Source organism: Cyanistes caeruleus, unplaced genomic scaffold (genome assembly GCF_971803275.1).
Source record: "Cyanistes caeruleus unplaced genomic scaffold, bCyaCae1.hap1.1 HAP1_SCAFFOLD_187, whole genome shotgun sequence".
In the NCBI taxonomy this organism is placed as follows: domain Eukaryota; kingdom Metazoa; phylum Chordata; class Aves; order Passeriformes; family Paridae; genus Cyanistes; species Cyanistes caeruleus.
In genome coordinates, this window is record NW_028255975.1 from 1 (window position 1) to 69,803 (window position 69,803).

General features: G+C 47.1%; 2 protein-coding genes and 1 long non-coding RNA gene across 3 annotated transcripts; 1 reads left to right on the plus strand and 2 right to left on the minus strand.

Annotated features, from left to right (window-relative positions):
- Positions 1-2,765: 2,765 nt before the first annotated feature.
- LOC147645705 (maestro heat-like repeat-containing protein family member 7) lies at positions 2,766-8,899 on the minus strand. The gene is made up of 16 exons (XM_086874288.1): positions 8,254-8,899; positions 7,999-8,154; positions 7,664-7,728; positions 7,405-7,554; positions 7,067-7,215; positions 6,615-6,762; positions 6,178-6,365; positions 5,951-6,088; positions 5,558-5,672; positions 5,248-5,385; positions 4,857-5,033; positions 4,565-4,720; positions 4,305-4,406; positions 3,832-3,934; positions 3,495-3,551; positions 2,766-3,205 (listed from the first exon to the last, which is right to left on the minus strand). Exons 1-16 carry the CDS (start codon positions 8,375-8,377, stop codon positions 3,006-3,008), a joined length of 2,166 nt encoding a protein of 721 aa, XP_086730414.1. The 5' UTR covers positions 8,378-8,899; the 3' UTR covers positions 2,766-3,005.
- Positions 8,900-24,538: 15,639 nt separating this feature from the next.
- LOC147645706 (uncharacterized) lies at positions 24,539-25,600 on the minus strand. Its single transcript, XR_015282205.1, has 3 exons — positions 25,432-25,600; positions 25,094-25,321; positions 24,539-24,796 (listed from the first exon to the last, which is right to left on the minus strand). It is a non-coding gene; the product is annotated as an uncharacterized LOC147645706 (long non-coding RNA).
- A 20,591-nt stretch (positions 25,601-46,191) lies between these two features.
- On the plus strand, positions 46,192-50,514 carry LOC147645707 (uncharacterized). The gene is made up of 8 exons (XM_086874292.1): positions 46,192-46,984; positions 47,113-47,163; positions 47,368-48,155; positions 48,425-48,489; positions 48,599-48,748; positions 48,938-49,086; positions 49,391-49,538; positions 50,482-50,514. The coding sequence occupies exons 3-8, from the start codon at positions 47,774-47,776 to the stop codon at positions 50,512-50,514; spliced, it is 927 nt and encodes a 308-aa protein (XP_086730418.1). The 5' UTR covers positions 46,192-46,984; positions 47,113-47,163; positions 47,368-47,773.
- Positions 50,515-69,803: the final 19,289 nt, after the last annotated feature.

Here is a 69,803-nt window from a genome sequence, read left to right on the forward strand (position 1 = left end):
TTTCCAGAGCCTGCTGGCTGTGTTCAAGGTTTTCTCCCTATTTCCTCCCTAGTGCACATTCTCCAGAAACTCTGCTTTTACATCCTTTTGCTTTGATTAAAGTTACCTGCAATGACCAGTCAAGCCAAACCATGGGAAAACTTGAACTTCGATCTCTACCCAGGCAAAATATCTGCCTCCCACATCTGAAGCCATGATCTGCCAAGTACTGTCCCCACTGTCATACCCTGTCCCCTGGAGGTGTGCTGATGCCATTTCAAAGGGGTTGCCAATGAAAACAAGTTTGAATATTTTGGTAGTTTCCACATTGGCATTCAAATCCTTGACAAGAAAAATCACAAGTCAAGATTTCTAGGATTCTTCCATACCAAAGCTGTCATTCTCCCCCGTGATTTTAGAGTGCCTGAACAGTCGGACAAGGTTTTAGTTTTAGACACTACAAAGTCCCTGCTGTTTGGCGATCCCATTCCATCAGCATATAGTCCTGATGATTCCTTTAGGCAGGAGCAGCAAAGGCAAGAATGAGCCAAACAAGCTGTTCCTGTTGAGAGGAATGATGAGTTTGTCTTTACAAACAAGCTGTGGGTCAGTTGATAAGATGTAGCTATCAGTGAGAGACGACAGAAACAATGGGATGGATTCCAGTAGAAGATCAAAGAGGCACTGAAAGAACACTATGAATTCCAAAAAGTTAAGAAAGGATTATGCATTGGGAGTGGGGGGGGGAAGGTACCCCAGGTATCAGGCGTTCCGGGAAGCCTGTACCTCTCAAGTACCTCAGCCTATGGGGAAAGGGAGAAGGGACAAGCTGCCGGGAATTAGGATAAAAAGGAGGCTGCGCCCTCCAAAAATTTGAGAGACCCCAGGGGAATGCCCCATGGCCTCTCCCTTTATTCGAATAAAGAAAAGGACTCCTCTGTCTCCTTTTTGGACATAAACCTCTGGTGTTCGTGAATTAATTTTCCTGACACTGTGTTCTCATGTCCTGCACAGCAGTAACTGGGAGTTCAAGAATGGATTCAGGAGACAGTGGGTGCACAGGGAGCCACCAAGACTTTGGGATGCTGAAATGGACCAGCCTGGTGCCTGTGCCCGGGCTGCACCGTGCTGAGCTCCAACTGGACAATCTAACAATGGTTGAATGGACACACCATGGGCCACTGGAGACTCCTACTCCTAGTTCTGTGAGCTACACTATTCACCTGTCATTCACCAGATGATTTTTTCATCTTTGCTTGAAATCCAGGAGAGGAAAAGGTCAACATGGAAAAGTGTTCTCCCAGTTCTAGTGACACCTTGTGCCTGCATACCACCTGTGCCCATGGCAGGGTGGCTGGAGACTGGATGATGTTGATGATACTTTGCAACACCAAGTGCTCAGGGATTCTGGGATTGCCCAAGTGGAGAGCAAAACTGAGCCGTGTAAGTCCCTGCTTTTTTTCAGCACATGCTGCTTCTTCCTTTGTTCCAAGCAAGTCCAGGATTTGGTTTCATGTGTCTTTAAGGTGCCTGGACAGATGACAGGGAGGGCAGCTGCAGCACAGGGCTCCTGCCCCATCAGACTCTCTCTCTCTCTCTCTCTTTCTCAGGATGGCGCCAATGCCGCTGCCTTGGGACACCTGAGTGTGGAAGGCGAGCTCGCCCTCAAGCACGGCCATCCAAGTCAGTCACGGGCACAGGCTGCAGCTGAAGCTGGCAAGCGTTGTTGTAAGGCTGCAAGTGAAGAGAAAGCCATTGTGGCCAACTCTGCTGAAGCCTTTTGCCAAAGCAAAGGCAATTGTGCCCACAGCCTCCCCCTGTTTGGCACCCGGCTGCTGCGGACGCCTCAGTGCGCAGGTGCCGACGTTGGGGCTGCTGCTGTTCCTGGGCACACTCTGCTGCTGTTTCTGTGCGCTCCAGAGCCACTTGGGCAGCAGCCACTGGGCAGCCCTGCTGGAGGAGACATCGCCACCCTCCCCATGGTGGCAGCAGCTCTGCGGACCCCGAGCTCTGTGTCAGGGGGGCCTCGGTCACAGCAGCGTGGCCTGGGCAGCCGCGAGGGCCCGGGCTGGCCGCCAGCCCTGCCTCTGCCCACTGCCCCTTCCTGGAGGCACCCAGTGGCCGTGGCCTGGCAGCACCCCCTGCCCTCCATGTCCCCAGCCAGCCCAGCCTGGGCACCTCGGGCTGTCCCCACCCTCCCGCTAGGGTGATGTCCCAGCCTCCAGGCATTCTGCTGCAGGCCTGGGGGACATTTTGGGGCAGCACCGGAGCAGCCGGGTGTCAGGGACCAGGCGGCTGCCCGGGGGCTGCTCATGGCCTCTGACACCCAATTCCTCAGTGCTTCCCACCACCCCGGCTCCTCCAGGGCCTTCTGTCCCCTTGGAACCTCCTGCCACCCACTCCCTCACACATCCCCCTCGTGCCTTCCCACTGCCTTGTCCCGTCTGGGCCTCCGCAGCCCCTCATCCCTTCACAGCCTCCCAGCACCCCGTGCCCTCAGGAGCTCCCCCAGCCTGGCCCGGCAGCAGCGCCGCAGCCCCACAGGAGCTCCAGCAGCTCCTCAGCCATCACGGCAGCAACACACGGGCAGCAGGACACAGATGGCGCTTCCTGCCTGCCACAGGGCTTGTGGCTTCAGCACAACCACCAAAGGCCAAGGGGCTTCTGGCCATTTCCCCTGCACCACTGCACGCCCCGGCAGGTTGCTGAGCACAAGAACCCTTTTCCCTCTCTTCCCCTATGCCCCACACAACCTGGGCAGCAAAAGAAAGGTCTTGGGACTCTTGTGGTTTATAACATATCCTATATTATTTACATACTAGATGGAAACGAAACGAAGAAAAGAATAATCTCTATGAAAAAAAAAATAACAGATGGCCCATGTGGCCCCAGAAGATAGAGCCTCTCAGCCCTTACATATCCTATATTATTTACATAGTAAAAAGAAAAAAATAGAAGAAAACAATCCTTATGAAATAAAAACTCCCGGCTGGCCCAGGTGGCCCCAGCAAACAGAACGTCCCAGATCAGCGCTGAGCACATCTCCAGCAGCGCAGCCAGCCCAGGCCCGACAGACGAGGCCGTGTCCTCCATGCCCTGAGGAATTGATCGTGCACCCTCTGGAGGATGGAATATCGGGCACTCTGGATGGCCCGGAGGACATACAGCGTCTCAAGTGCCAGGTCTGACACGGCACCGCTTCTGTCCTCCGTCAGGCGTTCGAGGGCTGCAAGAGAGACGAACAGAGCCACGGTCAGACCCCAGAGCTGCGGGGGCCCAGCGAGAGCCCCCTGCCAGGGCCATGCCAGCCAGCTCTTGCCTTGGCCAGGAGGGAGCAGGGACCAAGGGGGTCAGCCCGAAGCTGCTGGCCACAAATGCCCCACGTGGCCCTGAAATCTCACTGTGCTATGCCCACGCCGCCCCTCATCGGCACAGGGAGCAGAGCCCTCCACAGCCTGGCCAGGGCTTGCAGCTGCCCCCGACAGCACTGCTGTCAGCCCGCTGCCCTGGCTCACCTCTGCACAACACCTGGAGCTCTGCGTGCTGCCCCCTCAGCTGCTCCCCGGCCATCCCTGAGAACACAGAGCCTGTCAGGGTCCCAGCAGCACAGCTCCCTGCCAGCGGCGCTGCCAGCCCTGTGGCCACACGGCCTCCTGCCCCGGCAGGGCTCAGCCCGGGCCCTTGCCGCATCCTGACTCAGCCCAAGGGCACGGCTGCCAGAGGCCGGCAGCAGCAGCCCCGAGGGCAGCCGGGGCTCCAGGGCGCCGGGCCCGGGTGCCGCTGCCGGGGCAGCAGCCGGGGCTGGGGCCGAGCTGCGGCGGGGCGGGGAGGGAGCCCGGGCTCGAGACTCACCGATGACCCTGATGGCCGCCGCTCGCAGGGTCTCCTGTGGGTCCTGCAGGTACTGCAGGGCCCGGCGCAGGTGCTCGGCCAAGGGGATCCTGTGGTCTGCCAGCTGGAGAGAGCGGCAGGAGGGAAGGGTTGGCGCGGGCTCTGCCCCTCGGCCGGGCGCTGCTGCCTGCGGCCAGTCCCGGCCTCCCGTGCCCGGCCAGCCCTGAGGCCCGGCCAGCAGCTGCTGACGCCGGGCTCTGGAGGGGGCAGAGGGCCGGCTGCTGCCCGGGGAGCCGCGGTGCCGGCCCGGCCCGCAGCCCCGCTGGGCTGGGGCTCCATCGGCACCCGGTTCGAGGCCACAGGCGGCTGGAGAAGAAGCCGTGCGGCCCCCGGCTGCAGCAGTGGGCAGGGGCACAGCTGCCAGCCCCACACACCGACCACCGGGGCCAGGGGGCTTCTGTAGCTTGAGGCTGGGACTTCCAGGCCGCCCTTACCACGAGCTTGGCAAACTTCCACAGCTTCTCCTTCCTCACAGCTTTCTCCAGGTCTGGCCTCTTCAGGAAGTCAGCCGCGCGAAGGAGCGTTGTCCGAGAGGCCTGGGGAGCAGCAGAGAGCAGCAAATGGCCCCACAAGGCAGGGCACAGGAGTGTCCCAGTGCCAAGGGCTGGAGGAGGCTGCAGCCTGCAAGCCTGCGTCAGGGCAGGAGGCAGCTGAGCCCCCTGCCAAGGCGCAGCAGCAGCCCAGGAGTCCTCACCTCTGCCACATGCCGATTCTCATCTTGGCAGTGGAAAAAGAGTGGGAGCAGGCTCTGGTACACTCGTTCCTTCAGGGGCTTTCTTCCTTCTTCTTCTGCCGAAGACATCACTCTTTGAAGGAGAGACATGGAGAGCAGCTGCACGTGGCTATCAGGCTGTATGAAAGGAAGGAAGGAAAAATGACCTTATCATTGGCTTCTTATGGCCCACATCGGCACAGGTCTGCAAATGCACAGGGCACAAAGTGTCCGGGCAGCAGGCAGTGGCCGTGGCTGGGGCACAGAGCCTTACATTGTCCAGGAGTTTCAGGAGCGGCTCAGCCAGCTGCAGGGCCCTGCGCCAGGATATTGGGGTGTCTTCTTTCAGGAAAATATGGCTCAGAAGAGCAGTGCTCATCCTGGCCACGTCACTGTCCAAGTCCCACAGGAGGTGCACTAGTCTTCCTGTCAGGCTCTGCATTCTTTCGGCCTGTGCAGAACACAAGTGTGTGAAAACCCGGGCAGCTGCCGCAGGGCCCAGAGGCCAAAGGGCTGTCCCAAAGCACTCGGGCAGCCTGAAGCAGGAGGCAGGAGAGCTGCGAGGAGCTGCCTCAGCGCCCAAGGCAAAGGCCAGCCAAGGCCAAGGGACAGCATTGCCCAGCCTCATGCTGCCCACACGGCTTCAGCTGCTGCCCCCTTCTCACCATGGAGGGACGGTCCTTTAGCAGGAGGAGAGCCCTGAGAACCTGGTGATGCATCTCTCTGGAGTTGTACCACAGGTACTTATACAAGATCTCCATTAGGCTGTCACCACAGTCACTCAAGTCCAGGCAATCTAGGAGCTGAAAGGCACAGGGCAGTGAGAGGGGAGCCGGCCGGCAGGAGCCTGGAAGTGCGCAGGGCTGGGTTCAGGCAGCAGCACAGGGCGCAGGTGCCGTCCCAGGCAGCTGTGGCTATGCCAGGGGACAGGGCTGGCAGGGAGCTGAGCGAGGTAGTGCTGGCCATCAGGCTCACCTCCACAAGGAATGCCATGGCAGAGACATCCCAGAGTGGCAACGGTTTGCTGAGCACCTCAAGCAGGTAGCTTAAGATGCTTTTGCACAAGTGGGCGGATGCACGGCGCATTACCCTGGAAGGCGGAAAATGGCAGAAAGAGTCTCAGCAAGGGTGCGAGAAACCTCTCCCAGGACTGATGGACACAGTTGTCCTACTGCCCCAGCACCCTGTGAGGCGATTTGGGCCCTTGAGATGTGGCTGCTCCAGGACAGGTTCCTCTCGCAGCCTTTTGCAGTCTCCTTGGCCATCCCTCGCTGACGAGGCCCTCAGGCCCATGGCCACGGGGACTGTGGGGGGCATCCCGGGCAGGGGGCACAAATGCCAGAGGCAGTGGGGAGAAGGGGGGCTCACCTGGCCAGCAGACCCACGGCATAGTGGTGGGTGTCAGCACAGAGCAGAGTGTCCCAGCCACGCTTGCGTTCCATTGCCACCACCACATGCTCCAAGTGGAGACTGCAGAGCAGGGCCTTCAGGGTCTGCACTGCAAACCTGTGTGCACAGCAAAGCCCAGGTGACGCTGGGAGCGCTGGCTCCGAGGCTGGGGAAGTGGCAGGGACAGGAGGAGTGGCATGGAGCACCTGTTGGGGCTGGTGGAGAGGCCGTGTTGCTCCTGGCATTCCTTCCAGAAGGTATGGACGTCCTCTGTCATATACAAAGTACTGAAGTATGTTTGGAAGAGGAGATTCACAAAGAGGCGGGGGAAATAGACTGTGAGGATCTGTGGGCAACAGGGCCCCTGGAGGATCTTCCACATCACCAGAGTTGCCTGCAGAGGACAAAGCAGCGTGAGACAGCGCTCAGTGCCGGGGCGTCCGTGTGGCAGGGCCTGAGCGTGGCAGGGAGAGGCCGGGGCAGACGCAGGGGGAGCAGCGGGCCTGGTGGCCCTGAAGCTGCCCCTAGGCCAGGTTTGTGGCCAGTGCCTGAAGCAGGGAGATGCAGTGGGGGAAGGAGGCAACAGAGCTGCTGGAGAGGCGGCCGGCCTTGCGGTGAGCAAAGGCCAGCTCCCGAAACTCACAGTCAGGGAAAAGACAGCCGTCTTGTCCCCATCAGAGGTGCCCAGGTTTTTCTGCGGCCAGCTCCCCACCACATTGATGAGGAGCGGTGTCACTTCCTCTGAAATCCAGGGCGAGAGCAAGATGGTCGTCCACATGGCCATAGCAGCTCTGCGGGGTCAGACACAGCACCGTGGGCTGGGCAGCAGCGGGGAGCTGAGCTGGCCGCCAGCTCTGCCTGTGCCCACTGGCCCTGAGCGGCAGCAGCAGCCAGGCAGCCCAGCCCTGTGGGGACAGGCCCCTGAGGGGCAGGCTGGCAGCACGGCAGCGGGCTCGGGGGCCGACTTTGTAGCAGGGCTGGCAAAGGGAGCAGCCAGAGGGCCCTGCAAGTCTGTGTTGCTCACAGCCCTGGGCCGGGCTGTACAGGGTGATGGGCTGGGGAGCCCTGAGGCCTCGGGGCAGCTGGGCCCCATACCTGTCACACGTTGGGGCCACCCGCAGGAGAGTGATGGCCACATCATCGGGCTCTGCCTCGGCCACTTGCATCAGGGCCCAGTCCATCCTGTGCTCAGCAGCCTCATTGGCCATGAGCCACTGGTGGATGTACCTCACCACGCCGGGCACCTGGAGAAGGCACAGGGAGACTTGGAATGCTAGCAGAGGGAGTCAGCAACGTGCCCAGCTTCTTCCCCAGACAAGTGCTTCTCTTCCAGCACGCTGCCATGGCCTCAAAAGCTCCAAGTGAGCAACAGGCGTGGCTTGGGAAAGCCAAGCAATTGCTGGAGGATCAAAGGCTGGCCACAGGCTGCTTACTTGCTCTGGATTGAAAAGAGCCGTCTCTACAAGCAAATCCAGCTGGGCAGCGCTGCTCTGTTCTACCAAGACCTCTGAGGATGCTTTGACCTCAGTGTCCATAGGTCTGGTGTCTTCCTTGCCAATTCTCTTGATGTATTGGTAAAGAAACTGTAGGAGAAGGGCAGGAAGGCAGGGAAGTTGCATGGAGTGCTCCAAGTGCGGTGCTGGGCTGAGCAGTGCCAGCAGGCCCAGCGCAGGTGGGGATGGCTGCAGGTACCTGCGCTGCTCTGCGGAAGCGGCCACGGGCGGTGTCCTGCTCTTGTGTGCCGTCCATGGCTGCATCTGGCAAAGAGCAGCCAGAGCTGAGGGGCTGCAGGAGAGGCCGGAGAGCACAGCCCAGCCCTGCGTTCCCCAGGCAGGGACAGTCCCGGGATGCCCCAGGGGATGCAGCACGGCCACTGCTGCGGGGGCAGCCCCAGCCCCTTTTTTGTGCTGTCCATGGGTGTGTGTCCACAGGACAGTGTGGGATGGGATGAGATGGGATGCAATGGGATGGGATGGGGCTAAGATGGCCGCAGGCACCAGCCCCTGTGGCCCAGCTCTGCCACTCACCCTCCTCCAGTGGCTGCAACTGCTGCACCTCTTCGGTCTCTGGTGCTGGGGAAGCTCCAGGGCCTTCTTCCTCTTCTTCCTCTTCCTCCTCCACCCAGGCCAGTTTGGGCACTCTTGGGGGTCGCTGCTCCGTATCTTCTTCCAGACTCTCCAATCCTTTCCATAGGAACAGCACCAGGGGATGGCATGGCATGGAATGGGATGGGGCCAAGCTGGCAACAGGCACTAGCCCTAAGGCCGAGCTCTGCAACTCACCCTCCTGTGGTGCCTGGAACTCCTGCACCTCTTCAGACTCCTGTGCCAGGACAGCTCCAGAGCCTTCTTCTTCCTCCTCCTCAAGCCAGGCCAACTTGGGCACTCTTGGGGGTCGCTGCTCCATGGCAGTGACTGGATTTATGGCTGCTTGCAGGAGAGATGGCTCAGAAAAGCTCAGAGTCAGCAAGTCCTGCAGTCGTGCCTGGAAGGCACCTGCAAGACTCAAGTCCTGGCAAGATTGCAAGACAGCGAGTCCTGCACTTGGGTCTTGAGGGCTCCTGCCAGAAGGACAGGAGGCTCCTCGACAGGGATTGTGGTCTGGTCTCAAGGGCAGAGACTGCAGGGATGGGCGACACGTCGGAAAAGCTCCGGGTCACCAAGTCCCACGGTCTGCCCTCAAGAGAACCTTAAGAAGGAAGCCTCGGCAAGGCCACAGGTCAGCAAGACCTGTGGTCTGGCCTCGAGGTCACCTGTAGGAATAGTGCTTCAGAAAAGCTCCAGGTCCGACACAAAGGAGTGCGCTGTGCGGGGGCTCCTCACAGCACCGCTCTGGCGCGTCCTGACCCGTCGCGTGCACCGAGCACTGTGGCGTGGCCCTGTCACCGCCAGCTCCTATGTCAGCACGTGTCACAAAGGGCCCTTTGACATCTGCTCCCGTTGCCACCATCCCACGGTGACCGTGCTGCAGCGTGTCACAAAGGGGCCTTGCACACCCTGCCCTCCGCCCTGGGGCCGCCCCCATCCCCCCCCAAGTGGCCCAGCTTGGAAGGAATCCCTTGCCCAAAGTGTCTAAGACAGCCTGACGGGATCTTTAGGAACAGCTTGTTAGCAATGAAATGGAGTCAAATTTATCAATAGGAATTTTATTGAAAACTTTGTAAAATTTTCTCATGGAAATGTCTCGGTGTTGAGAGACAGGTGTCTGCTAGGGAGGGCAGGAGCCTCCCTTGGAATGAAAAATGTAGACCCCCCCCTCCGAATTATGATAATCCTGAAATCAAGGGGCTCTCAGGCAGAGATCTGGGGATAGGAATAACAGTTCTTTACTAATATTTATAACCAGGCAAACAAACAACAATAACTACAGCGTTAGCAAGAAAACAGAACCAGGGACCCCGTGACAGCTTTCTGGGCTGAGACGGGAAAGGATGGAGGAGAGGCTTTGTTTCACAAACCCCCTCGGGTTGGCAGTCAGTGCTGGTGCTCCTGCAGGGCTCTGAGGAACACTCAGCTGGAACAGCAGGGATGAGCTGAGATCCCGGGCCAGTGGCTGAGGTGGATCAGCAGCTCCGTGGTGGTGGCTGGCACTGCCACACGTCCCGGCAGGACAGGGGGTGCGAGGCCACCAATGAAGAGGGAAGAAGGAGAAGAAGCAGCAGCTCCATCTGGGTGATGGCGAAATTCCCTTCTCCCCACCACAACAGCTCTGCACCCAAAGTGTTCTTCTCCGAAGCTGAAGAAGCCACCAAACTGTCCCCACCCTCCCCTTTTCCTGCCCCCTTCCCGCCCTGGGCCCAGCCAAACTCTTTATCTTTCCTCAAGCACCCACCAAGTACCCGCAGTTAAGTTTTCCTGCAAGTCATGAGTAAAAATTCCACAGGCAAGCCAGAACTAAATAGAAAATAAAGGACACCTAACCCCCAACACCTGTAAGTTGTATCTTGAGAGTCAGACAGGATCTTTGTTTGCCAGAAACACCTCTGAAGTTCAATCAAGGCATTAGTCATCAAAATTATTTTGAAAATTTAAAGATCAAAGTAGCCAAAATACTCAATGTAACTAATTGCTGGGTATGTTCTCAGCTCAGGTTGGGAGGAATGGGGTTCCCTCGGAGGGCTCACCCTGTGGCCAAAACTCTGTCAATGGGCTCTGACTTGTAACGGATCCAGTGCAGGGACACTGACAGAAAACTGTGCTGTGGAACACAGGAATGCAATTATCAGTTTTACAGGATTGTCTGAGATTTCCCTTCAGGAGAAACCAAGCTCTGTTCTAGCTGGAGGCCACAATGTGAAAGGATTTCTGTGCTTTACCATCACAAGCTTACTCATTCTTTTTCCTCACTCTCATTCACGTTAGGAACAATAATTCTGTTGTCCATGGAGCTGGCACCTTTTGAATTCCAGAATAATGTCCCCAAGGTCCTTTGCTGTTCAGCTTTACCGCGCTGTCTGTGGCTAACAAGGCTTGCTGGGGTCCTTTTCCCTTTGGCTGGAGAGGTGCCGGGTCCCAGTCCCTGAGGGACAGCCAGGCTCCTGGCTGGAATTGGTGTGGAAGTCCCTCAGGGTCACATCAGCCTTCACATGGAGCCCTGTGGATCTGAGCATTTTCCAAAGGGGCCGTTGGGGCAAACAGGGAGATTTGGTCTGGCAGGGTCTGTAAAACAATATCCCATCCCATCGACTTGTTCTGGCAGAGAACACTTGGCTGCAGGGACATATTCCCATTGTTCCTGCCCAGGTCTCAGGATTCCAACAGTGTTGTCTTTGCCCAGAGGTGTTCCTTCAGCTGGCTCGGGAGGGCCATTTGGCCTCTGGACCCACACTCTGTCTCCTTTATTAGGACTGCTGGGTCCAAACTCTTTTTATCCACAAATGGAGGCAATTTGAAGTGGATATTCTTTCTTCACAATTATTTTTTCAATTGCGATATCAATATTTCTTCTACCTTGTCATGGGGTTGAACAATCAAATCTTGTTCACTATTGTTTAACAGACTTACTTCAATTTCTCCTTGATAATCTGCATCAATTCCTCCTCCCGTGACATGAGCCCTTTGCAAGGCCAAGCTCCAGTGAGCAGTTATCAAACCAAAGTGTCCTGGAGGAATCTGAATTCTTATTCCTATATTGTAAACTGTCATTTGCTTCTGATTTCTCCTAATGAATTCCAGTGCATGAAGGTCCAGCCCTGCAGCCTCTGGGGTGGCCCTGGCAGGGGCCATCACAGCCAGAACAATTTCCCAGGCAGTCCAAGTCTCACTGTCCATGGCTGTGTTTGCAAATTGGGTGCAGCCGTGCACACCCAGGGGTTTCCATTTCCCAGTGGGCCCATTGTTAAGGGCATGGAGCCCATCTGGGAGATGGGTTCTCCACCGGGACAGGTTCCCATCTCCCCATTTTATCAACTGCTCTTTTAACAATTGTTCAACCAATCCTGTAGCTTGTAGATCGTGTGGTACATGAAAAACGCAGCAGTCTTAATCACTGTGTTTTTCACAGGAACAGACAAAGCATTCCACATCACAGTATCACCAAACCCTATAAAAATTGCCAGTTTTATCCCTTCCTCCTTTATTCCTTGTATACAATTCACAAAGTTTGCCATTGACATTTGGGTCTTTGCTAGTCCTTTTTTGTAGGGTATTTTAGTGTTACAGTGAGCAGCCAAAGGTAACAAATTGGAATTGTCAGCATTATTTCACATTATCGATTTTTAGTTATATATATAAATATGTATTATTATGTTGTTATTACTATTATTATTGTTATTGTTATTATTATTTTACTTGGACAAACAAACCTGAGCTAAAGACTAAGTGACTTCTTCTGTCACTCCACGTGGGAGCATTCCGAAAACAATTGTTCCTTCTGTTGGTGCTGTTAACAAAATCCATCCTCATCTTCCCAAACCCATGAGTTCTTTTCCTTTTTCCTTGTGCAATGTTTGGATGCATTTTAAGACATCCAGCGGTTCAGCCTCTTTTAACCGACTGCCCCACTGCTCGCACGGTGCTCCGACCTCAGCCCCACTCCAGAGCCAGCGAACTCTGGGGAGAGCTTCCCTTTTGAGAATTACAGATGGGACTGATTCCTTACATTTACATTTTAAAAGTGACATTTTGTTGTGATCTGGCTAGACTTTGCCAGTTTTGTTTCAGCAGCGGGCAGAGTCAGCACCAAAGGCACAAACACCACCTGAAGGAATCAGTGTCACTAACTGCAGCTCCAAGCAGCAAAGGATGACAAAAGGAGCAGCTCAGCAATGAATCCAATCATCACTGCCAAAGATTGCCTGCAGGGATTAACAAAGATCCAGTACCAGTTCCCCTCAGACTTTGCCATCCCCAGATCCACCTATCAGCTGGGGAAGCTGTCACAGCCAAGGGCTGGAGAGCCACTCCAGACACTGGGAATTCCTGCAGGTGCCTCCAGCCACAGGTGAGGCTCCAACCCCGCTGTGAGAGAGGGCCCAGCTTTGATAGTGCTGAATAAACAAACTGACAGCACTTCTGGTGTGGGAACATCTGGTTTCATCCTCCTCTTTGTTCCCTACCAAAGCTTGGCCAGGCCTCAAGGAGGAACCAAGGGAGTCAACCCTGACCATACACCCCAAACAAAGCCAGATGTCGGATTTCATGGCCTTGTCTGGCTTCTAAACACAGAAAGGTCAATCCATGTTTCATTGATGAGTGGATACATCTATCACAGTGTTCATGACCATGCATATTTCAGTAATGAGCAGATGGACAGATAACCTTTGGCTGGAAGGTTCATTCAGAGATCACCTTTGGCTCAGGGCCTGTTGTTCAGGCCTCACTCAGGGCCTGTTGTGCAGACCTTGGCACTTCAGAAACGAGGTTTAGTGGGGGGCTTGACACTGCTGGGTGACTGGCTGGACTGGATGAGCTCAGAGGTCTTTTCCAGCAGAATGGATTCTATAATACCAGGATTCTATCTGCTGCATTCAGCTAGGTCCATTACTTAGCAGCATTACTTTAGTCCAAAAGCCCCCTCTTGCTCAGCTCTTGTGGCCTGAGGCTTCAGCTCCTTCAGCTCCTGGTGCTGAGCTGCTCAAGCTGAAGGAGACAACTGGGAGAGAAGAATAAGTTCATTCAATTCCTTCTGGGACACGGGGAGGGGAAATGTGAAAACAGGAGCATTGTTTGGTGTGGCCTCCTCTCTGCCCTTCACACCTTTCAGTGCTTTGACCCAGCCAAGAGCTTTCTCCAGGATTCAATGAAGCAGCTGTTCCTGCTCCCAGCTCTGGTTCTTCCCAGTCTCTGACCTTGACTGGTTTTGTCCCTCTTGCTGTGCCCTGTGTTCCCCCAGGGGGCTGCCCCAGACTGAGGGATCAGATCCAGGCACTGCTGCTGCTCCCTCGGGACCAGCCCCAGTTTGGTTGTTGCTGTCAGTGTCAGCAGAAGCCGTGGCTGGAGCACCGGGTGCTGACAGTGGCCCAAGGCCCGGGGCTGGAGGGGTCCCTGGGCTGGGGCTGGGAGGGAGCTGCCCCTTGTTCTCCCTCTGCCTCCCACAGAGCTGGGCCGGGCACAAGTGGGGCAGCAGAGCCAACAGGGAGCCTGCGAGTCTCTTGCAGCCGTGCCTGCTCAGAGTTTGGCCTTGGAGCTTCAGGTGGGCAAAGGCAGCTGCTCTGCTCCCTCTGCGTGTGCCCGTGTTCAGCACTGCTGCTCCATCAGTCTGTGCCCAGCAACGGGGAAAAGCCTCAGCCCTGCAGGGCCAGGAGCTGCCGGGCTCTGCCTGAGCAGCTCAGCCAGCGGGAAGGGAGCTGCTCCACACGGGAACCAGGAGCAAAGGACATGCCTTTTCTAGGACATGTTTTCTGTAAAAAAAACCAACAAGAACAACAAAAGCAAACAAAAAAACCCCGAAAAAAATATGAAAGATAAAAATTACCCCCAAATGTGTAGTGAAGAATCTTCTATAACACTGGAGTAAGAAAGAGGTAACTGATCTTTTGAAAAAGAGAACTCAGCTTTGATTTTAGTTCTTAGTTTGTACCCGTGCTAGTGAAAAGGATCCATTAGCTGCCTTCCTTTAGAGATTTTATGGATGTTTTCCAATATTAAGATGTTTTACACTGCAGTTAAAGGAATAGGAAATTGAAATACATGTTCTTCATGACTGTGTCTTGAGTGTAAAAATTTTGCGGTTTGAAACTTGGACCTAAATGATGAGTTCGGCGGGAGAAATGCAGCACTCAATATGAATGATCAGCAAGTCTCATTTATTGGTAGCTCTGCAACCACTTATATAGCATCAATAATTAGGCTCATACATAGTGCAAAAGCAAGCTCATTATTGGATATTTTTATTTAAGGTCAACTCCACCTAATTCCACATTCCTGTGATCGCTCATCTGTGCTGAATTCACATTCTTCTGATCACAGCATCCTGTTCTCAGTTAACAGTTATCACTAAGGCCTTCCTGACCTTGCAACATCTCACACCAACTGTACTCTATTGTCTCATTCTTTCCCAGCTAACTGCTGCATGGGAACATGACCTTTGCTCTCTAGCCATTCCTCTACAATTCCCCTGTTTTCTTTTTGTACTAACAAAACTGTAGAAGTAGCCTTCTTTACCATGTTTTGCAAGCATTGCAGTATGCAAGGAATAAACAGTAGCACAATCACAATGATCAATATAACAACAATTGCCATTTGTGCCAAATATTTTAACCATCCTGTGAGACCTAGGGATTGAAACCATTCCTCTAATGGATTTGTTTCCATGGTTAATATTTTCATATTGTTCTGTAGTTGTCGGAGACGAGCATGAATAGACACTGAATGGTCAGAAAGATTCATGCAACACATCCCATCAAAGTCTTCACAGCCATGGCCCTGTGCCAATAGCAAAAAATCAATAGCAGCTCTATTCTGCAATACAGCATGCCTAACACTCTTCATATCCAAAAGCAAATCAGAGAAAACCTTTGATGTAATATTAAACTGTTTTCCTGTCCAACATGCCAGTCGTCGTAACTGTGTTAAGGCTTGAGCACTAGATACTCCAGGTGTAAAAATAGATGACACAATCACTGTAGGACGTTCCCAAAGTTCAACCTGATCCTTGCATTCTGGCCCCAATTGGAACACACTTCTCTTTGTTCGTAACCTGGTTCTATTGGCTCCTAATAGTTGCTGTATAGTGGGTGCAAACAATGTCAATTTCCCAAAATAACAAGGCCCTCCATAAATGTTTGCTGGCAGTCCTTGCCATGCACGATCACCACAGATTAGAAAAATACCAGGTGGTAATTGTAGAGGTGAACTGCTAGAATTTACCTTGTGAGACCAATTGCCACAGTATGCATCATTATTTTGCAAATATAGCAAATTTTGTGGAGAAACATTTGTACCATTTGGCCCATGAGACCTTTTTGCATGATTGTTCCTAGCCCAATTGACAAAAGTTAAACAATAATTGCTAGGGGTTGAGCCTAACAGTCTTAACTCTCGTGGCTCTGACCCGGTAACATTTAAACCTGTAGCAATGTACCAAATTTGAGCACCAATGGGATTTGCTGGGATTAAACCTGTGTCACAGATATTGATCCTGAATTTACCTGATGGAATTTCGCATAATGTTTTGTTTGCTTCTTCGGGCGTTTTCCAATTCTTTGTCCAGTTTTTAAACATTGTGGCATTGAGTGAATCGCCTAAAGGTGTACCCACTAAACAAGTTCGAAAAGGATCTGAAGGGGTGGCCATTGAAAGGCAAAAATTATCCTGTCCAGTTTGATTAGCCCACATTATCCACATATTTTGTCTCTCATCCATGTCAATCAAAAACCCTTCATTTCCCTTTATCATGGTAAACCACCATAACAACCTGATCAGAGGTAGTCCTTTAAGAACCTTAAAAGGATTGTGGCAGTTCAGCCAGCATCTTGGCTGGATCCCATGGGAGATCTTGCTTCCCTTTTCTTTTACCCCTCTGCCTCGCCCGTCGATTCGGTTGCTTCGAACCACGGGGTGTTCCATCTTCTCGGCAGCAGGGATAACTTTCAGGGAAAGACCCTTTCTCTTGAGACTGCCGTTCTAAGAATTGCTCCCAATTTTTATTTTTTACCCCTGGAATATCACACCTGACCTGTGTAAGTGTTTTATGACAGTGTATTGTGGTTATTTCAATAATATACGGCAAAGGGGTATTAGGATGATAACAATAATTTTCTGGGTTTATCCCAAAAGCATAAATCTCCCACCATCTATCAGATCCTTTTTCAAATTGTCCTGTTTGTATACCTTCCTGTAATGCAACCTCAGTGAAATTTCTTTCAAAGTTGTAACACTCTGTACAAATCCCTCTTGGGGATCGACCCCACTTAGAATGTGTACACCACTTTTCTTTACACACTTTACAAATGTAGCATACAAAAGGATAACATTCACACTCTGGTACTGTACACAAGATTTGCATGTGAGAGTCCATCAAATCCCGTCTCTATGTTGATGGTAGAGAGCGAGAAGTATCTGCAGAATTTTCTGGATCAGCTGAAGGTAAATCCCTGGGATCAGCAGGTTTAGTCCATCGGCTCGGCACCCAGACAGGCCCTGTGGGGGTAGACACACAAAGATAACCACGTCCCCAATAGAGTACCTTGCTGGGACCTCCCCACAGTCCTGGTTTTGGATCTTTATAGACCAATCGGTTTGCCCTAGCATTTCTTTCTCCTAAACCCACATCCCATTTGTGACTACGAATATGGATAATAGCAAAGGCAGCAGTCCTCAACTTTACTGCTCTTTGAAGCTGCAAAAACAGTTCATATAAATGAGGATTTTTTACTTCCTTTATGTCTGCTTTTTCAATACGTTCACTCACTCCTGCAATATATAAAGAATCAGTTACCACATTAACAGGACCCTTAAACTGCACCAAAACCCAAACAACAGCGACTAATTCCAGAGTTTGTAATGTGTCCTCCTTTTGAGCTGGAATAATATGATGATTCCATTGTCCTTCCGAATCTTGCCATGTAGCAGCAGCTGTGCGAGATTTCTTTCCAGCATCAGTGAACACCGTTGATGCCCCTGGTAACGGCACAAATGATCGTTTGGGCTTTTCAATCCAATTCAGCTGGCCTATCCATCATAGTGGTATTCGAGGCACCTCCTCAGTACTGACCACACTGCTGTTGTCAAGCAATGCTTCTTGCAGTGTGGAGCTGTGAATTAAATACCAGTCTAAAGTGCCCTTTTTTATTGGTATCTGAATTACAGCTGGATCTGCACCCATAATTTGTCACAATCGCTTCTACCTTTGTTTTATTAAATCTGCTAAAATTTCAATTTTTTGAATTAAGGTATGTCTCTGTTGTAGTGGTGGTAACAACCACTCTAATACCCATATCTCCCCTGTTTTCTTTTGTTGCTCTGTTAAAGCACCGATGAGATGTTGAGGTCCAAACCATACAGTAAGGTTGATGTCCAAGTCTGGATCTCGCCTACAAACAACACCTGTCTGGAAACCGTCCATTATTTTATTGAGAGCTTCTTGTTGTTCACTGGTGACCTGTATAGGTGCTGTAGGATCGGTACCTTTTAACAAAGGTCATAAGGGTTGTGAAAGTTCATTAGGAATACCCACAACAGGTTTAAGCCATTGTAAATCCTCCAGCAATCGCTGAGCATCATGAACAGTATGAAGTGACATGTTCAATGACAGTTTCTGAGGGGCAACATACTGCTCAGTTAAAGTCCCCCCGAGATATTTCCATGGGGATGACTGCTGTATTTTCTCAGGTGCAACAACCAGTCCATTCTGAAGTAGTTGTGTTTGAATGTCTTTAACTTGTTTATCTGCAAAAGGTTGTGACTGAGCAAAAAGAATATCATCCATATAGTGATAAATAATGGTTGTAGGCCACTGAACACGTAGTGGCTGCAAAGCATTATCAACATAAAGCTGGCACAAGGTAGGAGAATTACGCATACCCTATGGTAAAACTGTCCATTCAAATCTCTTGTCTGGTTCTGCTCGATTTAATGAAGGCAAGGTAAAAGCAAATCTGCAAGTATTCTGTTCATGCAGTGAGATAGTGAAAAAACAGTCCTCTAAATCAATTATTAACAAGGGCCAATCTCTTGGCAACATTGCAGGATTGGGCAAAACAGATTGCAGCGCCCCCATTGGCTCCATTTGTTCATTTACTGCACGTAAGTCGTGCAGCAATCGATATTTTCCAGATTTCTTTTTTATAACAAAAATAGGGGCATTCCAAGGACTTGTTGGCAACTTTAAATGTCCTTGTTGATATTGTTCCAGCACTAATTGATGAGCTTGCTGCAGACTTTCCCTTTTTAAAGGCCACTGTTCAACCCATACTGGTTCCTGAATTATCCATTTAAGTGGGAGTGGGAAAGTCCAAACAATGGCCTCTACTCTAAACGGTGCTCATTGGTCAAAATAACACCAAGTTGTGACAAAATATCTCGCCCTATTAGACACTGGACCTTGTCTGGTAATGGAACAATTGACAAAACAGAATTGATGACCTTCCCATCTAATTGAGTCTGGATTTGAGGAGACCTTTTTGACAAAGTTAAGCCTCCCACCCCTGTAACAGTAACCATACTGGACAACAAAGGCCATTCCTGGGGCCAATACTGTGGAGCAACAATACTTGAGTCTGTCCCAGTATCCAATAGTCCTTCTAATTGGTGGGATTCTCCGTTATAATTGGGAACAACTTTTCGTTTGGGTCGAGTGTTTAAGCCCAGGGTAAGCAATGTAAGTCCTCCTGTAGAACCAAATCCACCTGTACCCTGTAATTGATTTTTCAATGGTGTCAATTGATGGGTATATTGTGGTAGTGGCACCAGTTGTGCAATTTACTGTCCCTTATCAATTCTGGCTGGTGGTGCCAGTGTATATGCCATGATATATATTTCACCAGAATAGTCCACATCAATTACTCCAGGTAAAATAAACAATCCCATTAGACTAGCAGATGAACGTCCCAACACTATTGCACCCACAGCTTTTCCATTTATTATCACTGGTCCCATAATTCCCGTGGGAATCTTGTAGGGCTGAGATGTCAATAAATCCACAGTCACTGAGGCTGCCAGGTCCAGGCCGAGGCTCCCTGCTGTGGCAGGCTGGAGGGAAGTTGCACTGATGTTCCGGCAGCTGCTCTTTGTGTCCTGGCGCGGCGGCTTCTCGCGCTGACCTTCCCGTTTCCCGATCTCCGGCGGCAAACACTATCAGTGTGGGTATTGGAGCGACACTGATTGCACCAAACAGATGGTACAGTACATTCCTTCCGAATATGTCCAAGGTTGCCACAGCAAAAACATTTGAATCGGGAGGCTGGAATCCTGTCATTGTTGGTTGTAGCTGCTTGTAGGGGTGCAAGAGCTGCTAAAACCTGACTCTGATTTGATGCTAGTTCTTTAATTGCCTGGGCTAACATTGCCTGGGAGCCCACCGGTATATTAGACATCCTCTCTAATGCCTCCTCAATAGTCCAATTAGCATTTAGGGAATTTAAAACTGACCTGGTTGCTGGATTACAATTCTGTAATGCACATTGTTTTAATAATGCTCCCCTCATATATTCAGGAACACCTGCCCTCTCTATAGCTGCAGCCGCTTTATCAATTAATTCTCCAAATGGCTCATCTCGCCCTTGTTTAATACCCATATAAGATGGAATACCTCCTGGCTCCTTAATCCGATCAAATGCAGCTCGTGCCAACCGCATTCCTTCTCTCAACTTATCTGGCCCCAAAATAGCTTGTGCTTCCACTTGACTCTATGCTCCTAATCCCGTAAGTTCTTCCAAAGTTAGCCCATGCAGTGGATCACCTGCCTGTCTTTGCACATTTACACTTTCTTGGCAATAAGCTTGCCAGTGTGCATGAAACAACAACTGCTGATGCTGACTAAGAATCAATTTCATAATACTCCTACAATCTGCAGGCAACAAAATCTGTGTACCCCACAAATAATCAATCATCTGTCTAACCGGTTCACTGGTCACTCCAAACTGACTGACTGTAGATCGCAACTGTGATAACCATTTCCAATCTAAAGCTGTAATTTGAGCTTGTATTCCTCCCCCTTGCATCGGTGCAAAGGTTACAGGACATGCTACTTCCAATACAACATCTGCTATTTCCTGATCTCCTTCTTGCAAAATATTCCGTGCCAATGTAGCCCATGTCTCCCTTTTTTCCTGTGCAAGAGCCTCACCTAACTCACGCCCTACCCCAGGGACAGATTTATTTCCCATAGGGGAGGATGGTAACGGTGCCGAAGGCTCCGTTCCAGAATCAAGGTTAGTAGGTGAAGAAATTGGAGATGGCCCAAAAGGATTAGCAGCGGCAGCAGAGGACAGTGACTGTGTGGGGGGGGTCAAGATTACTGTGTTCGTGGCGGGTGGCAATGGACACTCATTAATTCCCTCCAATAATCTATTTTTTGACATAGCTGCAGATGCTTTTGTGGCAGCTGCCTGTTCAGCCTGATACTGCAAAAGAACATTATGAACTGTCCGCCACAGTTTTCCCAATTTTTTAGCAGTTTTATCATCATCTAAAGTAGCTTCCCACAATTTATCTCCAAATTTTCGCCACTCATTTAATTCATGGACTGTATGGGGATTCTGAAAACAACCCTGAGCATACCCATAAGCAAGAAGTCGAGGGAGCTCTTTGCGCAAATCAAAGTCTTTAACCTGTCGCTTTTCTAAATAGCAGGTAAATAAATCATATGCTGCTTGCCTTTCCATCTTACCGTCAGCGCTGTTGCAGCCCCTACAAGGTTTCGGCAGCACGTTACGGCAGGACTCTCCTCTGAGGTCGCCTGGGGCGCGGCACCGTTGCTGTGTGATCAGGACTCTCCTGTGAGGTTGCCTGGAACGCGGCACAGCTGTTGCGTTTCACCGTCCTTGCTGCAGAGGACCCGTCCCCTGACACCAACTCCCTTGGCCGACTCCAGCTCCTTTTTAAGGTCCCAAAGGTCCCAAATGTCCCAAAGGTCCCAAAGGTCCCAAAGGTTCCAAAGGTCCCAGAGGTCCCAAAGGTCACAAAGGTCCCAAAGGTTCCAAAGGTCCCAAAGGTCCCAAAGGTCCCTGTTGTTCAGGCGCCATTTGATGAGTTCGGCGGGAGAAATGCAGCACTCAATATGAATGATCAGCAAGTCTCATTTATTGGCAACTCTAAAACCACTTATATAGCATCAATAATTAGGCTCATACATAGTGCAAAAGCAAGCTCATTCTTGGATATTTCATTTAAGCTTGACTCCACCTAGTCCCACATTCTTGTGGTCTCTCATCTGTGCTGAATTCTCATTCTTCTGATCACAGTGTCCTGTTCTCAGTTCACAGTTATCACCAAGGTCTTTCTGACCTTCCAACATCTCAAACCAACGGTACTCTATTGTTATTTAATTCTTTCTCAGCTAATTGCTGCATGGGAACATGACCTTTGCTAGCTAGCCATTGCTCTATACATGGCCAATCACAGAACACGGAGTTCATCTGATTGAGGTGAAATTCCATTCACTGGAGACAAAGTCAAATTGCCTCTTATTTGCTCAGCACTACAAATCCATTTGAAGCTGGTTGCCAAGACTTGCTGCAAGTTCTGAGTGATGGGATAAAGCCCTGCAATGGCACCATGAAATGGGAGAGCTGGAGAGAAATCTCAAAGAATGGCATTTCCAAGCATTTTCAGGCGCTGATGTTCTGCTGCTGGCTTGGTGCTGTCCAAGGGGCTGATTGGAATGGTTTTAGAGGAGCTACTCTGGGCAGTGAAATGCACCTCAGGCAGAAAATGCATCTCTGGTGTCTGCAAGTGCCTTTATCTCCCATCATGTTCCTCAGCACTGAAATCCTGCAAGGACTGAGTGAATCTGAGGCTTTGGGAATGCCCAAGAGTGAGAGATTTTGGTGAGATTTGACTCAGGAGATGGAAGCAGCAGCAGCAGAAGGTGCTGTAATCTTCATCCTTGTGTTCTCCTGCATGCTGATGCATCATGAAGGAGGCAGGGATTCCATCAAGTACCTTCTGTATCTCCTGTGGCAAATTCTTTCATTTCTCAGAGTTTCAGGCATGTGTTGTGTGGCTGTGCTGCACCCCAGGGCCAGGCTCTGCCTCTCTTGGCTCTGGCTGCTGCTTCCAAGCTGTCCTCTGTGATTTGGATTTGCAAGCCACCTCTCTGACCAGCTTCCACTTTGCTTGAAAAATTCAGCACCATGTTGGGGGCTGAACAAGTCCCAGAGCTGGGGAGAAGGATTTGAGATGCAATTTGCATCCCAGAGTTGTTACAGTGGGGAAAATGTCGCATCCCTCCTGTGCCTGGAGCTGCTAATCTTGTTGCAAACATTGAAAATCTCTTCAGCTTCTCTCATTCTACCTAAATTTGATGACTGCTTTGATTTCACACCTCATTCATGCAGGTTTTTCCTCTGTCCTTGGCTAGAATTGTCACGCCTGAGAAATTTTGTTGAGCCTTGGGACAGCTCCCATCATCACTCCCTGCTCCTAATGCTGCTTTGAATTCTCTTGGGAATGTGAGCATGAGGGAAACTGGGGGGACTTTAGTGAGAGGAAAAGTGAGGCACAGAGGCTGAAGTACAAATGCAGAGTCTGCAGGGTCAGCACAGTCTGCAGTGTTGTGGGGATTTGGGCCATGCAAACAGATGTTTCTTCTCTGGGAATGGCTGATTCCTTCTGTGTGTCTCCTCCAGAAATTGCTGTGCACCAGGGCTGGTGCTGGAGCTGCAGCAGCACAAAGTTGCCAGGGAGCCGTGTGGGAGCCAGTGGGAATCATTTCTGTTATAAATACACTAAAAAAGGATATATAAGAAAAGGTTTTTATTAATTATAGCAAGCCAGCAATAAGCAAAGTCGGCGCCGGGCGGCAGGGAGGAGGAGGAGAAACCTCTTCCCACAGAGCTGCCGCCGCTTCCCGCTTCCGTGTCTGTCCTTTTATTTGTTTCGGCCTCCTGGTGATGTGGCTTTCCTGCAGCGTTTCTGACCATGCGTCTCTGGTCATTAGATGATCTTTCTCTCCCCTCTTGTGGTCGTAGAAGGGAGGCTTCAAGTCTTCCTCACTCCTGTTCCATTGACCTTTTCTCACTGTTTCTCTCTCCAAGTTTATCTTGTCCTAGTGTTCCAGGAATTTCTGCTAGGCTGTTATTAATTATGCCAACTTCAGCGAGATAGTGGCCTTCAAACCCCTTTCTCAACTTTATATCTAAAGTACAATTTCACAAAGCATTCTATCATATCTATATATTTAGGTGAACAAAAGAGTTTCTATCTATCACAATTTTTTTGCTGCTTTGGATGAAAAGTTGTGACATGAATCTCAGTGTCAGGGAGGTGCCACGTTCATGCTGCTGCAGTGCCCACACACTGTGTCTGGAGACAGCTCAGGAGAAAAGGAAGAAAAGCCAGCATGAAATCCCATGTGCTACTGAACTCTATCAGAAAGTGCTTGGAGTGAAGTATGTGAAGTGACTGGGGAGAGCTGGATAGAAGGGACAGCTCTGAGAAGTGTGTGGCACATCACTGACATCCTTGCAGTGATCTTTGCACAGAGATGAAAAAGTATCAGTTTGCATGGCCTGAATCTCAGGATTCTCTGGGTCTGGAAATTCTGCGTGTTGCACAAGCTGTGCTGAGCTCATCTGGCTCTGAAATATCTGAAATATCATCTCTGCACCTTAGGCAGGAAGAGCATCAGAGTTGTGAAGAGATGAATAAAAATCAGTCGTAACCCAGAAGCAAACCTTGGCAATAGACATGTGTGGCAGTTGAGGAGACTGAAAGCTTTCATTCTTGTCCTGGGAGAATGAATTCAGCAATAAAAAATCCTGTCTCTTGGCATTAAAATACTTTAGTTTCAGCTCTGCCCGAGCCCATCAATGTCCCTGTGTGGTTGGGGGTTGTTCTCCCCCTGTAGCTCTCTGCAGGTTTGTGCTAATTCAAGATGTTCTGGCAGGTTCCAATGTTTTGGTGCCCGAGCAGGGAGTGCAGAACAGGGATTACAAGTGCTGACATTTGCTGTGCTAGAAAATCCAAGGGACAAATTTGTGCCAATTAAGGTCTCCCCTTTAACTAGGAGGAACAATTGATGTTGTGCTTGTAGCAGAGTATGGTGAGAGAGGGGGTTTCCAAAGGAAATCTTGGTGCATGTGGGCCAGAGGCCCCTGTGCTGAGGCTCCCTCCTGGCTGGCTCCAGCCGCTCAGGGTGCCCAGGAAGCAGGCTGCCCGCAGCCCAGTGCAGCCTCCTTAGCCCTGGGGCTAGCCAGGGAAGAGCCATGGATGAGGCTGAGCCCTGCTCCCATGTGGGATGCCATGGGACAGGGCCCACTGGGATTTGCCCCTCCAGCTACCAAGTGTGTGCAGAGAAACTGCAAGGAGAGGGTGAGCTCTGTCAGTGGGACCCCCTGTGCACAGGGAGCCCACTCCTGGGGTGGCTGTGCCAGCTCCCGCAGGGACATCCAGCCCTGGGAACCTGGAGCGAGTGGAAAGCACAACTTTGCAAATGTGCCCGAGGCAAATGCAAAGAGAACTGGGGTGTGAAAAACAAAGAATGTTTATTTGTAGAAGAAAAGGAACAAGAATGAACTACACAACATATTTACATTGTCAGAATATTGGTAGCAACAACAACAACAAACTATAGAACCTATTTACCTAAGAACATATCTAGCAAAACTACATGAAACGTATTTACAGAACACTTAAGCAAACCCTAAAACATCTATCATGAACACAACAACTGTAAAACGTATATACAGCAGGGTGGCATCTGTGTCCGGGGTGTGCCTCAGTCCTGGAAGAAAAACAAGTAGCACGGTCAGTGCAGTCAGGCATGGAGGGGTGTTCCACGTGCTGCCAGGCTGGGACACTGGCACAGTGGGACTCTGCTGCCAGAAGTGAGCCCGGCTGGGGCTGGGGGCTGTGGCCCAGGCACGGGAACAGGGCTTGTGTGGCCCAAAGCAAGCCCAGGCCAGGCCAGGGATGGCCAGCAGAATCCAGTGCATGGGCTAGCGTGTCCCTGAGCAGGGAGTGCCCAGCCCAGCCCCAGGCTGGCAGCAGGGGACCCACTCTGCCTGTGGGGAGCACCTGCCTGTTCTGCTGCTGGCATCGGTCTTCATCCCAACACCATGTCCTCCTCCTCGTCTTCCATATCAATATCCATCTCCTCAATACTGTCTTCCACGTCCACCTCCATTTCTTCCTTTGTCTCATCCACATCCATCTCTTCCTCTCTGGTGTTCTTTCCATCCACTTCCATTTTCTCTTCGGTATCCATCTGTGTATCCACCTCCATCTCCTCCCCTGTGTCTGTGCCAGCCTGCAGAGGTAGCAAAATCTCCCAGTGGGTCCCTTTCCCACACTATCCCACAGAGCTCCAGCCCAGCCAGGCAGCTGCGGGGTGTCCACCTCCGTGGAATAGTACCATACCTTCTTTGGAGCAAATGCAGACATCCTGCAGGGATGGAGAGCAAAATGCACTCAACGGGGAGCTTTTGGGACTGCTGGGGGTATGAGGGAGCAGGTGACAACAAGGTGACAGGGGTAGGCCTGGAGCAGGGTGAAGAGCGTGCTGACACAAGGAGCCAAGGGTTGTGTTGTGGCCGTTGCTGGATGCTGGAAGTTCTAGCTGGAGCGTGCACTGTGACATCAGTGCCAGGAGCCCAGGCCCAGGCTGAAGTGGACAAGGGAGATGCTAGAATGATGGAATCCCTGGGTGCTTGGGCTTGGATGGGACCCTAAAGACCATCTTGTTCCAAGCTGAGCAATCTTCCCCCAGAACAGATTGCTCAGAGCCCTGCTCCCAGCTGGCCTTGGATGTTGCCAAGGATGGAGCATCCCCAGCCTCTGTGCCCAGCCTGGGCCAGTGGCCCAGCAGCCTGAGTGGAAAAGAGCAGCTGCATTAGATCCAACTTCAATCTCACTTCTGCAGTTGAAAGCCTTCTCCTCTCTGTGCCCATCTTTCCTAGAGCTGCAGGGAGGCCTCCCCAGCCCCTTCTCTTTCCAGGCTGAGCATCCCCAGCCCCACATGGACAGCACTCAGATCCGTGGGGGTCGAGGCTAAAGGGTGGCAAACGGCATCAGGAAGTGAGAGATGGAAGCTTTTGGAGATGGAAGGTTTGCCTCTAAATGTAGAAAAGAAATGAAAGTGGAGGGGAAAATGGTGGGACTCTGGCTCTGTTCTAACTGGGGAAGATTTTCTTTTCTTCTTTTCTGTCATGCTGCCCCAAGTTTTGTTGTTTGAAAGGAGGTTTGGAAAAATATTCATTGTCTTCTCCATTAATAAAATAATCCCACAAAATTCCAGTTAAATCTGACAAAATTCCCACAAAAATCCCACAAAATGGTAGGAAAATCCCACAAAATTCCCTAAACTTTGTTAAAATCCCACAAATTGCAGAAAAAATCCACAAAATTGCAGAAAAAATCCATGAAATTCCAGAAGAATTCCACAAAAATTAATGAAAAATCCCATCATTCTTTAATTTTTCTTTAAATCCCACAAAATTCTTGAAAAAATGCACAAAATTCCAGAAAAAAACCAACAAAATTCCCTAAATCTCCTCAAATTCCCACAACATCCAAGAAAAATCCCTCAAAATTCTTGACATCTCCTGAAAATCCTATGAAATTTCAGAAAATTCCACAAAATTCCTGAAAACTTTCAAAAAATTCCACAAATAATCAACAAATTCTACAAAAAACCTTAACTAAATTCTCTAAATTACCTCATATTCCCGCAAAATTCCGGAAAACCTCCACAAAATTCTCTAGATCTACTCAAAATCCCACCAAATTCCAGAACTTTACCACAAAATCTCCTCCAGTTTCTACAGATGGCCAGAAATAACCCTCAATATTCCAGAAAAAAAATACCAAATTCCAGAAAAATCCATCAAAGTTATGGAAAAATCCCACAAAAAACCTACTAAATTCCCCAAATCTTTACAAAATCCGACAAAATTCCAGAAAAAATTCCATGAAATTCCCTAAATCTCCTCAAAGTCCTTACAAAATTTCAGAAAAATCTCACGGTTTCCCAAATCACCTCAAAATTCCTCGATATTCCCTAAATTTTCTCAAAATTGCATAAAATTCAAAAAAACCCTACAAAATTCCAAAAGAATTCCACAAAAATATTGAAATTTTCTCAAAATTCCACAAAATTCCAGAAAAATTCTACAAAAATCCCACAAAAGTCCACAAAAATCCAGGAAAATCTCACAGGATTCCTTAAGTCTCTTCAAAATCCCACAAAATTCCACAAAAAATGTTCAAAATTCCACCAAAAATTCACGAAACTCCAGTAAAATCTGATAAAATTCTACAAAAATCTCACAGAATTCAAGAAAAATTCCACAAAATTGCAGTAAAAACTGATAAAATGACACAAAAATCCCAAGAATTCCACAAAAATTCCACATAATTCTACAAAAATACCACATAATTCTACAAAAATACCACAAAATTCTTCAAATTTTCATGAAATCTAAAAAAATCCATTAAAAAATCCCACAAAATACTTTAAATTTTCTCAAAATCCCACAAAATTCCACAAAACTTTGACAAAATTCCCTAAATCTCTGCAATATCCAAAAAAATTCCAGAAAAAATACACAAAATTCCAGAAAAATCCCACAAAATTTCCTACATTTTCTCAAAATCCCACGTCTAATGGACTGACATTTCAAAAAACAAACACCTAAGGAAGTTGAAGCTGCTGGGGGCTGAGAGGAGTTTTTCTCCTGGCCCATAAGAGGCCATTGCTGAGAAGTGCCAGCAGTTTTGCCCATTGCAAAGTGCCATCAAGCTGGGAACAGCACTTGAAGCCCTAAGGCCGGCAATTTCTCTTGGCTCTCTTTGCTTTGCGCCTTTTGAAGAGGTAGCAGGGCTCGGCTTCAGCCTCCTTCCCCCCAGGCCAGCCAAGGCCACGGGAGGGGAGCGGGGCTGGCCGCAGCTCTGCGCTTCCCGGGGAGGATGGAGACTGGCAAGTGCCAGGAGCCCCTTCTCAGAGGCTTGGCTGGGCCTTGCACAGCGGGGCTGCCGGGCCAGGCCGCTCCCTGCCTGGCCTGCACTTTGTGCCGCTGCTCAGTTTCACCACAGGCTGCCACTAAAGGCAGGGAAAGATAGCAGCTTGCAGCTTTGTGCTCAGATAATGGCCACACTCCCCACAGCAGCCATGGGGAAAAATCATCTGTGTTCCTGAATGCCAACAATTTCATCCGATTTTACTGGAATTTTGTGGGATTTTCTGAAATTCTGTGGGATTTTCTGGAATTTTGTGGGATTTGGAGGAGACTTGAAAAATTTTGGGGGATTTTTCTTAGATTTTGTGGAAATTTGTGGACATTTTGAGGAATTTTGAGAAGAATTAGTGAATTTTGTGGGATTTTTCTGGAATTTTGTAGGAATTGGTGGAGATTTGGTGGGATGTCTCTGGAATTTGGTAGACTTCAGAACATTTAGGGAATAGTGTGGGATTTTTCTTCAATTTTCTGGAATTTTCTTAGATTTTTTGGAAATTGGAGGAGATTTTGTGGGATGTTTCTGGAATTTTCTGTGATTTTGGGGAGACATGAAGAATTTTGTGCTATTTTCTTAGATTTTGTGGAGATTTTGTGGGATGCCTCTGGAATTTTGTGGGATTTTTTTTGTAATGCTGTGCAATTTTCTGCTATTTTGTGCGATTTGGAGGAGACGTGAAGAATTTTGATGGATTTTCCGTGAATTTTGTGGAGATTTGTGGGGATTTTGTGGGATGTTTCTGGAATTTGGTAGGGTTTTGAGAAGATTTAGGGAATTTTGTGGGACTATTTCTGAAATCTTGAGGGATTTTGAGGAGATTTGAAGAATTTTGAGGGATTTTTCTGGAAATTTTTAGGAATTGATGGAGATTTTGTGAGATGTTTCTAAAATTTGATAAGTATTTGAGAAGATTTAGGGAATTTTGAGGGATTTTTCAAGAAATCTGTGAGATTTTGAGGGATTTTCAGAATTTTGTGGGATTTTTCTGGAATTTTGTGGGATTTTCAGAAGATCTAGTGAATTTTGTTAGATTAGTCTGGATTTTTTTGATATTTTGAGAAAATTTTAAGAATTCAGTGGGCTGTTTCTGAAATTTTTTGGCATTTTTTGTGGGATTTTGAGGGGAGTGGAATTTTGTGGGGTTTTTAAAGAATTTTGTGAAATTTTATCTAGACTTGAGGAATTTTAAAGGATTTTTCTTAGATTTTGTGGAAATTTGTGGACAATTTGCAGGATGTTTCTGGAATTTGGTGGGATTTTGAGAAGATTTAGGGAATTTTGTGATGCTTTTACTTGAATTTTGTGGGATTTTGAAAGACTTGAAGAATATTGATTGATTTTTCTTAGATTTTCTGGAAATTTCTAGTGATTTTGTGGGATGTTTCTGGAATTTGGTCAGGTTTTGAGAACATTTAGGGAATTTTGTGGGATTTTTTCTTGAATTTTGTGGGGCTTTTCAAGAATTTTGTGGGATTTAGAGGAGACTTGAAGAATTTAGTGAGATTTTTCTGGAATTTTGTGGAAATTTGTGGAGATTTTGTGGGCTGTGTCAAGAATTTTGTGGGATTATTCTGGAATTTAGTTGGATTTTGAGAAAATTTAAAGAATTTTCTGGGATGCTTCTGGAAATTGTTGGGTTTTTTGGGAATTTTGGGAAATTTTCTGGAATTTTGTAAGATTTTGAGGAAATTCGAAAAATTTTGAGGGATGTTTCTTAGATTTTGGGGGAATTGGTGGAGATTTTGTGAGATGTTTCTGGACTTTTTGAGATTTTAAGGAAATTTTAAGAATTCTGTGGTATGTTTCTGGAATTTTGTGGGATTTTTTTTGAATTTTGTGAAATTTTCTGGAATTTTGTAGGATTTTGAGGAAATTTGAAGAATTTGGAGGGATTTTTCTTAGATTTTGAGGGAATTGGTGGAGATTTTGTGAGATTTATGGAGATTCAGTTTGATGTTTTAGGAATTTTCTGGGATATTGAGTAGATTTTGTGGGATATTTTCAGAATTTTGTGAGATTTTTGTGGGATTTGTGGCATTTTGAGGAGACTTGAAGAATTTTGAGCGATTTTTCTTAGATTTTGTGGAAATCTGTGGGATTTTTCTGGAATTTTGTGGGGCTTTTAAAGAATTTTGTGGAATTTTGAGGAGACTTGAAAAATTTTGAAGGACTTTTCTTAGATTTTCTGGGAGTTGGTTTAGATTTTTCGGGATGTCTCTGGAATTTGGTAGGGTTTTGAGAAGATTTAGGGCATTTTGTGGGAATTTGAGGAGATTTTCTTGTATATTTCAGGAATTTTGTGAAATAATGAGAAGATTTAGTGAATTTTGTGGGATTTTTCTTGAATTTGGTGGTCATTTGAGGACATTTTGTGGGATATTTCTGGAGTTTCGTAAGGTTTTGAGAAGATTTAGTAAATTTTGTGGGATTTTCCTGGAATTTTGTGGGGCTTTTTAAGAATTTTGTGGGGTTTTGAGGAGACTTGAAGAATTCTGAGGGATTTTTATAGAATTTTGTGGAAATGTGTGGAGATTTTCTGGGATGTTTCTGGAATTTGGTAGAATTTTGAGAAGATTTAGGGAATATTGTGGGATGTTTCTGGAATTTTGTGGGATATTGAGAAAATTTTAAAAATTTTGTGGGATGTTTTTTGAATTTTTGTGGAGATTTGTGTAGATTTTGTGGGATGTTTCTGGAATTTGGTAGTGTTGTGAGAAGATTTAGGGAATTTTGTGGGATTTTTCTGGAATTTAGTGGGGATTTTAAGGAATTTTGTGGGATTTAGAGGAGACTAGAAGAATTTTGAGGGATTTCTCTGCAATTTTGTAGGAATTGGTGGAGATTTTGTGAGATGTTTCTAAAATTTGATAGGTATTTAGAAAATTTAGGGAATTTTGTGGGATTTACCGGGAATTTTGTGGGGCTTTTCCAGAATTTTGTGGGATTTAGAGGAAATGAAGAATTTTGAGAGATTTTTCTGGAATTTTGTGGAAATTTGTGGAGATTTTGTGGGATGTTTCAGGAATTTTGTGGGGAAATGAGTAGATTTATGGAATTTTGTGGGATTTTTCTTGAATTTTGTGTACATTTGTGGAGATTTTGTGGGATGTTTCAGGAATCTGGTAGGGTTTTGAGAAAATTTAGGGAATTTTATGGGATTTTTCTGTAATTTTCTGTGGCTTTTCAAGAATTTAGTTTGATTTTTCCATAATTTTGTGGACATTTGTGGACATTTTGTGGGATGTTGCTGGAATTTGGTAGGATTTTGACAAGACTTAGTAAATTTTTTGGGATGTTTCAGGAATTTTTGGGGATATTGAGATTTAGGGAAATTTGTGGGATTTTTCTGTTCGATTTTGTGGGAATTGGTGGACATTTTATGAGATGTTGCTGGAATTTTGTGGGATATTGAGGAGATGTGAGGAAATTTGTGGGATTTTTTTCCATAATTGTGTGGACATTTTTGGACATTTTGTGGGACGTTGCTGGAATTTGGAAGGGTTTTGAGAAGATTTAGGGAATTTTGAGGGATTTTTCTGGATTTTTGTGTGGCTTTTCAATAATTTTGAGGGATTTTTCTTAGATTTTGTGAAAATTGGAGGAATTTTTGTGAGATGTTTCTAGAATTTTGAGGGATATTGAAAAGATTTAGGGAAATTTGTGGGATTTTTCCGAAATTGTGTGGACATTTGTGGACGTTTGTGGACATTTTGTGGGATGTTGCTGGAATTCGGCAGGGTTTTGAGAAGATTTAGGGAAATTTGTGGGATATTTTTTGTACTTTTGTGGGTCTTTTTAAGAATTTTGAAAGTTATTGTGGAAATTTGTGGACATTTTGTGAGAAATTGCAGGAATTTGGTAGGGTTTTGAGAAGATTTCCGGAATTTTGTGCTATTTTTTTAGAATGTTGTGGAATTTTCAGGAATTCTGTGGGATTTTGAGGAGATTTGAAGAATTTGAGGGATTCTTCTTAGTTTTTGTGGAAATTGATGGAGATTTTCTGGGATGTTTGTAGAATTTTGTGGATTTTTGTGGAATTTTGTGGGATTTTGATGAGACATTGACATGGTTTTAAAGCTGAAATGAAATAACTACTAGAAAACGTAGTTACTTTTTGCTGTGAGATAGGGATTAGAACAAGAGCAAAACAGGCTTAAAACTTCAAAGGAATAAAGAAAGTTTATTAACAAAACTACAAGAATAAGAACACCAGAATAAACCTCCAGAAAACACTTTTAACCCCCACTACCCAACCATTCTCTTGTTCACATGACAACATAGAGACAAAAAACTTCGGAACTTTGGTGTTTAAAACAGTCCCAATTCCTGTTAGAGTCTTTTCATCAGACTTTGTATAGTAAAAGAAGTCTTCTGCTAATCTATGGAGATTTTCACACGAAAACCATTTCTGTTATAGTTTTCTATTTCTCTGATGCCAGCTGCCCAGAAATCCTGTCAGCAGTTCACTCCTCCCATTTCACATCACTCTGAGGTGTGTATGGGTCAATGAGTCTAGGGATGTCATTTTTAAGGATGAGTTATTCAAAGGCAAAAGTTCTCTTCATCTGTCTCTGTGAGCTTCCCTGGAAACAGAAGTTTGCTCTTTGCCTCTCAAGGCCTCAAATCTTCAACTATTGCTTCTCCCCTCTGTTCCAGCACCTCACTGTATCACAATTACTCCACCTTTTACTCAAAATCCACCCTTTGAACACTCCATTCCTCCCAATATACTCTGTCATGAATTAAAGGAGTTTTTTTAAAAACACTATTGTCCATCTCCATAACTTTAACAGAAAAATATTTCAGCTTAATTTAAGCATCTCCTTATTCTCCACCTCTTCTGAAGCTTAATTCTTTTCTTTACTGTCTCTGATAGTTTATAAAGTCTCTTTACATGTTGATTCCTCTCTTTTTCTCTCTCTGGGTAAAAGTATTAATCTGCAAGTCTCATCTGGGTAATGAAAAGGTTAAAATCTTGCCCAGGCTTTGTAGATGGTTCTGTGATCTCTGCCGGAGCAGCGGCTGGAGCTGTGTGCGCTGGAAGATTCTTCATGGCTGCTCTGGAGAGTGTGGTCACTGTCTCAGCCCGCCGCAGCTCAAGAGCTTGTTCTTTCTTTCCTGGGCAGTCTGTGGTGAATTCAGTCCCAGCAAAAAGTGCAGCCGAGCCAGGGAGCGGCCTGGCCCGGCCAGAGCCCGGGGCAAGCCCCGCAGGCCCCATCTCCCGGCCGGGAGCCGCGGCAGGCCCAGCCCAGCCCCTGCCCGGGCCGCATGGGCTGGGCCGGGGACGGGAAGCCAGCTGGAGCTCAGTTACCTTTCACAGCCAGCAAACCAAGAGACAAAGAAATTCCCAGCCTTAGGGCTTAAGCTGCTGTTCACAGCTTGATCTCACTTTGCAGTGCTTAAAACTGCTGTCAATTCTTAGAAATGGCCAGCTGTTGGCGAGGAGACAAACTCCCATCAGCCGCCAGCAGTATGAACTTCCTTAGGTGTTTGACTTTGTTTTTTTCAATGCCAATCTATCACAAAACCCTACCAAGTTCCAGAAACATCCCGCAAAATCTACCAAAAATCCAGAACATTCCAGAAAAATCCCTCAAAATTCTTCAGCTCTTCTCAAAATCCCACAAAATCCCTTAAAAATCCCACAAAATTCCCTAAATCTTCTCAAAAGTCTACCATATTCCAGAAACATCCACCAAAATGTCCTCAAATGTCAAAAAAATTCAAGAAAAATGCCATAAAATTCCCTAAATATCCCCCTTATCCCACAAAATTCTTGAAACTTCCCACAAGATTCCCAAAGAATCCCAAAAAATTACCTAAATCTTTTCAAAACCCTTCCACATTCCAGAGACATTCCACAAAACCTACACAAAAATCCACAAAATTTCAGAAAAATCCTACAAAATTCCCTAAATTTTCCCAATACCCTAACAAATTCCAAAAAGATCCCACAAAATCTACAGAAATGCCAATATTTTTGAAAAATCCTACAAAATTCCCACAGCTCCTCAAAATCCCAAGAAATTCTTGAAAAGCTTTAGAATATTCCAGAAAAAAATCCTACAAAATTCCCTAAATCATCTCAATATCCCAGAAAATTCTAGAAACAACCCAGAAAATCTCCACAAATGTCAGAAAAATTCAAGAAAAATCCTACAAAATTCCCTAAATCTTCCCAGAACCATACCAAACTCCAGATGCATCCCACAAAATCTAAACCAACTCCCACCAAATCTAAGAAAAATGCCTCAAAATTCTTCAAGTCTCCTCAAAATCTCACAAAATTCTTGAAAAGCCCCACAAAATTCCAGGAAAATCTCACAGAATTCCCTACATTTTCCCAAACCCCTACCAAATTCCAGCAACATCCCATAAAATCTCCACAGATGCCCATAAAATTGAAGAACAATCACACAAAATTCCCACAGCTCTTCAAAATCACACAAAATTCTTGAAAATCCTTAGAATATTCCAGAAAAAATTCACAAAATCCTCTCAATTTTCTCAAAACCCTACAAAAATCCGGAAACATCCCACCAAATCTCCACAACTGTCCACAAAATCTAAGAAAAATCCCTCAAAATTCTTCATCTCTTTTCAAAATCCCTCAAAATCTGTTAAAGATCCCAAATAAATTCCAGAAACATCCCACAAAATACCCTAAATCTTCTCAAATTTCTACCAAATTCCAGCAACATCCCACAAAATGTCCTCAAAAGTCCACAAAATTCAAGAAAAATCCCACAAACTTCCATAAATCTCCTCAATATGCCAAAAATTCTTGAAACATCCCACAAAATCTCCACAAATGCCCACAAAATCCAAGACAAATCCCTCAAAATTCTTCAAGTCTCCTCAAAATCCCACAAAATTTTGGAAAAGTCCCACAGAATTCTAGAAACATCCCTCAAAACTACCTAAATCATCGCAAAACCCAATCAAATTCCAGAAACATCCCACCCAATCTCCACAAATTTCCACAAAATCTAAGAAAATACCTCAAAATTCTTCATGTCTCCTCAAAATCCCTCAAGATTCCAGAAAAAGTCCCACAAAATTCCCTAAATCTTCTCAAAACCCTACCAAATTCCAGAAACATCCCACAAAATCCCCACAAATTTCCACAAAATCGGAGAAAAATCCCTCAAATTTTTTCAAGTCTCATCAAAATCCCACAAAATAGCAGAAAATTCCACAACATTACAAAAAAAATTCCACAAAATTCCTGCAACATCTCACAAAATCTCCACCAATTTCCACAAAATTCAAGAAAAATCCCTCAAATTCTTCAAGTCTCCTCAAAATCCTACAAAATTTTGGAAAAGCCCCACAGAATTCCAGAAACATCCCACAAAACTCTCGAAATCTTCTCAAAACCCAACCAAATTCCAGAACCATCCCACCCAATCTCCACAAATTTCCACAAAATCTAAGAAAATACCTCAAAATTCTTCATGTCTCTCCAAAATCCCTGAAAATTGCAGAAACTTTCCACAAAATCTCCTCCAATTTCCAAAAAATCTAAGAAAGTCCTACAAAATTGAAGAAAAATCCCACACTATTCTCTAAATGTTCTGAAGTCCCTACCAAATTCCAGAGACATCCCACAAAATCCCCACAAATTTCCACCAAATCTAAGAAAAATCCCACAAAATGCTTCAAGTCTCCTCAAAATGCCTCAAGATTCCAGAAAAAGTCCCACAAAATTCCCTAAATCTTCTCAAAACCCTACCAAATTGCAGAAACATCCCACAAAATCTCCACAAATCTCCAGAAAATTCAAGGTAATCCATCAAAAATCTTCACGTCTCCTCAAAATCCCACAAACATCCCACCAAAATCCCACAAAATCTCCTCAGTATCCCACAAAATTCCAGAAAAATTCCACAAAATTCCAGAAAAATTCCACAAAATTCCCTCAATCTTCTCAAAACCCAACCAAATTCCTGCAACATCTCACAAAATCTCCACCAGTTTCCACAAAATTCAAGAAAAATCAATCAAAATTCTTCCCGTCTCCTCCAAATTCCACAAAATTAAAAAGAAATTCCGCAAAATCTAAGAAAAATCCCACAGAATTCTTCAAGTCTCCTTAAAATCTCACAAAATAGCAGAAAATTCCACAACATTAGAATAAAATATCCCACAAAATTCGAGAAACATCCCACCAGCACTCCACAAAATTCCACAAAATCTAAGAAAAAATCCCACAAAATTCTTTGTCTCCACAAAATCCCTCAAGATTCCAGAAAATTCACACAAAATTTTCTAAATCTTTCAAAACCCTACCAAATTTTAGAAACATCCCACAAAATCCCCACAAATCTCCACAATATTCAAGGAAAGTTCATCAAAACTCTTAAAGTCTCCTCAAAATCCCACTAACATCCCAAAAACATCCCACCAAAATCCCACAAAATATATCCAATAACCCACAAAATTTTATAAAAATTCCACAAAATTACAGAAAAACCCCACACTATTCCCTAAATGTTCTGAAGTCCCACAAAATTCCAGAAACATCCCACAAAATTTCCTCCAATTTCCAAAAAATCTAAGAAAATTCCAGAAAATTAAAGAAAAACCCCACACTATTCCCTAAATGTTCTGAAGTCCCACAAAATTCCAGAAACATCCCACAAAATCTCCACAAATCTCCACAAAATTCAAGGAAAATCCATCAAAATTCTTCACGTCACCTCAAAATCCCACAAGCATCCCACCAAAATCCCACAAAATCTCTTCAATATCCCACAAAATTCCAGAAAAATCCCACAAAATTCTCTAAATCTTCTCAAAACCCTAGCAAATTCCAGAAACATTCTACAAAATCCCCACAAATTTCCACAAACTCTAACAAAAATCCCTCAAAATTCTTCAAATCTCCTCAAAATCCCTCAAGATTTCAGAAATAGTCCCACAAAATTCCCTAAATCTTCTCAAAACCCTACCAAATTCCAGAAACATCCCACAAAATCCCCACAAATCTCCACAAAATTCACGGAAAATCCATCAAAATTCTTCACGTCTCCTCCAAATCGCACAAAATAGCAGAAAATTGCACAGCATTACAAAAAAAAATCCCACAAAATTCCAGAAACATCCCACAAAATCTCCTCCAATTTCCAAAAAATCTAAGAAAATTCCAGAAAATTGAAGAAAAATCCCACACTATTCCCTAAATGTTCTGAAGTCCCTACCAAATTTCAGACATTCCACCAAATCTCCACCAATTCCTACAAAATTCCAAAAAAATCCCACAAAATTCACTAATTCTTCTCAAAATTCCTCAAAATGTCCACAAATTTCCACAAAATCTAAGAAAAATCCCCCAAAACTTTTCAAGTCTCCTCCAAATCCCACAAAATTCCAGAAAATCCCACAGAATTTCAGAAAATCCCACAAAATTCCAGTAAAATCTGCTGAAATTGTTGGCATTCAGGAACACAGATGATTTTCCCCCATGGCTGCTGTGGGAAGTGTGGCCATTATCTGAGCACAAAGCTGCAAGTTGCTATCTTTCCCTGCCTTTAGTGGCAGCCTGTGGTGAAACTGAGCAGCGGCACAAAGTGCAGGCCAGGCAGGGAGCGGCCTGGCCCGGCAGCCCCGCTGTGCAAGGCCCAGCCAAGCCTCTGAGAAGGGGCTCCTGGCACTTGCCAGTCTCCATCCTCCCCGGGAAGCGCAGAGCTGCGGCCAGCCCCGCTCCCCTCCCGTGGCCTTGGCTGGCCTGGGGGGAAGGAGGCTGAAGCCGAGCCCTGCTACCTCTTCAAAAGGCGCAAAGCAAAGAGAGCCAAGAGAAATTGCCGGCCTTAGGGCTTCAAGTGCTGTTCCCAGCTTGATGGCACTTTGCAATGGGCAAAACTGCTGGCACTTCTCAGCAATGGCCTCTTATGGGCCAGGAGAAAAACTCCTCTCAGCCTCCAGCAGCTTCAACTTCCTTAGGTGTTTGTTTTTTGAAATGTCAGTATATCAGACGTGGGATTTTGAGAAAATGTAGGAAATTTTGTGGGATTTTTCTGGAATTTTGTGTATTTTTTCTGGAATTTTGTGGGATATTGCAGAGATTTATGGAATTTTGTGGAAGTTTTGTGGAATTTTGTGGGATTTTGAGGTGATTTAGGGAATTTTGTGGAGTTTTTCTGGAATTTTGTTGGACTTTGAGATAATTTACAGAATTTAGTTAAGGTTTTTTGTAGGGTGCATTTTATGGACTATTTGTAAAATTTTTCAAAGTTTTCAGGAATTTTGTGGAATTTTCTGAAATTTTGTGGGATTTTGAGGAGAATTTAAGAATTTTGAGGGATTTTTGTTGGATGTTGTGGGAATTTGAAGAGATTTAGGGAATTTTGTTGTTTTTTTTCTGGAATTTTGTGCATTTTTTCAAGAATTTTGTAGGATTTAAGGAAAAATTAAAGCATTATGGGGTTTTTCCAGTACTTTTTGTGGAATTCTTCTGCAATTTCGTGGATTTTTTCGGCAATTTGTGAGATTTAAACAAAGTTTAGGGAATTTTGTGGAATTTTTCTGCCATTTTATGGGATTTTTGTGGGAATTTTGTCAGATTTAACTGGAATTTTTTGGGATTTTTTTATTAATCGAGAAGACAATGAATATTTTGCCAAACCTCCTTTCAAACAACAATACATCGATCAGCACGACAGAAAAGAGGAAAAGAAAATCTTCCCCAGTTAGAACAGAGCCACAGTCCCATCATTTTCCCCTCCACTTTCATTTCTTTTCTACATTTAGAGGCAAACCTTCCATCTCCAAAAGCTTCCATCTCTCACTTCCTGATGCCGTTTGCCACCCTTTAGCCTCGACCCCCACGGATCTGAGTGCTGTCCATGTGGGGCTGGGGATGCTCAGCCTGGAAAGAGAAGGGGCTGGGGAGGCCTCCCTGCAGCTCTAGGAAAGATGGGCACAGAGAGGAGAAGGCTTTCAACTGCAGGAGTGAGATTGAAGTTGGATCTAATGCAGCTGCTCTTTTCCACTCAGGCTGCTGGGCCACTGGCCCAGGCTGGGCACAGAGGCTGGGGATGCTCCATCCTTGGCAACATCCAAGGCAAGCTGGGAGCAGGGCTCTGAGCAACCTGTTCTGGGGGAAGACTGCTCAGCTTGGAACAAGATGGTCTTTAGGGTCCCTTCCAAGCCCAAGCACCCAGGGATTCCATCATTCTAGCATCTCCCTTGTCCACTTCAGCCTGGGCCTGGGCTCCTGGCACTGATGTCACAGTGCACGCTCCAGCTAGAACTTCCAGCATCCAGCAACGGCCACAACACAACCCTTGGCTCCTTGTGTCAGCACGCTCTTCACCCTGCTCCAGGCCTACCCCTGTCACCTTGTTGTCACCTGCTCCCTCATACCCCCAGCAGTCCCAAAAGCTCCCCAGTGTGTGCATTTTGCTCTCCATCCCTGCAGGATGTCTGCATTTGCTCCAAAGAAGGTATGGTACTATTCCACGGAGGTGGACACCCCGCAGCTGCCTGGCTGGGCTGGAGCTCTGTGGGATAGTGTGGGAAAGGGACCCCACTGGGAGATTTTGCTACCTCTGCAGGCTGTCACAGACACAGAGGAGGAGATGGAGGTGGATACACAGATGGATACGGACAAGAAAATGGAAGTGGATGGAGAGAACACCAGAGAGGAAGAGATGGATGTGGATGTGGATCAGACGGAAGTAGAAATGGAGGTGGACATGGAAGACAATATTGAGGAGATGGATATTGATACGGAAGACAAGGAGGAGGACATGGTGTTGGGATGAAGAGCGATGCCAGCAGCAGAACAGGCAGGTGCTCCCCACAGGCAGAGTGGGTCCCCTGCTGCCAGCCTGGGGCTGGGCTGGGCACTCCCTGCTCAGGGACACGCTAGCCCATGCACTGGATTCTGCTGGCCATCCCTGGCCTGGCCTGGGCTTGCTTTGGGCCACACAAGCCCTGTTCCAGTGCCTGGGCCACAGCCCCCAGCCCCAGCCAGCCTCACTTCTGGCAGCAGAGTCCCACTGTGCCAGTGTCCCAGCCTGGCAGCACATGGAACACCCCTCCATGCCTGACTGCACTGACCGTGCTACTTGTTTTTCTTCCAGGACTGAGGCACATCCCGGACACAGATGCCACCCTGCTGTATATACGTTTTACAGTTGTTGTGTTCTGATAGATGTTTTAGAGTTTGCTTAAGTGTTCTGTAAATACGTTCCATATAGTTTTGTTAGATATGTTCTTAGGTAAATAGGTTCTATAGTTTTTTGTTGTTGTTACCAGTATTCTTACAATGTAAATATGTTGTGTAGCTCATTCTTGTTCCTTTTCTTCTACAAATAAACATTCTTTGTTTTTCACACCCCAGTTCTCTTTGCATTTGCTTTGGGCACATTTGCAAAGTTGTGCTTTCCACTCGCTCCAGGTTCCCAGGGCTGGATGTCCCTGCGGGAGCTGGCACAGCCACCCCAGGAGTGGGCTCCCTGTGCACAGGGGGTCCCACTGACAGAGCTCACCCTCTCCTTGCAGTTTCTCTGCACACACTTGGTAGCTGGAGGGGCAAATCCCAGTGGGCCCTGTCCCATGGCATCCCACATGGGAGCAGGGCTCAGCCTCATCCATGGCTCTTCCCTGGCTCGCCCCAGGGCTAAGGAGGCTGCACTGGGCTGCGGGCAGCCTGCTTCCTGGGCACCCTGAGGGGCTGGAGCCAGCCTGGAGGGAGCCTCAGCACAGGGGCCTCTGGCCCACATGCACCAAGATTTCCTTTGGAAACCCCCTCTCTCACCACACTCTGCTACAAGCACAACATCAATTGTTCCTCCTAGTTAAAGGGGAGACCTTAATTGGCACAAATTTGTCCCTTGGACTTTCTAGCACAGCAAATGTCAGCACTTGTAATCCCTGTTCTGCACTCCCTGCTCGGGCACCAAAACATTGGAACCTGCCAGAACATCTTGAATTAGCACCAACCTGCAGAGGGCTACAGGGGGAGAACCTACCCCCAACCACACAGGGACATTGATGGGCTGGGGCAGAGCTGAAACTAAAGTATTTTAATGCCAAGAGACAGGATTTTTTATTGCTGAATTCATTCTCCCAGGACAAGAATGAAAGCTTTGTCTCCTCACCTGCCACACGTCTATTGCCAAGGTTTGCTTCTGGGTTATGACTGATTTTTATTCATCTCTTCACAACTCTGATGCTCTTCCTGCCTAAGGTGCAGAGATGATATTTCAGATATTTCAGAGCCAGATGAGCTCAGCACAGCTTGTGCAACACGCAGAATTTCCAGACCCACAGATTCAGGCCATGCAAACTGATACTTTTTCATCTCTGTGCAAAGATCACTGCAAGGATGTCAGTGATGTGCCACACACTTCTCAGAGCTGTCCCTTCTATCCAGCTCTCCCCAGTCACTTCACACACTTCACTCCAAGCACTTTCTGATAGAGTTCAGTAGCACATGGGATTTCATCCTGGCTTTTCTTCCTTTTCTCCTGAGCTGTCTCCAGACACAGTGTGTGGGCACTGCAGCAGCATGAACGTGGCACCTCCCTGACACTGAGATTCATGTCACAACTTTTCATCCAAAGCAGCAAAGAAATGATTCCCACTGGCTCCCACATGGCTCCCTGGCAACTTTGTGCTGCTGCAGCTCCAGCACCAGCCCTGGTGCACAGCAATTTCAGGAGGAGACACACCAAAGGAATCAGCCATTCCCAGAGAAGAAACATCTGTTTGCATGGCCCAAATCCCCACAACACTGCAGACTGTGCTGACCCTGCACACTCTGCATTTGCACTTCAGCCTCTGTGCCTCACTTTTCCTCTCACTAAAGTCCCCCCAGTTTCCCTCATGCTCACATTCCCAAGAGAATTCAAAGCAGCATTAGGAGCAGGGAGTGATGATGGGAGCTGTCCCAAGGCTCAACAAAATTTCTCAGGCCTGACAATTCTAGTCAAGGACAGAGGAAAAACCTGCATGGAAGAGGTGTGAAATCAAAGCAGTCATCAAATTTAGGTAGAATGAGAGAAGCTAAAGAGGTTTTCAGTGTTTGCAACAAGATTAGCAGCTCCAGGCACAGGAGGGATGCAACATTTTCCCCACTGTAACAACTCTGGGATGCAAATTGCATCTCAAATCCCTCTCCCCAGCTCTGGGACTTGTTCAGCCACCCACATGGTGCTGAATTTTACAAGCAAAGTGGAAGCTGGTCAGAGAGGTGGCTTGCAAATCCAAATCACAGAGGACAGCTTGGAAGCAGCAGCCAGAGCAAAGAGAGGCAGAGCCTGGCCCTGGGGTGCAGCACAATGTTGTGGTTTAGATTTGCTAATTTTGTTTCCCAGCCAACGCACCAAATAAATGTCATGGTTTTAAAACAGTAGCTAAAAAATTACAAGAAAACTTAATTATTTCTTGTTGTGAGATATACATTAGAACAAGAGCAAAAGAGACTTAAAAGGAATAAAGAAAGTTTTTTAACAGAACTACAAGAATAAGAAAACCAGAATAACTTCCAGAAAACCTCTTTCTCCCCCACTACCCAACCATTCCTTTGTTCACATGACAACATAGAGACAAAAAACTTGGAACTTTGGTGTTTAAAACACTCCCAATTACTGCTAGAGTCTTTTCATCAGCTTTGTAGAGAAACAGAAGTCTTCTGCTAATCTATGGAGTTTTCGCAAGAAAACCATTTCTGTTATAGTTTTCTATTTCTCTGATGCCAGCTGCCTGGAAAAAATCTGTCAGCAGTTCACTCCTCCCATTTCACATCACTCTGAGGTGTGTTATGGGTCAAATGAGTCTTGGGATGTCATTTTTAAGGATGAGTTATTCAAAGGCAAAAGTTCTCGTCATCTGTCTCCGTGAGCCTCCCTGGAAAGAGAAGTTTTCTCTTTGCCTCGCAAAAGGCCACAAATCTTCAAGTATTACTTCTCCCTCTGTTTCAGTATCTCACAGCATCACAATCGCTTCACTATTTGCTCAAAATCCACACTTTGAACACTCCATTCCTCCCAATATACTCTGTCATGAATTAAAGGAGCTCTTTTTCAGAACACTATTGTCCATCTCCATAGCTTTAACAGAAAAATATTTCAGTTTAATTAAAGCATCTCCTTATTCTCTCTTCCGCATCTAAAACTTAACTCCTTTCATCACAGTTTTTGATGGTTTTATGATGTCGTCTTTATGTTGATTGTCTGTCTCTCTCTGTCTCTCTGGGAAAAAGGAGTAATCTGTATGTTTTATCCAGGTAGTAAAAGAGTTAAAGTCTTGGAAAGCTGCAGATGTTGATGGTGTCAGGTTTCAGTCCAGCAGCAGAAACTGCAAACCAAGCCAGGCCGGCCGGCTCCATTTCTCCCCCGCCGCCCTCTGCGGCCTTGTCCGGCCTGGAGGGGGGAGGAGGCCGAGACAGAGCCTGTTACCTCGTCAGAAGCCAGAAACCAAAGAGAACAAGAGAGCCCTGGCTTTACATCTCAAAGTGGTGTTCACAAGTTGATCTCACTTTTCAATGGTCAAAACTGCTGTCAGTTCTTAGAAATGACCAATAATTGGTCACAAGAAAAGACTCCCATCAGCCTCTCGCAGCTCCAACTTCCTCCCAGCTCCCAAAGCTTCTTAAAGGTCAAGTCACTCCATGAAAAAGCCCTACCAAATTCATGAACCATCTCAAAAATCTCCACCTATTTCCACAAAATTCAAGAAAAATCCCACAAAATTCCCTAAATCTTTTCAATATCCCACAAAATTCCAGAAGCATCCCAAAAAATCTCCACAAATCTCCACAAAATTCCAGGAAAATGCATCAAAATTCTTCACGTCTCCTCCAAATTCCACAAAATTCAAGAGAAATTCCACGAAAATACAGAAAAATCCCACAAAATTCCCTAAATCTTCTCAAAACCCCTCCAATTCCAGAGACATCCCACCAAATCTCCACAAAATTCCACAAAATCTAAGAAAAATCCCACAAAATTCTTCAAGTCTCCTCAAAATCCCTCAAGATTCCAGAAAAACCCCATAAAATTATTTAAACTTTTGCAAAATCCCATAAATCTCAAGAAAATCTCAACGAAATTGCAAAAACTAAAAAAATTCCTAAAATTTCCCCAAACTGTACTAAATTCCAGAAACATCCCAGCAAATCTCCATAAATTTCCACAAAATCTAAGAAAATACCTTAAAATTCTTCATGTCTTCTCAAAATCCCTGAAAATTCCAGAAACATCTCACAAAATCTCCTGAATATCCAAAAAAATTCAAGAAAAATCCCACAAAATTCAAGAATAATTCCACAGAATTGCAGTAATCTTCTCAAAACCCCACTAAATTCCAGAAACATCCCACAAAATCTCCTCAAATTTCCACTAAATTCCACAAAAATTCTCACAAAATTCAAGAAAAATACCTCAGAATTCCCACAAAATATATTTACAAAGAAAGATCCCACAAAATTATTTAAATCTGCTCAAAATCCCACAAAATTTCAGAAAAATCCCACAAAATTTGAGAAAAGTCACACAAAATTATTTAACCTACATTTGTCTTGGCAGTTTTAGATCCTGGCTGCTCTTGCCCCTCTTCTACTTGCCACCTGAATTTTAGCAGTACAGCTGCAATTGCCTCTTCCAATCAGTGCTACCCACTGTGCTTTTGTGATGGGGAACTCAGGATTTTTGTTTCAGGCATCATGAGTAGCAGACATTAAAATGCTCCCAAGTCCCTGAGCACTAAGTCGAGGGGAATTGAAGCCACACAGGTCACATTTGCAGTGCTCAAACACAGCCCTGTTGCTGCTGCTGCTGCTGCTGAAGTAGAATCAACTGACAGAGGCCATCACAGAAATTGCCTCTGCAGTGGCAAATAAAATGAAAAAATCCACCAGGAGAAAGAAAAACCAGAACTTCCCAATTCACTTCATTGTTTCTTCTGAGCAGCAGAAGAAAAAGGAACAGGGCACCTTTCAGGCAGTTCCACAAGCTCGGGGTTCTCATTTCCTGGGGAATCGGAGATGCAATTGGTCTTGTTAAAAGGATAAAAGCAAAGGGAATGAATTGGGAACTATTAGGAAAAAATGACCCCTCTTACACACAAAGTTCACCAAGTCATTCCCTGCATTTCTCCTTTTCAGTCTTTCTTTCATCTACTGAGAGGTCCAGCTTATCATGTTCTGGTGCTTAACATCCACTGATTGTGCTCTTGATTTCAACCACTGCAAGAGATAGAGAATCATCTAAACTGAACACAGAAACAAACTCTGTCAGCCCATTTTCATGTTCCAGATCACTTTCAACATGCCCACGGGGCTGTTGGAATGATGAGCTCTCCACTGCTGGCTGCAGGCTCTGGAGATTCTTTCTCCACATTCAGCCAGGCTTGTATTCCCTCACAATTCCTGGTACCTCATCATGTTTTCTTTGGCTAGAAGAGTAACGATGAAAACCTTAGCAATGGCACAACTCCCCAGTGCACAAGGAAAAGAAAGAACAAGTTGTCAGGTTCTTCAACCATTTGTCCTGCTTTGCTGCAAGAGTTGTGCTGCACGCACAGTGTGGGAAGCCAAGAGAAGCTGCAGCTGGGGGCACATCTTGTGACAGGAGCTGCACCTCGTTCTTCAGGACAGGTTTTTGGAAAGAACAGATGGGACTGTGGAGAAAATTCTGGGAAAATTGAAACAGCTTTTTAAAGAAATGAAAATAAAATCAAAAGAAATAACCAATATGTTTTTCTCTATTTTTCTCTATTTATTTTTATGTTCCCCTTTTCCATCTTGCACTGTTTCTCCATCCCATTCATTCCAAATGGATCTCACCTCTAAGATTTGAGACTTGGCAAGTTTTAGACACTGTAAAATACCATGAGCTATACCCAGTTTGCCTTCCCCTGTTTTACTTGGAAAGCAATGCTGGAGACACAAGTGCAGTGCTTGGCTCAGGTACAAATTCTGCATTCAGGGAATGTGCTCAGTCAGTGTTTGACGCTCAGCAGGGACAAGGCACAGCAGCAGCCAAGGGCATTGCTGTGTCCCTGTGCAGGAGTCCAGACTCTGGCTCTCGGCTCACCAGGGCAAAGTTCCCGTGTTTGGCCAGGCTCAGGGGCTGCCCGGGGAGCGCGGGGCTCGGCGCGGGGCCGAGCGGGCAACGGACAAACGGACACGGGGACAAACGGCCCCGGTGCTTCAGTTGCAGCGGCAGCAGCGGCAGCAGCGGCAGCAGCGGCAGCAGCGGCAGCAGCAGCAGCAGCGGCAGCAGCGGCAGCAGCGGCAGCAGCGGCAGCAGCGGCAAGAAGAGAATTTAGCAATTTTCTGTCTCTCCTCTCCCTCTCCCGCAGTCCCGCATCCTCTCCCGGTCTCCCTTTCCCGGTGCCCCCTCCTCTCCAAGCCTCCCTCTCCCTGTGCCCGGCTGGGCCATGCCCCCGGCCCACGCCCGGCCCCAGGTGGGGCTGTCCCGTCCCCGTCCCCGTCCCCATCCCTGCCCGTCCCGCGGAGGTCTCCTCTTTGCCTGGCTCTGGCTGTGCTGGGCGGGCATCAGTGCCTGGGGCTGGGGCGGCATTGCCACCCTTTGGCTCCGCCTGCCCTGCCCTTGGCCCCGGCCCCGATGCAGGCTCCGGTTCCGGTTCTGGTTCGGGCCCCGGACCCGGCTCCTCCCGGGGCCCGCGGAGGACACAGGCGGCGCGGCCGCTGTCGCCGCCTCCGCTGCGGCTTCCCCGGTTCGAGCTCCGCCGCTCAGCGGTGCAGCCGCCGGTCCCGAGCCGCCGCTGTCGCGTTCCAATGAGGGAACGCCTGCGGATGCCCGGCCCGGGGTGGTCGGGGAGCGCTCGGGGGCCGTTCCTGGGGCCGAGCGCTGACGGCAGCGTCTCTTCCCCAGGGAAGGCACAGCAGGCCCTGCAGCAGCACTACAGGATCGACTCGCTGCTGGGCCGCGGTGGCTTCGGCAGAGTTTTCGTGGCCACGAGGCTCTCGGACGGACTCCCGGTGAGCGGTGGGGCCGGTGGCGGGCCGAGGAGGAGGAGAGGGCAGAAGAGGAGGAGGGAGCAGAGGAGTAGGATGGAGCTGGATGTGGTGGGCGGCGAGCTGAATCCGCTGTTCCTTTTGGCTTGCAGGTGGCCATCAAAAAGGTGCCACGGAACCGCATCCGGCACTGGGGCGAGCTGGTGAGTGAGCGGGGCCAGCGGCAGAAGCTGGGGAGTGCCAGGCGGGGATGAGCTGGGGCCTGGAAGGGTGGGAGCCGCCAGGACACCTGGAGGGAGAGCGGGCATGGGGCCAGTGGAGGGCACAGAGCATCCCGGGCTGGCTGAGAGCTTCCCGAGCCCTGGCACGGCCTCAGCCCCACTGACGGCACCGTGCTCCTCCCGCAGCCGAACGGCACCACCGCACCTCTGGAGATCGTGCTGCTGGACAAGGTGTCCACAGGCTTCCCCAATGTGGTGCAGCTGCTGGAGTGGTTTGAGCTCCCCAACGCCATCGTGGAGCGCCCGGAGCGGTGTCAGGACCTGCAACATTTCATTCATTCACGGAGGTTCCTGTCTGAGGCATCTAAAATCCCTGCAGTCTCTGCCCCTGAGGCCAGACCACAATCCGTGACCAGGAGCCTCCTGTCCTTGTGGAAGGAGCCCTCAAGACCCAAGTGCAGGACTCGCTGTCTTGCAGTCTTGCCAGGACTTGAGTCTTGCAGGTGCCTTCCAGGCACGACTGCAGGACTTGCTGACTCTGAGCTTTTCCGAGCCATCTCTCCTGCAAGCAGCCATAAATCCAGTCACTGCCATGGAGCAGCGACCCCCAAGAGTGCCCAAGTTGGCCTGGCTTGAGGAGGAGGAAGAAGAAGGCTCTGGAGCTGTCCTGGCACAGGAGTCTGAAGAGGTGCAGGAGTTCCAGGCACCACAGGAGAGTGAGTTGCAGAGCTCGGCCTTAGGGCTAGTGCCTGTTGCCAGCTTGGCCCCATCCCATTCCATGCCATGCCATCCCCTGGTGCTGTTCCTATGGAAAGGATTGGAGAGTCTGGAAGAAGATATGGAGCAGCGACCCCCAAGAGTGCCCAAGCTGGCCTGGGTGGAGGAGGAAGAGGAGGAGGTCGAGGAAGAAGGCCCTGGAGCTGCCCCAGCACCAGAGACCGAAGAGGTGCAGCAGTTGCAGCCGCTGGAGGAGGGTGAGTGGCAGAGCTGGGCCACAGGGCTGGTGCCTGCGGCCATCTTGGCCCCATCCCATCCCATTGCATCCCATCTCATCCCATCCCACACTGTCCTGTGGACACACACCCATGGACAGCACAAAAAAGGGGCTGGGGCTGCCCCCGCAGCAGTGGCCGTGCTGCATCCCCTGGGGCATCCCGGGACTGTCCCTGCCTGGGGAACGCAGGGCTGGGCTGTGCTCTCCGGCCTCTCCCGCAGCCCCTCAGCTCTGGCTGCTCTTTGCCAGATGCAGCCATGGACGGCACACAAGAGCAGGACACCGCCCGTGGCCGCTTCCGCAGAGCAGCGCAGGTACCTGCAGCCATCCCCACCTGCGCTGGGCCTGCTGGCACTGCTCAGCCCAGCACCGCACTTGGAGCACTCCATGCAACTTCCCTGCCTTCCTGCCCTTCTCCTACAGTTTCTTTACCAATTCATCAAGAGAATTGGCAAGGAAGACACCAGACCTATGGACACTGAGGTCAAAGCATCCTCAGAGGTCTTGGCAGAACAGAGCAGCGCTGCCCAGCTGGATCTGCTTGTAGAGACGGCTCTTTTCAATCCAGAGCAAGTAAGCAGCCTGTGGCCAGCCTTTGATCCTCCAGCAATTGCTTGGCTTTCCCAAGCCACGCCTGCTGCTCACTTGAAGCTTTTGAGGCCATGGCAGCATGGTGGAAGAGAAGCACTTGTCTGGGGAAGAAGCTGGGCACATTGCTGACTCCCTCTGCTAGCATTCCAAGTCTCCCTGTGCCTTCTCCAGGTGCCCGGCGTGGTGAGGTACATCCACCAGTGGCTCATGGCCAATGAGGCTGCTGAGCACAGGATGGACTGGGCCCTGATACAAGTGGCCGAGGCAGAGCCCGATGATGTGGCCATCACTCTCCTGCGGGTGGCCCCAACGTGTGACAGGTAGGGGGCCCAGCTGCCCTGAGGCCTCAGGGCTCCCCAGCCCATCACCCTGTACAGCCCGGCCCAGGGCTGTGAGCAACACAGACTTGCAGGGCCCTCTGGCTGCTCCCTTTGCCAGCCCTGCTACAAAGTCGGCCCCTGAGCCCACTGCCGTGCTGCCAGCCTGCCCCTCAGGGGCCTGTCCCCACAGGGCTGGGCTGCCTGGCTGCTGCTGCCGCTCAGGGGCAGTGGGCACAGGCAGAACTGGCGGCCAGCTCAGCTCCCCGCTGCTGCCCAGCCCACGGAGCTGTGTCTGACCCCGCAGAGCTGCTATGGCCATGTGGACGACCATCTTGCTCTCGCCCTGGATTTCAGAGGAAGTGACACCGCTCCTCATCAATGTGGTGGGGAGCTGGCCGCAGAAAAACCTGGGCACCTCTGATGGGGACAAGACGGCTGTCTTTTCCCTGACTGTGAGTTTCTGGAGCTGGCCTTTGCTCACCGCAAGGCCGGCCGCCTCTCCAGCAGCTCTGTTGCCTCCTTCCCCCACTGCATCTCCCTGCTTCAGGCACTGGCCACAAACCTGGCCTAGGGGCAGCTTCAGGGCCACCAGGCCCGCTGCTCCCCCTGCGTCTGCCCCGGCCTCTCCCTGCCACGCTCAGGCCCTGCCACACGGACGCCCCGGCACTGAGCGCTGTCTCGGGCTGCTTTGTCCTCTGCAGGCAACTCTGGTGATGTGGAAGATCCTCCAGGGGCCCTGTTGCCCACAGATCCTCACAGTCTATTTCCCCCGCCTCTTCGTGCATCTCCTCTTCCAAACGTACTTCAGTATTTTGTATATGACAGAGGACGTCCATACCTTCTGGAAGGAATGCCAGGAGCAACACGGCCTCTCCACCAGCCCCAACAGGTGCTCCATGCCACTCCTCTTGTCCCTGCCACTTCCCCAGCCTCGGAGCCAGCGCTCCCAGCGTCACCTGGGCTTTGCTGTGCACACAGGTTTGCAGTGCAGACCCTGAAGGCCCTGCTCTGCAGTCTCCACTTGGAGCATGTGGTGGTGGCAATGGAACGCAAGCGTGGCTGGGACACGCTGCTCTGTGCTGACACCCACCACTATGCCGTGGGTCTGCTGGCCAGGTGAGACCCCCTTCTCCCCACTGCCTCTGGCATTTGTGCCCCCTGCCCGGGATGCCCCCCCACAGTCCCCGTGGCCATGGGCCTGAGGGCCTCGTCACCGAGGGATGGCCAAGGAGACTGCAAAAGGCTGCGAGAGGAACCTGTCCAGGAGCAGCCACATCTCAAGGGCCCAAATCGCCTCACAGGGTGCTGGGGCAATAGGACAACTGTGTCAGTCAGTCCTGGGAGAGGCTTTTCGCACCCTTGCTGAGACTCTTTCTGCCATTTTCCGCCTTCCAGGGTAATGCGCCGTGCATCTGGCCACTTGTGTAAAGGCATCTTAAGCTACCTGCTTGAGGTGCTCAGCAAACCGTTGCCACTCTGGGATGTCTCTGCCATGGCATTCCTTGTGGAGGTGAGCCTGATGGCCAGCACTACCTCGCTCAGCTCCCTGCCAGCCCTGTCCCCTGGCACAGCCACAGCTGCCTGGGATGGCACCCGCGCCCTGTGCTGCTGCCTGGGCCCAGCCCTGCGCACTTCCAGGCTCCTGCCGGCCGGCTCCCCTCTCACTGCCCTGTGCCTTTCAGCTCCTAGATTGCCTGGACTTGAGTGACTGTGGTGACAGCCTAATGGAGATCTTGTATAAGTACCTGTGGTACAATTCCACAGAGATGCATCACCAGGTTCTCAGGGCTCTCCTCCTGCTAAAGGACCGTCCCTCCATGGTGAGAAGGGGGCAGCAGCTGAGGCCGTGTGGGCAGCATGAGGCTGGGCAATGCTGTCACTTGGCCTTGGCTGGCCTTTGCCTTGGGCGCTGAGGCAGCTCCTCCCAGCTCTCCTGCCTCCTGCTTCAGCTGCCCGAGTGCTTTGGGACAGCCCTTTGGCCTCTGGGCCCTGCGGCAGCTGCCCGGGCTTTCACACACTTGTGTTCTGCACAGGCCGAAAGAATTCAGAGCCTGACAGGAAGACTAGTGCACCTCCTGTGGGACTTGGACAGTGACGTGGCCAGGATGAGCACTGCTCTTCTGAGCCATATTTTCCTGAAAGAAGACATCCCAATATCCTGGCGCAGGGCCCTGCAGCTGGCTGAGCCGCTCCTGAAACTCCTGGACAATGTAAGGCTCTGTGCCCCAGCCACAGCCACTGCCTGCTGCCCGGACACTTTGTGCCCTGTGCATTTGCAGACCTGTGCCGATGTGGGCCATAAGAAGCCAATGATAAGGTCATTTTTCCTTCCTTCCTTTCATACAGCCTGATAGCCAGGTGCAGCTGCTCTCCATGTCTCTCCTTCGAAGAGTGATGTCTTCAGCAGAAGAAGAAGGAAGAAAGCCCCTGAAGGAACGAGTGTACCAGAGCCTGCTCCCACTCTTTTTCCACTGCCAAGATGAGAATCGGCATGTGGCAGAGGTGAGGACTCCTGGGCTGCTGCTGCGCCTTGGCAGGGGGCTCAGCTGCCTCCTGCCCTGACGCAGGCTTGCAGGCTGCAGCCTCCTCCAGCCCTTGGCACTGGGACACTCCTGTGCCCTGCCTTGTGGGGCCATTTGCTGCTCTCTGCTGCTCCCCAGGCCTCTCGGACAACGCTCCTTCGCGCGGCTGGCTTTCTGAAGAGGCCAGACCTGGAAAAAGCTGTCAGGAAGGAGAAGCTGTGGAAGTTTGCCAAGCTCGTGGTAAGGACAGCCTGGAAGTCCCAGCCTCAAGCTACAGAAGCCCCCTGGCCCCGGTGCTCAGTGTGTGGGGCTGGCAGCTGTGCCCCTGCCCACTGCTGCACCCGGGGTCCGCACGGCTTCTTCTCCAGCCCCCTGTGGCCCCGAGCCGGGTGCCGATGGAGCCCCGGCCCAGCGGGGCTGCGGGCCGGGCCGGCACCGCGGCTCCCCGGGCAGCAGCCGGCCCTCTGCCCCCTCCAGAGCCCGGCGCCAGCGGCTGCTGGCCGGGCCTCAGGGCTGGCCGGGCACGGGAGGCCGGGGCTAGCCGCAGGCAGCAGCGCCCCGCCGAGGGGCAGAGCCCGCGCCAACCCTTCCCTCCTGCCGCTCTCTCCAGCTGGCAGACCACAGGATCCCCTTGGCCGAGCACCTGCGTCGGGCCCTGCAGTACCTGCAGGACCCACAGGAGACCCTGAGAGCGGCGGCCATCAGGGTCATCGGTGAGTCCCGAGCCCGGGCTCCCTCCCCGCCCCGCCGCAGCTCGGCCCCAGCCCCGGCTGCTGCCCCGGCAGCGGCACCCGGGCCCGGCGCCCTGGAGCCCCGGCTGCCCTCGGGGCTGCTGCTGCCGGCCTCTGGCAGCCGTGCCCTTGGGCTGAGTCAGGGTGCGGCAAGGGCCCGGGCTGAGCCCTGCCGGGGCAGGAGGCCGTGTGGCCACAGGGCTGGCAGCGCCGCTGGCAGGGAGCTGTGCTGCTGGGACCCTGACAGGCTCTGTGTTCTCAGGGATGGCCGGGGAGCAGCTGAGGGGGCAGCAGGCAGAGCTCCAGGTGTTGTGCAGAGGTGAGCCACGGCAGCAGGCTGACAGTGTTGGCTGTCGGGGGCAGCTGCAGCCCTGGCCAGGCTGTGGAGGGCTCTGCTCCCTGTCCCGATGAGGGGCGGCGTGGGCAGAGCACAGTGAGATTTCAGGGCCACGTGGGGCATTTGTGGCCAGCAGCTTCGGGCTGACCCCCTTGGTCCCTGCTCCCTCCTGGCCAAGGCAAGAGCCGGCTGGCATGGCCCTGGCAGGGGGCTCTCGCTGGGCCCCCACAGCTCTGGGGTCTGACCGTGCCTCTGTTCGTCTCTCTTGCAGCCCTCGAACGCCTGACGGAGGACAGAAGCGGTGCCGTGTCAGACCTGGCACTTGAAACGCTGTATGTCCTCCGGGCCATCCAGAGTGCCCGATATTCCATCCTGCAGAGGATGCAAGACCAAATCCTCAGGGCATGGAGGACACGGCCTCGTCTGTCGGGCTTGGGCTGGCTGCGCTGCTGGAGATGTGGTCAGCGCTGACCTGAGAGGCTCTGTCTTCTGGGGCCACATGGGCCAGCCAGGATTGTTTATTTCATAAGGGTTGTTATTTTCCTATTTTCTCTTCTTTTTAGTATGTAAATAATATAGGATATGTTAGGGCTGAGAGGCTCTATCTTCTGGGGCCACATGGGCCATCTGTTATTTTTTTTTTCATAGAGATTATTCTTTTCTTCGTTTCGTTTCCATCTAGTATGTAAATAATATAGGATATGTTATAAACCACAAGAGTCCCAAGACCTTTCTTTTGCTGCCCAGGTTGTGTGGGGCATAGGGGAAGAGAGAGAAAAGGGTTCTTGTGTTCAGCAACCTGCCGGGGCATGCAGTGTGCAGGGGAAATGGCCAGAAGCCCCTTGGCCTTTGGTGGTTGTGCTGAAGCCACAAGCCCTGTGGCAGGCAGGAAGCGCCATCTGTGTCCTGCTGCCCGTGTGTTGCTGCCGTGATGGCTGAGGAGCTGCTGGAGCTCCTGTGGGGCTGCGGCGCTGCTGCCGGGCCAGGCTGGGGGAGCCCCTGAGGGCACGGGGTGCTGGGAGGCTGTGAAGGGATGAGGGGCTGCGGAGTCCCAGACGGGACAAGGCAGTGGGAAGGCACGAGGGGGATGTGTGAGGGAGTGGGTGGCAGGAGGTTCCAAGGGGACAGAAGGCCCTGGAGGAGCCGGGGTGGTGGGAAGCCCTGAGGAATTGGGTGTCAGAGGCCATAAGCAGCCCCCGGGCAGCCGCCTGGTCCCTGACACCCGGCTGCTCCGGTGCTGCCCCAAAATGTCCCCCAGGCCTGCAGCAGAAGGCCTGGAGGCTGGGACACCACCCCAGCAGGAGGGTGGGGACAGCCCGAGGTGCCCAGGCTGGGCTGGCTGGGGACATGGAGGGCAGGGGGTGCTGCCAGGCCACGGCCACTGGGTGCCTCCAGGAAGGGGCAGTGGGCAGAGGCAGGGCTGGCGGCCAACCCGGGCCCTCGCGGCTGCCCAGGCCACGCTGCTGTGACCGAGGCCCCCCTGACACAGAGCTCGGGGCCCACAGAGCTGCTGCCACCATGGGGAGGGTGGCGATGTCTCCTCCGGTAGGGCTGCCCAGTGGCTGCTGCCCAAGCGGCTCTGGAGCCCACAGAAACAGCAGCAGAGTGTGCCCAGGAACAGCAGCAGCCCCAACGTCGGCACCTGTGCACTGAGGCGTCCGCAGCAGCCGGGTGCCAAACAGGGGGAGGCTGTGGGCACAATTGCCTTTGCTTTGGCAAAAGGCTTCAGCAGAGTTGGCCACAATGGCTTTCTCTTCACTTGCAGCCTTACAACAACGCTTGCCAGTTTCAGCTGCAGCCTGTGCCCGTGACTGACTTGGATGGCCGTGCTTGAGGCCGAGCTCGCCTTCCACACTCAGGTGTCCCAAGGCAGCGGCATTGGCGCCATCCTGAGAAAGAGAGAGAGAGAGAGAGAGAGAGAGAGATAGAGAGAGAGAGTCTGATGGGGCAGGAGGCCTGTGCTGCAGCTGCCCTCCCTCTCTTCTGTCCAGGCACCTTAAAGATACATGAAACCAAATCCTGGACTTGCTTGGAACAAAGGAAGAAGCAGCATGCGCTGAAAAAAAGCAGGGACTTACACGGCTCAGTTTTGCTCTCCACTTGGGCAATCCCAGAATCCCTGAGCACTTGGTGTTGCAAAGTAGCATCAACATCATCCAGTCTCCAAGCACACTTCCATGGGCACAGGTGGTGTGCAGGCACAGCTGTCACTAGAACTGGGAGAACACTTTTCCATGTTGACCTTTTCCTCTCCTGGATTTCAAGCAAAGATGAAAAAATCATCTGGTGAATGACAGGTGAATAGTGTAGCTCACAGAACTAGGAGTAGGAGTCTCCAGTGGCCCATGGTGTGTCCATTCAACCATTGTTAGATTGTCCAGTTGGAGCTCAGCGCGGTGCAGCCCGGGCACAGGCACCAGGCTGGTCCATTTCAGCATCCCAAAGTCTTGGTGGCTCCCTGTGCACCCACTGTCTCCCGAATCCATTCTTGAATTCCCAGTTACTGCTGTGCAGGACATGAGAACACAGGAGCAGCTTGTTTGGCTCATTCTTGCCTTTGCTGCTCCTGCCTAAAGGAATCATCAGGACTATATGCTGATGGAATGGGATCGCTGAACAGCAGGGACTTTGTCTGTAGGGTCTAAAACTAAAACCTTGTCTGACTGCTCAGACACTCTAAAATCCAGGGTGAGAATCACAGCTTTGGCATGGAAGAATCCTAGAAATCTTGACTTGTGATTTATCTAGTCAAGGATTTGAATGCCAATGTGGAAATTACCAAAATATTCAAACTTGTTTTCATTGGCAACCCCTTTGAAATGGCATCAGCAGAGCCCCAGGGGACAGGGTATGACAGTGGGGACAGTACTTGGCAGCTCATGGCTTCAGATGTGGGAGGTAAATATTTTGCCTAGGTACACATTTAAGTTCGAGTTTTCCCAGGGTTTGGATTGACTCGTCATTGCAGGTAACTTTAATCAATGCAAAAGGATGTAAAAGCAGAGTTTCTGGAGAATGTGCACTAGGGAGGAAATAGGGAGAAAACCTTGAACACAGCCAGCAGGCTCTGGAAAAATTTATAAAAGTTACAGTTAAAAATAGATGTAGCTCTCTGACTGTTCAGGCAAGACTCTTTGTGTCTGGAGGTGATCGTAAGATGCTTTAAAATCTTAGGAAATTCAGGAACTCAGAAAGAATTTAGGCTTGGCAAGCCCTGGGAAAAGTAGGCCCAGGGAAATGTTAGGCCTTGTGCTTGCTAAAGATCATGTGAAACTGCACCTGTGTAATCAATATATGATAAATGATAGAATTGTTAGATGTGATTAGATATAATTATTGTTTAAAGAACATGAGGAACAATGTTAGGGGGCTGAGGTGGGATCACGAGAAATCCATGCTAGGGTAAAAACAATGCATACAGTAGAACAGTGTAAGTTTCATAATTAATATGTAATTTGTATAACGATAGAGTATAAAACATGTTCAACTCAAAAACAAATCGGGTCAGATTTGGGTCTGTGTACCCCTGACACCCAGAGCTCTTCAATAAAGCACCTGCATATAATCATTGTGTGATGATGTGTGTGCCTGAACTCTAACATTTTGGTGACCCAGATGGGACCTTGTGAGTGCTGCTGAGCGAGCTCACGACCCGATCCTGCTCCAGCCGGCACCGAGGGATTCTCGGGGAGCCCATCGGCCGCGACCGTCTGTGCTGCTCACAGCGTCCCCAGGAGAAGAGGTAAGGAGCTTTCACTTTGGTTTGGGTGCCTGCCAATAAGACGCAGCAAAAGCTGCGCTTGGTTGGGCTAAAGGAATTCCTGTTGGGATTGCCTGGGCGCCGTCCGTCAGACGACTGCGAAAGCGTTGCAGGTTCGGCATTTGTGGTGTATTGTAGTTGTGACATGGAGAAGCTTAAAGGGGTTTTGGGCAGCAATGCTCTCATAGCAGGTACTTCTCCTTTGGGGTGCTTCTTAGCACATTGGAAACAAGGTCACTTTGGGGAAGAATTACATAAGGCTAAGTTGATTGATTATTGTAATACATGGTGGCCAGGATATGCCCTGGATAGTGGAGAAAAGCGGCCGAAGAATGGATCTTTGCAATATAATACTGTTTTATAGTTGATGTTGTTTTGTAAGCGAGAGGGAAAATGGGATGAACGTTCCGTATGTTGACTTGTTTTTCTATCTGTGAGATAAGCCAGAATGGCGGGCTGAGTGTGGATTGATGGTGGTTAAAGCATTTGCGAATGATAAGTGTGAGGTTTGTGTAAAATAGAAATGTTTAAAACACCTGGCACTAAAGAAAGTTTGTGTTGGGGCAACGAACGATATGGATGTTGATTTACAGGTGGCTTTAAGAGAACCAAAAGAACCTGACTCTGTTTTGTCTGCCCCCACTTCACCCAATCTTATTCCACCTAACCCTATTACACCTAATTCTAGTCCACTTAATCCTCCTTCACCCTTCCCTCTTTACCCTCCTCTCCCGCCTACACCAGATCCTTCTTCCCCAGGAGATGATCAAAATTTAACTTTAATACAAGGAAATGTGAAAAATGCTGGGGGGAAAATAGCAGTAGTGGGTGTAATGATAATAAATCATTATTATATAGTAACACTGGTATCTCACCGGACACGGTCCAAGCTTGCCCCAGTCCTGTATAAAATGGAAAAAGGCTTGGACAGGCAAAAGCAGACTGTGATTGCCCCCTTGAGACAAGGAGTAGGAGCAGAGGGGCCGGTGTTTGTAAAGGTACCTTTCTCTCCTGCGGATTTGGTAATTTGGAAACAATCAGCTGGAACTTATAGAGAGAATCCTGACCAAGTGGCAAGGGTGGTAAAAATGGTTATGAAAACTCAGAATGTGGGTTGGGATGATATACAAGTAATATTAGATACTTTAATGGATTCTGTTGAAAAAGAGATGGTGCTTAGAGGAGCCAAGGAGAGAGCGAGAGAAGATCTCAGGACTGGGGTGGTGACGGGGACTTTAGATGAGAACTTTCCGACCGAGGATCCAGGGTGGGACCCTAATGTATTTAGGGATATTCGGAGGCTGAAGAGATATCAAGAATGGGTTCAGATAAGGGTTCAGAATGCTGTGCCTAAGACTGTGAATTGGTCTAAATTGTGTGAGATAAGGCAGGAAAAGAAAGAATCCCCCACTGTGTTTTTGGAAAGGCTCAGAGAAGCCGTGAGAAAATGTACAGATCTGCAAACAGAAACAGAACCGGCAAAAGTTCAGCTTGCTCTTATTTTCCTTGGGCAGTGGCAAGATGATATCAGGAGAAAATGACAGAAGTTAGAAGGAGAGGAATTAAGGAATTTGGATAAATTACTTGAGGTGGCGTGGAAGGTATACAATAGCAGGGAAAGGGAAGCTAGTAAGAAGCAGCAGCAAAATCTCTTGGCAGTGATACAAGGAAGAGAGAATCCAGGACGCGGCAGGGGTGGTCGTGGATTGGGGAGGGGCGGACTCGGCAGAGGACGAGGGGGATCGGTTTTGCCAAGATCAGGGTTAAACCAATGTGCATATTGCAAGCAGGAGGGGCATTGGAAAAAAGAATGCCCAAACAACGCGAAGAACCGGTTTAACCAGGGCAATCAGTTCCCCGCAGGGAGATGTTGCCAAGGCTCTGGTACTGGGAGAGTACAGGAGCTGACTAGAATCGGAACAAAAGTCAGTACAGGAACCTTTAGTAACTCTACAATTGGGAGATAAAGAAGTAAAATTCCTGGTGGATACGGGAGCTCCATATTCTGTATTAAATTACCTGAAAGGGCAAATTTGGGACCAAACAACAACAAGAGTTGGGGCCACAGGGAAGGAAGAGAATCGGCCATTCCTGCAACCCCTGGATTTGTGTTTTGGAAACAAAGTTTTGACACATGAATTTTGATATATGCCTGAGTGTCCAATTCCACTTTTAAGACAAGATTTATTAGTAAAACTTGATGCAGTGATAACTTTTGAGACCGGAGAACTTTTAATGAAAATACGCAAATCAAAGACAGGACAATTTTTAATGATAAAAGAAAAACCAGTCCCTGCTATCCCTTGGAAAGTAGAGGATGCAGTGATTCCCTCAGTATGGGAAACAGACATACCAGGAAAATCTAAATTGGCACAACCAGTACATGTGGAATTAAAAGAAGGAGCAAAAAAAATCCTTCCAGGTTAAACAGTATCCTATAAAGGCAGAAGCACGGCAAGGAATAGTAAAGATTATTGAAAAGTTTTTGAAGTAGCAAATTTTAGAAGAATGTGAATCCGAATTTAATGCACCAATATCTCCAGTGAAGAAACCAAATGGTGAGTACAGACTAGTACAGGATTTGAGAGCGATAAATGGAAGAACTAAAGATATTTACCCAGTGGTAGCTAATCCTTACACATTTTTAACATCCGTGAAAGAGAAATATAAATAGTTTACTGTACTTGATTTAAAAGATGCCTTTTTCTGCACACCCCTTGACAAAAAAAGTAGGAAACTGTTTGCCTTTGAATGGGAAAATCCAGAAAATGGAAGGAAAACTCAGCTCACCTGAACATGACTCCCACAAGGACACAAGAACAGTCCAACCCTATTTGGAAGCCAGCTGGGGAAGGAGCTGGAGATTTGGACCGAGAACGGGCAAGTACTGAGAAAACAATACCTGCTGTTACAGTATATTGATGGTGTACTGATAGCTACAGAAGAGAAAACAACCTGCATAAAGGTACCAATTGAAATTTGAAATCAGCTGGGAATGGGAGGATATAAGGAGTCTAAAGAAAAGGCACAAATTGCCTGGCAGAGTGTGATTTCCCTGGGATGTGAAATCTCACACGGGCAATGTAAGCTGGGTACTAATTGTATTCAAGCTATTTGTGCTATTCCAGAACCCCAGAACGTGCATGAGCTGTGAATCTTCCTTGGGACGACAGGGTGGTGCTGCCTGTGGATCATGGACTATGGACTAATTGCAAAAGCCCTGGATGAGGCCCAGAAGACGCAGCCGTTTACCTGGGGCAGAGCACAGAAGGAGGCCTTCCTCAAACTGAAGGAGGCATTGACAACTGCTCCGGCGTTCGGATTGCCAGATTTGTCCAAAGATTTCCAGCTGTTTGTGCATGAAAGACTACACCTAGCACTGGGAGTGCTGAGCCAAGGTTTGGGAAGCTGGGAAAGGCCGGTAGGCTGCTTTTCCAAACAGCTTGACAAGGGGAGTGCTGGATGGCCTTCATGCCTGCGGGCAGTTGCAGCCAGCGTGATGCTGCCACAAGAAGCCAGGAAACTCACCATGGGTAGACACATAGATGTCTCTGTGCCACACATGGTGAGCACTGTTTTAGAACAAAAGAGGGGCCATTGTCTATCTCCAAGCAGGATGATGAAATTCCAGGTAATCCTGACTGAGCAGGATGATGTCACACTAAAGACAACTGACCTCTTGAATGCAGCTCTGTTCCTGGGTACCACAACTGAAGAAGGCCCATTAGAGCATGACTGTGTAGAAGTTATAGAGGACACCTATTTGGCAAGAGAAGACCTGAAAGACATCCCACTGGAGCAAGCAGAGTGAGAGCTATTCACAGATGGAAGCAGCTTGGTGGAGAACGGGACCAGATACGCTGGATATGCGGTAACAACAGTCAGTGCAATGGTGGAGGCAAAAGCATTATCAGCAAATCCATCTGCCCAGAGGGCAGAACTGGTTGCCTTAAGCAGAGCACTAGAATTGAGTAAAGGGAAAAGGGGAAACATCTGGACTGGCTCAGAGTATGCTTTGGAGTAGTGCATGTCCACAGAGTGCTGTGGAAAGAAAGAAGACTGCTGTCTGCTCAAGGCACACACATTAAACATCAAGATGCAGTCCTGCAATTGATAAAAGCAATACAAAACCTGAACAAGTAGCAATTATGCAGTGCAAAGGACACCAATCAGGAAACTCCAAAATTTGTGAAGAAAATGGAAAAGCAGACTTGAGCTCGACAGATTGCTCGAAAAGGGCAAAGAACAATGGCATTGATATCTTTAAAAGTTAATGTATCTCAATTTAATTTGCCTCCAAAACAAATATATTCAATAGGAGATGAGAAATTGGGGCATTTGCTAAATGTTTTGAGTTTTGAGACAATTTAGGGAATTTCGTGGGATTTTCATGGAATTTTGTGGGAAATTGAGGAGATTTAGGGAATTTCGTGTGATTTTTCTGGAATTTTGTGGACCTTTGTGTAGATTTTGTTGGATGTTTCTGGAATTTGTTAAGGTTTTGAGAAGATTTAGGGAATTTTGTGGGATTTTTCATGAATTTTTCTTATATTTGAGGACATTTTGTAGGATGTTGGTGGAATTTGGTAGGGTTTTGAAAAAAGTTAGTGATTTTTGTGAGATTTTCTGGGATTTTGAGGTAACTTGAAGAATTTTGAGGGATTTTTCTTAGATTTTCTGTGAATTGATGGAGATTTTGTGGGATGTTTCAGGAATTTGGTTGGGTTTTGAGAAGATTTAGGGGATTTGTGAGATTTCTCTGGAAATTTGTGGGGCTTATAAATTTCGTGGGATTTTTCTCAAATTGTGTGGACATTTGTGGAGATTTTGTGAGATGGTCCTGGAATTTTGTGGGATATTGAGGAAATTTAGTGATTTTTGAGAAATTCTTCTTGAATTTTGTGGACATTCGTGTAGATTTTGTGGGATGTTGCAGGAATTTGGTAGAAATTGGAGAAGATTTAAGGAATTGTGTGGGGCTTTTCCAGAATTTTGTGGGATTTGGAGGAGACTTGAAGAATTTTGAGGGATTTTTCCTAGATAATGTGGAAGTTTGTGGAGATTTTTTTGCGATGTCTCTGGAATTTTGTAATGTTTTGAGAAGATTTAGGGAAGTTTGTTGCATTTTATGCAATTTTGTGGGGCTCTCCCAGAATTTTTTGCGATATTGAGGAGATTTTGTGGGATGTTTCTGGAATTTTGTGGGATTTTTGTGGGGTTTGTACGAGACATGAATAATCTTGGAGGATTTTTCTTAGATTTTTTTTGAAATTGTTGGAGATTTTGTGAGATGTTGCAGGAATTTGGTTGTGTTTTGAGAAGATTGAGGGAATTTTGTGGGATTTTCCTGGAATTTTGTGGAATTTCTCTAGAATTTGGTGGGATATTGAGGAGATTTTGTGAGATGTTTGTGGGATTTTGAGGAGACTTGAAGAATTTTTGAGGGATTTTTCTTGAATTTTGCGGACATTTGTGGACATTTTGTGGGATGTTTCTGGAGTTTGGTCAGGTTTTGAGAAGATTGAAGGAATTTTGTAACATTTTCCTGGAATTTTGAGGATTTCTCTTGAATTTTGTGGGATTTGGAGGAGACTTGAAGAATTTTGAGGGAATTTTCTTAGATTTGGTGGAAATTTGTGGGGATTTTGTGAGATGTCTTTGGAATTTTGTAATATTTGGAGAAGATTTAGGGAATTTTGTGAGGATTTTCCAGAATTTTGAGGGGCTTTCAAGAATTTTGTGGGAGTTTTCTTGAATTTTGTGGAAATTTGTTGAGATTTTTGTGAGATGGTTCTGGAATTTTGTGGGATATTGAGGAAATTTAGTTAATTTTGTGGGATTTTTCTTGAATGATGTGGACATTCGTGGACATTTTGTGGGATGTTTGTGGGATTTTGAGGAGACTTGAAGAATTATGGGGGAATTTTTTTAGATTTTCTAGACATTTGTGGAGATTTTGTGGGATATTGCAGGAATATGGTTGGGTTTTGAGTAAATTTGGGGAATTTTTGAGATTTTTCTGCAATTTTGTGGGATTTTGTGGGATGTTTGTGGGATTTTGAGGAGACTTGAAGAATTTTGTGGGATTTTTCTTGAATTTTGTGGACATTTTGTGGGATGTTGCTGGAGTTTGGTAGGGTTTTGAGAAGATCCAAGGAATTTTGTAACATTTTCCTGGAATTTTGAGGATTTCTCTTGAATTTTGTGGGATTTCGAGGAGACTTGAAGAATTTTGAGGGAATTTTCTTGAATTTTATGGCAATTTGTGGACATTTTGTGGGATGTGGCTGGAGTTTGGTAGGGTTTTGAGAAGATTCAAGGAATTTTGTAACATTTTCCTGGAATTTTGAGGATTTCTCTTGAATTTTGTGGGATTTCGAGGAGACTTGAAGAATTTTGAAGGAATTTTCTTAGATTTTGTGGAAATTTGTAGACATTTTGTGAGATGTCTGTGGAATTTTGTAATGTTTTGAGAAGATTCAGGGAATTTTGTGGGATTTTTCCTGGAATTTTGTGGAATTTCTCTAGAATTTTGTGGGATATTGAGGAGATTTTGTGGGATGTTTGTGGGATGTTTGTGGAATTTGGAGGAGACTTGAAGAATTTTGAGGGATTTTTCCTAGATTTTGTGGAAATTGTTGGAGATTTTGTGGGATGTGGCTGGAGTTTGGTCAGGTTTTGAGAAGATGGAAGGAATTTTGTAGCATTTTCCTGGAATTTTGAGGATTTCTCTTGAATTTTGTAAAATCTGGAGGAGACTTGAAGAATTTTGAGGGAATTTTCTTAGATTTGGTGGAAATTTGTGGGGATTTTGTGAGATGTCTTTGGAATTTTGTAATGTTTTGAGAAGATTTAGGGAATTTTGTGAGGATTTTCCAGAATTTTGAGGGGCTTGTCAATAATTTTGTGGGAGTTTTCTTGAATTTTGTGGAAATTTGTTGAGATTTTTGTGAGATGGTTCTGGAATTTTGTGGGATATTGAGGAAATTTAGTTAATTTTGTGGGATTTTTCTTGAATGATGTGGACATTCGTGGACATTTTGTGGGATGTTTGTGGGATTTTGAGGAGACTTGAAGAATTATGAGGGAATTTTTTTAGATTTTATAGACATTTGTGGAGATTTTGTGGGATATTGCAGGAATATGGTATGGTTTTGAGTAAATTTGGGGAATTTTTGAGATTTTTCTGCAATTTTGTGGGATTTTGTGGGATGTTTGTGGGATTTTGAGGAGACTTGAAGAATTTTGAGGGATTTTTCTTGAATTTTGTGGCAATTTGTGGACATTTTGTGGGATGTGGCTGGAGTTTGGTAGGGTTTTGAGAAGATCCAAGGAATTTTAAACCATTTTCCTGGAATTTTGAGGATTTCTCTTGAATTTTGTGGGATTTCGAGGAGACTTGAAGAATTTTGAGGGAATTTTCTTAGATTTGGTGGAAATTTGTAGACATTTTGTGAGATGTCTGTGGAATTTTGTAATGTTTGGAGAAGGTTTAGGGAATTTTGTGGGATTTTTTTAGAATTTTGAGGAGCTTTTCAAGAATTTTGTGGCAGTTTTCTTGAATTTTGTGGAAATTGGTGGAGACCTGAAGAATTTTGAGGGAATTTTCGTAGATTTTGTGGAAATGCGTGGAGATTTTTTGAGATGTCTGGTATTTTGTAATGTTTTGGGAAGATTGTGGGAATTGTGTGGGATTTTTCTGGAATTTTGAGAGGCTTTCAAGAATTTTGTGGGAGTTTTCTTGAATTTTGTGGAAATTTGTTGAGATTTTTGTGAGATAGTTCTGGAATTTTGTGGGATATTGAGGAAATTTAGTCATTTTAGTGGGATTTTTCTTGAATTTTGTGGACATTCGTGGAGATTTTGTGAGATGTTGCAGGAATTTGGTAAGGTTTTCAGAAGATTTAGGGAATTGTGTGGGGCTTTTCCAGAATTTTGTGGGATTTTTCTTTGATAATGTGAAAATTGGTGGAGGTTTTGTGAGACGTCTCTGGAATTTTGTAATGTTTGGAGAAGATTTAGGGAATTTTGTGGCATTTTTCTGCAATTTTGTGGAATTTCTCTAGAATTTTCTGTGATATTGAGGAGATTTTGTGGGATGTTTCTGGAATTTTGTGGGATTTTTCTAGGGTTTGGAGGAGACTTGAAGAATTTTGTGGGATTTTTGTGGAGATTTTGAGGAAATTGGTGGAGATTTTGTGAGATGTTGCAGGAATTTGGTTGGGTTTTGAGAAGATTCAGGGAATTTTGTGGGATGTTGCGGGAATTTTGTGGAATTTCTCTAGAATTTTGTGGGATATTGAGGAGATTTTGTGGGATTTTGTGGGATGTTTGTGGGATTTTGAGGAGACTTGAAGAATTGTGGGGGAATTTTTTTAGATTTTCTAGACATTTGTGGAGATTTTGTGGGATATTGCAGGAATATGGTTGGGTTTTGAGTAAATTTGGGGAATTTTTGAGATTTTTCTGCAATTTTGTGGGATTTTGTGGGATGTTTGTGGGATTTTGAGGAGACTTGAAGAATTTTGTGGGATTTTTCTTGAATTTTGTGGACATTTGTGGAGATTTTGTGGGATGTGGCTGGAGTTTGGTAGGGTTTTGAGAATATTGAAGGAATTTTGTAACATTTTCCTGGAATTTTGAGGATTTCTCTTGAATTTTGTGGGATTTCGAGGAGACTTGAAGAATTTTGAGGGAATTTTCTTGAATTTTATGGCAATTTGTGGACATTTTGTGGGATGTGGCTGGAGTTTGGTAGGGTTTTGAGAAGATTCAAGGAATTTTGTAACATTTTCCTGGAATTTTGAGGATTTCTCTTGAATTTTGTGGGATTTGGAGGAGATTTGAAGAATTTTGAGGGAATTTTCTTAGATTTTGTGGAAATTTGTAGACATTTTGTGAGATGTCTGTGGAATTTTGTCATGTTTGGAGAAGGTTTAGGGAAAGTTGTGGGATTTTTTTAGAATTTTGAGGAGCTTTTCAAGAATTTTGTGGCAGTTTTCTTGAATTTTGTGGAAATTGGTGGAGACCTGAAGAATTTTGAGGGAATTTTCGTAGATTTTGTGGAAATGTGTGGAGATTTTTTGAGAAGTCTGGTATTTTGTAATGTTTTGGGAAGATTGTGGGAATTGTGTGGGATTTTTCTGGAATTTTGAGAGGCTTTCAAGAATTTTGTGGGAGTTTTCTTGAATTTTGTGGAAATTTGTTGAGATTTTTGTGAGATGGTTCTGGAATTTTGTGGGATATTGAGGAAATTTTGTGATTTTAGTGGGATTTTTCTTGAATTTTGTGGACATTTGTGGAGATTTTGTGAGATGTTGCAGGAATTTGGTAGAAATTTGAGAAGATTTAGAGAATTGTGTGGGGCTTTTCCAGAATTTTGTGCGATTTGGAGGAGACTTGAAGAATTTTGAGGGATTTTTCTTAGATTTTTCTGGAAATTGTTGGAGATTTTGTGAGATGGTGCAGGAATTTGGTTGTGTTTTGAGAAGACTGAGGGAATTTTGTGGGATTTTTCCTGGAATTTTGTGGAAATTCTCTAGAATTTTGTGGGATATTGAGGAGATTTTGTGGGATGTTTGTGGGATTTCGAGGAGACTTGAAGAATTTTGTGGTATTTTTCTTGAATTTTTTGGGAATTTGTGGACATTTTGTGGGATGTAGCTGGAGTTTGATCAGGTTTTCAGATGATTCAAGGAATTTTGTAGCATTTTCCTGGAATTTTGAGGATTTCTCTCAAATTCTGTGAGATTTGGAGGAGACTTGAAGAATTTTGAGGGATTTTTCTTAGATTTTGTGGGACATTTGTGGAGATTTTGTGAGATGTCTGTGGAATTTTGTGGGATATTGAGGAAATTTAGTGATTTTTGTGGGATTTTTCTTGAATTTTGTGGACATTTGTGGAGATTTTGTAGGATGATGCAGGAATTTGGTTGTGTTTTGAGAAGATTCAGGGAATTTTGTGGGATTTTTCTGGAATTTTGTGGAAATTTTCCTGGAATTTTGTGGGATATTGAGGAGATTTTGTGGGATGTTTGTGGGATGTTTGTGGGATTTGGAGGAGACTTGAAGAATTTTGAGGGAATTTTCTTAGATTTGGTGGAAATTGTTGGAGATTTTGTGGGATGTTGCTGGAGTTTGGTAGGATTTTGAGAAGATTGAAGGAATTTTGTAACATTTTCCTGGAATTTTGAGGATTTCTCTTGAATTTCTTGGAATCTGGAGGAGACTTGAAGAATTTTGAGGGAATTTTCTTAGATTTGGTGGAAATTTGTGGGGATTTTGTGAGATGTCTTTGGAATTTTGTAATGTTTGGAGAAGATTTAGGGAATTTTGTGAGGATTTTCCAGAATTTTGAGGGGCTTTCAAGAATTTTGTGGCAGTTTTCTTGAATTTTGTGGAAATTTGTTGAGATTTTTGTGAGATGGTTCTGGAATTTTGTGGGATATTGAGGACATTTAGTTAATTTTGTGGGATTTTTCTTGAATTATGTGGACATTCGTGGACATTTTGTGGGATGTTACAGGAATTTGGTAAGGTTTTCAGAAGATTTAGGGAATTGTGTGGGGCTTTTCCAGAATTTTGTGGGATTTTTCTTTGATAATGTGAAAATTGGTGGAGGTTTTGTGAGACGTCTCTGGAATTTTGTAATGTTTGGAGAAGATTTAGGGAATTTTGTGGCATTTTTCTGCAATTTTGTGGAATTTCTCTAGAATTTTCTGTGATATTGAGGAGATTTTGTGGGATGTTTCTGGAATTTTGTGGGATTTTTCTAGGATTTGGAGGAGACTTGAAGAATTTTGTGGGATTTTTCCCTAGATTTTGTGGAAATTGGTGGAGATTTTGTGAGATGTTGCAGGAATTTGGTTGGGTTTTGAGAAGATTCAGGGAATTTTGTGGGATGTTGCGGGAATTTTGTGGAATTTCACTAGAATTTTGTGGGATATTGAGGAGATTTTGTGGGATTTTGTGGGATGTTTGTGGGATTTTGAGGAGACTTGAAGAATTGTGGGGGAATTTTTTTAGATTTTCTAGACATTTGTGGAGATTTTGTGGGATATTGCAGGAATATGGTTGGGTTTTGAGTAAATTTGGGGAATTTTTGAGATTTTTCTGCAATTTTGTGGGATTTTGTGGGATGTTTGTGGGATTTTGAGGAGACTTGAAGAATTTTGTGGGATTTTTCTTGAATTTTGTGGCAATTTGTGGACATTTTGTGGGATGTGGCTGGAGTTTGGTAGGGTTTTGAGAAGATCCAAGGAATTTTAAACCATTTTCCTGGAATTTTGAGGATTTCTCTTGAATTTTGTGGGATTTCGAGGAGACTTGAAGAATTTTGAGGGAATTTTCTTAGATTTGGTGGAAATTTGTAGACATTTTGTGAGATGTCTGTGGAGTTTTGTAATGTTTGGAGAAGGTTTAGGGAATTTTGTGGGTTTTTTTTAGAATTTTGAGGAGCTGTTCAAGAATTTTGTGGCAGTTTTCTTGAATTTTGTGGAAATTGGTGGAGACCTGAAGAATTTTGAGGGAATTTTCATAGATTTTGTGGAAATGTGTGGAGATTTTTTGAGATGTCTGGTATTTTGTAATGTTTTGGGAAGATTGTGGGAATTGTGTGGGATTTTTCTGGAATTTTGAGAGGCTTTCAAGAATTTTGTGGGAGTTTTCTTGAATTTTGTGGCAATTTGTTGAGATTTTTGTGAGATGGTTCTGGAATTTTGTGGGATATTGAGGAAATTTTGTGATTTTAGTGGGATTTTTCTTGAATTTTGTGGACATTTGTGGAGATTTTGTGAGATGTTGCAGGAATTTGGTAGAAATTTGAGAAGATTTAGAGAATTGTGTGGGGCTTTTCCAGAATTTTGTGCGATTTGGAGGAGACTTGAAGAATTTTGAGGGATTTTTCTTAGATTTTTCTGGAAATTGTTGGAGATTTTGTGAGATGGTGCAGGAATTTGGTTGTGTTTTGAGAAGACTGAGGGAATTTTGTGGGATTTTTCCTGGAATTTTGTGGAAATTCTCTAGAATTTTGTGGGATATTGAGGAGATTTTGTGGGATGTTTGTGGGATTTCGAGGAGACTTGAAGAATTTTGTGGTATTTTTCTTGAATTTTTTGGGAATTTGTGGACATTTTGTGGGATGTGGCTGGAGTTTGATCAGGTTTTCAGATGATTCAAGGAATTTTGTAGCATTTTCCTGGAATTTTGAGGATTTCTCTCAAATTCTGTGAGATTTGGAGGAGACTTGAAGAATTTTGAGGGATTTTTCTTAGATTTTGTGGGACATTTGTGGAGATTTTGTGAGATGTCTGTGGAATTTTGTGGGATATTGAGGAAATTTAGTGATTTTTGTGGGATTTTTCTTGAATTTTGTGGACATTTGTGGAGATTTTGTAGGATGATGCAGGAATTTGGTTGTGTTTTGAGAAGATTCAGGGAATTTTGTGGGATTTTTCTGGAATTTTGTGGAAATTTTCCTGGAATTTTGTGGGATATTGAGGAGATTTTGTGGGATGTTTGTGGGATGTTTGTGGGATTTGGAGGAGACTTGAAGAATTTTGTGGGATTTTTCTTGAATTTTGTGGCAATTTGTGGACATTTTGTGGGATGTGGCTGGAGTTTGGTAGGGTTTTGAGAAGATCCAAGGAATTTTAAACCATTTTCCTGGAATTTTGAGGATTTCTCTTGAATTTTGTGGGATTTCGAGGAGACTTGAAGAATTTTGAGGGAATTTTCTTAGATTTGGTGGAAATTTGTAGACATTTTGTGAGATGTCTGTGGAGTTTTGTAATGTTTGGAGAAGGTTTAGGGAATTTTGTGGGTTTTTTTTAGAATTTTGAGGAGCTGTTCAAGAATTTTGTGGCAGTTTTCTTGAATTTTGTGGAAATTGGTGGAGACCTGAAGAATTTTGAGGGAATTTTCATAGATTTTGTGGAAATGTGTGGAGATTTTTTGAGATGTCTGGTATTTTGTAATGTTTTGGGAAGATTGTGGGAATTGTGTGGGATTTTTCTGGAATTTTGAGAGGCTTTCAAGAATTTTGTGGGAGTTTTCTTGAATTTTGTGGCAATTTGTTGAGATTTTTGTGAGATGGTTCTGGAATTTTGTGGGATATTGAGGAAATTTTGTGATTTTAGTGGGATTTTTCTTGAATTTTGTGGACATTCGTGGAGATTTTGTGAGATGTTGCAGGAATTTGGTAGAAATTTGAGAAGATTTAGAGAATTGTGTGGGGCTTTTCCAGAATTTTGTGCGATTTGGAGGAGACTTGAAGAATTTTGAGGGATTTTTCTTAGATTTTTCTGGAAATTGTTGGAGATTTTGTGAGATGGTGCAGGAATTTGGTTGTGTTTTGAGAAGATTGAGGG

Coding starts and splice junctions, on each gene's coding strand:
- LOC147645705 (XM_086874288.1), bottom strand. CDS start 8,377: ATGGAGCAGCGACCCCCAAGAGTGCCCAAGTTGGCCTGGCTTGAGGAG. Junction 7,729..7,998: donor GTTGCAGCCACTGGAGGAGG/GTGAGTGGCAGA, acceptor GCTCTTTGCCAG/ATGCAGCCATGGACGGCACA. Junction 7,216..7,404: donor CTCTTTTCAATCCAGAGCAA/GTAAGCAGCCTG, acceptor TGCCTTCTCCAG/GTGCCCGGCGTGGTGAGGTA.
- LOC147645707 (XM_086874292.1), top strand. CDS start 47,774: ATGGAGCAGCGACCCCCAAGAGTGCCCAAGTTGGCCTGGCTTGAGGAG. Junction 48,156..48,424: donor GTTGCAGCCGCTGGAGGAGG/GTGAGTGGCAGA, acceptor GCTCTTTGCCAG/ATGCAGCCATGGACGGCACA. Junction 49,087..49,390: donor GTGGCCCCAACGTGTGACAG/GTAGGGGGCCCA, acceptor CTGACCCCGCAG/AGCTGCTATGGCCATGTGGA.